This window comes from Hordeum vulgare, chromosome 7H (assembly GCF_904849725.1).
Source record: "Hordeum vulgare subsp. vulgare chromosome 7H, MorexV3_pseudomolecules_assembly, whole genome shotgun sequence".
Taxonomy (NCBI): domain Eukaryota; kingdom Viridiplantae; phylum Streptophyta; class Magnoliopsida; order Poales; family Poaceae; genus Hordeum; species Hordeum vulgare.
The window spans coordinates 618,121,191-618,193,279 of record NC_058524.1 but is presented as its reverse complement, the minus strand read 5'-3'; the positions used below and the strand labels follow the sequence as shown (position 1 = coordinate 618,193,279).

General features: G+C 45.8%; 2 protein-coding genes across 2 annotated transcripts; both read left to right on the top strand.

Moving 5' to 3' along the window:
• Window positions 1-44,172: 44,172 nt before the first annotated feature.
• LOC123413627 (endoplasmin homolog) lies at window positions 44,173-49,429 on the top strand. Its single transcript, XM_045106564.1, has 15 exons — window positions 44,173-44,307; window positions 45,024-45,144; window positions 45,234-45,387; window positions 45,480-45,560; window positions 45,653-45,764; window positions 45,933-46,059; window positions 46,183-46,321; window positions 46,544-46,661; window positions 46,753-46,934; window positions 47,041-47,256; window positions 47,344-47,509; window positions 47,590-47,728; window positions 47,816-47,966; window positions 48,478-48,882; window positions 48,980-49,429. The coding sequence occupies exons 1-15, from the start codon at window positions 44,241-44,243 to the stop codon at window positions 49,229-49,231; spliced, it is 2,430 nt and encodes an 809-aa protein (XP_044962499.1). The 5' UTR covers window positions 44,173-44,240; the 3' UTR covers window positions 49,232-49,429.
• Window positions 49,430-49,814: 385 nt separating this feature from the next.
• Window positions 49,815-52,611, top strand: LOC123413629. The gene is made up of 5 exons (XM_045106566.1): window positions 49,815-49,959; window positions 50,058-50,126; window positions 50,786-51,718; window positions 51,805-51,963; window positions 52,113-52,611. The coding sequence occupies exons 1-5, from the start codon at window positions 49,915-49,917 to the stop codon at window positions 52,452-52,454; spliced, it is 1,548 nt and encodes a 515-aa protein (XP_044962501.1). The 5' UTR covers window positions 49,815-49,914; the 3' UTR covers window positions 52,455-52,611.
• The last annotated feature ends 19,478 nt before the right edge of the window (window positions 52,612-72,089 follow it).

The window sequence follows — 72,089 nt, the reverse complement described above, 5'->3', positions numbered from 1 at the left end:
ACTCACTGACACCGGAGGAATGCTTTGTGTGTATCAAACGTCGCAACGTAACTGGGTGACTATAAAGGTGCTCTACAGGTATCTCCGAAGGTGTTAGTTGAGTTAGTATGGATCAAGACTGGGATTTGTCACTCCGTGTGACGGAGAGGTATCTCGGGGCCCACTCGGTAATACAACATCACACATAAGCCTTGCAAGCAATGTAACTTAGTGTAAGTTGCGGGATCTTGTATTACGAAACGAGTAAAGAGACTTGCCGGTAAACGAGGTTGAAATAGGTATACGGATACTGACGATCGAATCTCGGGCAAGTAACATACCGAAGGACAAAGGGAATGACATACGGGATTATACGAATCCTTGACACTGAGGTTCAAACGATAAGATCTTCGTAGAATATGTAGGATCCAATATGGGCATCCAGGTCCCGCTGTTGGATATTGACCGAGGAGTCTCTCGGGTCATGTCTACATAGTTCTCGAACCCGCAGGGTCTGCACACTTAAGGTTCGACGTTGTTTTATGCGTATTTGAGTTATATGGTTGGTTACCGAATGTTGTTCGGAGTCCCGGATGAGATCACGGACGTCACGAGGGTTTCCGGAATAGTCCGGAAACGAAGATTGATATATAGGATGACCTCATTTGATTACCGGAAGGTTTTCGGAGTTACCGGGAATGTACCGGGAATGACGAATGGGTTCCGGGAGTTCACCGGAGGGGGGCAACCCACTCCGGGGAAGCCCATAGGCATTTGGGGGGGGTCACACCAGCCCTTAGTGGGCTGGTGGGACAGCCCACCAATCCCCTATGCGCCAAGAAAGAAAAAATCAAAGGAAAGAAAAAAAAGGAAGAAGTGGGAAAGGGGAAGGACTCCCTCCCACCAAACCAAGTAGGACTCGGTTGGGGGGGGGAGAGTCCTCCCCCCTGGCTCGGCCGACCCCTTGGGGATCCCTTGGACCCCAAGGCAAGGTCCCCCTCCCTCCTCCTATATATATGGGCTTTTAGGGCAGATTTGAGACGACTTCCTCACGGCTGTCCGACCACATACCTCCATAGTTTTTCCTCTAGATCGTGTTTCTGCGGAGCTCGGGCGGAGCCCTGCTGAGACAAGATCATCACCAACCTCCGGAGCGCCGTCACGCTGCCGGAGAACTCTTCTACCTCTCCGTCTCTCTTGCTGGATCAAGAAGGCCGAGATCATTGTCGAGCTGTACGTGTGCTGAACGCGGAGGTGCCGTCCGTTCGGTACTAGATCGTGGGACTGATCGCGGGATTGTTCGCGGGGCGGATCGAGGGACGTGAGGACGTTCCACTACATCAACCGCGTTCTCTAACGCTTCTGCTGTACGATCTACGAGGGTACGTAGATCACTCATCCCTTCTCGTAGATGGACATCACCATGATAGGTCTTCGTGCGCGTAGGAAAATTTTTGTTTCCCATGCGACGTTCCCCAACAGTGGTATCAGAGCTAGGTTCATGCGTAGATGTCTTCTCGAGTAGAACATAAAAGGTTTTGTGGGCGGTGATGTGCGTTTTGCTGCCCTCCTTAGTCTTTTCTTGATTCCGCGGTATTGTTGGATTGAAGCGGCTTGGACCGACATTACTCGTACGCTTACGAGAGACTGGTTTCATCGTTACGAGTAACCCCCTTTGCTCAAAGATGACTGGCAAGTGACGGTTTCTCCAACTTTAGTTGAATCGGATTTGACCGAGGAGGTCCTTGGATGAGGTTAAATAGCAACTCATATATCTCCGTTGTGGTGTTTGCGTAAGTAAGATGCGATCCTACTAGATACCCTTGGTCACCACGTAAAACATGCAACAACAAAATTAGAGGACGTCTAACTTGTTTTTGCAGGGTATGATTGTGATGTGATATGGCCAATGATGTGATGTGATATATTGGATGTATGAGATGATCATGTTGTAATAGAAATATCGACTTGCACGTCGATGGTACGGCAACCGGCAGGAGCCATAGGGTTGTCTTTATACTAACATATGTGCTTGCAGATGCGTTTACTATTTTGCTAGGATGTAGCTTTAGTAGTAATAGCATAAGTAGCACGACAACCCAGATGGCAACACATTGATGGATGATCATGGTGTGGCGCCGGTGACAAGAAGATCGTGCCGGTGCTTTGGTGATGGAGATCAAGAAGCACGTGATGATGGCCATATCATGTCACTTATGAATTGCATGTGATGTTAATCCTTTTATGCACCTTATTTTGCTTAGAACGACGGTAGCATTATAAGGTGATCTCTCACTAAAATTTCAAGACGAAATTGTGTTCTCCCCGACTGTGCACCGTTGCTACAGTTCGTCGTTTCGAGACACCACGTGATGATCGGGTGTGATAGACTCAACGTTCACATACAACGGGTGCAAAACAGTTGCGCACGCGGAACACTCGGGTTAAGCTTGACGAGCCTAGCATGTGCAGACATGGCCTCGGAACACATGAGACCGAAAGGTCGATCATGAATCATATAGTTGATATGATTAGCATAGGGATGCTTACCACTGAAACTACTCTCGACTCACGTGATGATCGGACTTGGGATAGTGTAAGTGGATCATGAACCACTCAAATGACTAGAGAGATGTACTTTTTGAGTGGGAGTTTAGCATATAATTTGATTAAGTTGAACTCTAATAATCTTGAACATAGTCTAAGTCCACTTTGAATATATTTGTGTTGTAGATCATGGCTCACGCAAGTGTCATCCTGAATTTTAATACGTTCCTAGAGAAAGCTAAGTTGAAAGATGATGGAAGCAACTTTGTAGACTGGGCTCGTAATCTTAAGCTAATCTTACAAGCTGGAAAGAAGGATTATGTCCTTAATGCTGCGCTAGGAGATGAACCACCCGCTACGGCTGATCAGGATGTTAAGAACGCTTGGTTAGCACGTAAGGAGGACTACTCAATAGTTCAATGTGCAGTCTTGTATGGCTTAGAGCCGGGACTTCAACGTCGCTTTGAGCGTCATGGAGCATTTGAGATGTTCCAGGAGTTGAAGTTTATCTTTCAGAAGAACGCCCGGATCGAGAGGTATGAGACCTCCGATAAATTCTATGCTTGCAAGATGGAGGAAAACTCGTCTGTCAGTGAACATGTGCTCAAAATGTCTGGGTACTCAAACCGTCTAGCTGAACTGGGGATTGAACTCCCGCAAGAAGCTATCACTGACAGAATCCTCCAATCACTGCCGCCAAGCTATAAAGGCTTTGTGTTGAACTACAACATGCAAGGGATGAACAAGTCTCCCGGCGAGTTGTTTGCGATGCTGAAAGTCGCAGAGTCTGAACTCCGTAAAGAGCATCAAGTGTTGATGGTGAGCAAGACCACTAGTTTCAAGAGAAACGGCAAAGGCAAGAAGGGCAATTCGAAGAAGAGCGGCAAGCCTGTTGCCAATCCGCCGAAGAAACCCAAGGCTGGACCTAAGCCTGAAACAGAGTGCTTCTATTGCAAGGGTATGGGTCACTGGAAGCGCAATTGCCCCAAGTATCTGGCAGATAAGAAGGCGGGCAAAGAAAAATCAGGTATATTTGATATACATGTTATTAATGTGTACTTAACCGGCTCTCGTAGTAGTGCCTGGGTATTCGATACCGGTTCTGTTGCTCACATTTGCAACTCGAAGCAGGAACTGCGGAATAGACGAAGGCTGGCGAAAGACGAAGTGACGATGCGCGTAGGAAACGGTTCCAAGGTTGATGCGATCGCCGTCGGCACAGTGTCACTTCAACTACCATCGGGATTAGTGATGAACTTAAATCATTGTTATTTAGTGCCTGCGTTGAGCATGAACATTATATCTGGATCTTGTTTATTGCGAGACGGTTACTCTTTTAAGTCTGATAATAATGGTTGTTCTATTTCTATGAGTAACATCTTTTATGGTCATGCACCGAATGTGAGAGGATTGTTCATATTGAATCTTGATAGAGATACGCATATACATAACATTGAGACCAAAAGAGTTAGAGTAAACAATGATAGCGCCATATTTTTGTGGCACTGCCGCTTAGGTCATATTGGTGTAAAGCGCATGAAGAAACTCCATGCTGATGGACTTTTGGAGTCACTTGACTTTGATTCACTTGACACGTGCGAACCTTGCCTCATGGGCAAGATGACTAAGACTCCGTTCTCCGGAACAATGGAGCGTGCGAGTGACTTGTTGGAAATCATACATACCGATGTGTGTGGTCCAATGAGCGTGGAGGCACGCGGCGGATATCGTTATTTCCTCACCTTCACTGACGATCTAAGTAGATATGGTTATGTCTACTTGATGAAGCACAAGTCTGAAACATTTGAAAAGTTCAAGCAATTTCAGAGTGAAGTGGAAAATCATCGTAACAAGAAGATCAAGTTCCTACGGTCTGATCGTGGGGGTGAATATCTGAGTTTCGAGTTTGGTACTCACTTAAGACAATGTGGAATTGTTTCGCAGTTAACACCGCCTGGAACACCACAGCGTAATGGTGTGTCCGAACGTCGTAATCGTACTTTGTTAGAGATGGTGCGATCTATGATGTCTCTTACTGATTTGCCGTTATCATTTTGGGGTTATGCATTAGAAACAGCTGCATTCACTTTAAATAGGGCACCATCAAAATCCGTTGAGACGACACCATACGAACTGTGGTATGGCAAAAGACCAAAGTTGTCGTTTCTTAAAGTTTGGGGATGTGATGCTTATGTCAAAAAGCTTCAGCCTGAAAAGCTGGAACCCAAAGCGGAAAAGTGCGTCTTCATAGGTTACCCAAAGGAGACAGTTGGGTACACCTTCTATCTCAAATCCGAGGGCAAAGTGTTTGTTGCTAAAAACGGAACTTTTCTCGAGAAGGAGTTTCTCTCGAGAGAATTGAGTGGGAGGAAGATAGAACTTGACGAGGTTGTCGAACCTCTCATCCCTCTGGATGGTGGCGCAGGGCAAGGGGAAACCTCTGTCGTTGCGACGCCGGTTGAGGAGGAAGTTAATGATGATGATCATGAAACTCCAGTTCAAGTGTCTGTTGAACCACGCAGGTCGACGAGATCACGCGCTGCTCCAGAGTGGTACGGTAATCCCGTCTTGTCAATCATGTTGTTAGACAACAATGAACCTGCAAATTATGAAGAAGCAATGGTGGGCCAAGATTCCAACAAATGGCTAGAAGCCATGAAATCCGAGATAGGATCCATGTATGAGAACAAAGTGTGGACTTTGGAGATACTACCTGAAGGCCGCAAGGCTATTCAGAACAAATGGATCTTTAAGAAGAAGACGGACGCTGACGGTAATGTGACCGTTTATAAAGCTCGACTTGTGGCAAAGGGTTTTTCACAAGTTCCAGGAGTTGACTACGATGAGATCTTCTCACCCGTAGCGATGCTTAAGTCCGTCAGAATCATGTTAGCAATAGCTGCGTTTTTCGATTATGAAATCTGGCAGATGGATGTCAAAACGGCATTCCTTAATTGTTTCCTTAAGGAAGAGTTGTATATGATGCAACCCGAAGGTTTTGTCGATCCTAAAAATGCTGACAAGGTGTGCAAGCTCCAGCGATCCATTTATGGACTGGTGCAAGCATCTCGGAGTTGGAACAAACGCTTTGATGAGGTGATCAAAGCATTTGGGTTTATACAAGTGGTTGGAGAATCTTGTATTTACAAGAAAGTGAGTGGGAGCTCTGTGGCGTTTCTAATATTATATGTGGATGACATATTACTGATTGGAAACAACGTAGAGTTTTTGGAGAGCATAAAAGGTTACTTGAATAAAAGTTTCTCTATGAAGGACCTAGGAGAAGCTGCTTACATTCTAGGCATTAAGATCTATAGGGATAGATCAAAACGCCTGATAGGACTTTCGCAAAGCACATACCTTGATAAAGTTTTGAAGAGGTTCAAAATGGAACAGTCCAAGAAAGGGTTCTTGCCAGTGTTACAAGGTACGAGATTGAGTAAGACTCAGTGCCCAGCAACTGATGAAGATAGAGAGCATATGCGCTCCGTCCCCTATGCTTCAGCCATAGGCTCTATCATGTATGCAATGCTGTGCACTAGACCGGATGTTTGCCTGGCCATAAGTATGGCGGGTAGGTTCCAGAGTAATCCAGGAGTGGATCACTGGACGGCGGTCAAGAATATCCTGAAGTACCTGAAAAGGACTAAGGAGATGTTTCTCGTGTATGGAGGTGACGAAGAGCTCGCCGTAAAAGGTTACGTCGGTGCAAGCTTTGACACAGATCCGGACGACTCTAAGTCGCAAACCGGATACGTATTTATTCTTAATGGGGGTGCAGTAAGCTGGTGCAGTTCCAAGCAAAGCGTCGTAGCAGATTCTACATGTGAAGCGGAGTACATGGCTGCCTCGGAGGCGGCTAAGGAGGGTGTCTAGATGAAGCAGTTCATGACGGATCTTGGAGTGTTGCCAAGTGCACTGGATCCAATAACCTTGTTCTGTGACAACACTGGTGCCATTGCCTTAGCAAAGGAACCAAGGTTTCACAAGAAGACCAGACACATCAAACGGCGCTTCAACCTCATCCGCGACTACGTCGAGGAGGAGGACGTAAATATATGCAAAGTGCACACGGATCTGAATGTAGCAGACCCGCTGACTAAACCTCTTCCACGGCCAAAACATGATCGACACCAGAACTGTATGGGTGTTAGATTTATTACAATGTAATTCACATGGTGATGTGAGGGCTAGATTATTGACTCTAGTGCAAGTGGGAGACTGTTGGAATTATGCCCTAGAGGCAATAATAAATGTATAGTTATTATTATAATTCCTGTATCAAGATAATAGTTTATTATCCATGCTATAATTGTATTGAATGAAGACTCATTTACATGTGTGGATACATAGACAAAACACCGTCCCTAGCATGCCTCTAGTTGGCTAGCCAGTTGATCGATGATAGTCAGTGTCTTCTGATTATGAACAAGGTGTTGTTGCTTGATAACTGGATCACATCATTGGGAGAATCACGTGATGGACTAGACCCAAACTAATAGACGTAGCATGTTGATCGTGTCATTTTGTTGCTACTGTTTTCTGCATTTCAAGTATTTATTCCTATGACCATGAGATCATATAACTCACTGACACCGGAGGAATGCTTTGTGTGTATCAAACGTCGCAACGTAACTGGGTGACTATAAAGGTGCTCTACAGGTATCTCCGAAGGTGTTAGTTGAGTTAGTATGGATCAAGAATGGGATTTGTCACTCCGTGTGACGGAGAGGTATCTCGGGGCCCACTCGGTAATACAACATCACACATAAGCCTTGCAAGCAATGTAACTTAGTGTAAGTTGCGGGATCTTGTATTACGAAACGAGTAAAGAGACTTGCCGGTAAACGAGGTTGAAATAGGTATACGGATACTGACGATCGAATCTCGGGCAAGTAACATACCGAAGGACAAAGGGAATGACATACGGGATTATACGAATCCTTGACACTGAGGTTCAAACAATAAGATCTTCGTAGAATATGTAGGATCCAATATGTGCATCCAGGTCCCGCTGTTGGATATTGACCGAGGAGTCTCTCGGGTCATGTCTACATAGTTCTCGAACCCGCAGGGTCTGCACACTTAAGGTTCGACGTTGTTTTATGCGTATTTGAGTTATATGGTTGGTTACCGAATGTTGTTCGGAGTCCCGGATGAGATCATGGACGTCACGAGGGTTTCCGGAATAGTCCGGAAACGAAGATTGATATATAGGATGACCTCATTTGATTACCGGAAGGTTTTCGGAGTTACCGGGAATGTACCGGGAATGACGAATGGGTTCCGGGAGTTCACCGGAGGGGGGCAACCCACTCCGGGGAAGCCCATAGGCATTTGGGGGGGGGGGTCACACCAGCCCTTAGTGGGCTGGTGGGACAGCCCACCAATCCCCTATGCGCCAAGAAAGAAAAAATCAAAGGAAAGAAAAAAAAAGGAAGAAGTGGGAAAGGGGAAGGACTCCCTCCCACCAAACCAAGTAGGACTCGGTTTGGGGGGGGGGGGAGAGTCCTCCCCCCTGGCTCGGCCGACCCCTTGGGGAGCCCTTGGACCCCAAGGCAAGGTCCCCCTCCCTCCTCCTATATATATGGGGCTTTTAGGGCAGATTTGAGACGACTTCCTCACGGCTGCCCGACCACATACCTCCATAGTTTTTCCTCTAGATCGTGTTTCTGCGGAGCTCGGGCGGAGCCCTGCTGAGACAAGATCATCACCAACCTCCGGAGCGCCGTCACGCTGCCGGAGAACTCTTCTACCTCTCCGTCTCTCTTGCTGGATCAAGAAGGCCGAGATCATCGTCGAGCTGTACGTGTGCTGAACGCGGAGGTGCCGTCCGTTCGGTACTAGATCGTGGGACTGATCGCGGGATTGTTCGCGGGGCGGATCGAGGGACGTGAGGACGTTCCACTACATCAACCGCGTTCTCTAACGCTTCTGGTGTACGATCTACGAGGGTACGTAGATCACTCATCCCCTCTCGTAGATGGACATCACCATGATAGGTCTTCGTGCGCGTAGGAAAATTTTTGTTTCCCATGCGACGTTCCCCAACAAAGGCATCGTACCTGAACCACTCTGTGATGAGTGGGAAGTGAGAGCAGGAAATTGGTTCCTTGCGCATGGTGGGTCGTACGATGAAAAAATAGGGGACCTCATCTGCCCTGACAATCTTAGGATACCCAGGGATAATTGGATAAGGATAGTGAAAGAAATTAAGGAGGGACAAAGAAAGTTCACTGCAGATAGAGATAAAGATTTGCTCACACTGGTCCTCGGCAATGACGAACATGGAGGACGAACGCGAGGCTTCGGTCCATCTTACCCGTGGTGGCTTGGGTTTGCCAGAGACCAAGACACTTACAGAAGCCGAGAGAGAGCAAAGAAGCGACAGCAGGATGAGGAGAATGACAAGTTCAACCAGTTGCTTGCCAGGATTAACGAGCAACAGAAGCAGATTGATAAGCTTAGAGGAGTACCGCGCCAGAAAGATCCTGCACTTGATATTACCGGCGCCCCATCTAAGCGGAAAAGCAGCGTGGCCGAATCTGAGGCCCCGCCCGGCGATGAACGAAGAACAATACAGGGTGGTCCCGGCTACCCCGTGGATGGAATCAAGGAGTCAACATCATGTGAACTCCATCAGAAATTCAAGAACATATCCATGAAGGTGGTTGTTGGACAAGCTTTACCTTCTGACCCTGATGCACGCTCGCATGGCTGTGAGATTCCAGCTGGCTTTGCTAAAGTCGGGGTGGATGAAATCATGACGGGGTTTAGTGATATGGAGCTCGACATAGCTGGACCCGAAGATGAGAGGACACTCGGAGAAGTACTGGGTGGAGTCATCCTATGACAAGAACTACATCAAGCTTCCAAGCTCGGCCCCAAGGACAACACCGCCTCCGAGTCGTCGCAGGGCACCTACACCTCCATTACCTCCAAGTCCTCCACATGACGTCGGCCAGCACAACACGAGTCCATCTCTATCTCCGCCGTCGCCCGCTCCGGATACAAAGACTGAGCCTGCCACGGATACAAAGCGGGAGCGTGCCACCAAGAACGCTTCGCCGCCGCCCGCTCCGGATACAAAGCCTGAGCCTGCCACGGATACAAAGCGGGAGCGTGCCACCAAGAACGCTCCACCGCAGCCCGCTCCGGATACAAAGCCTGAGCCTGCCACGGATACAAAGCGGGAGCGTGCCACCAAGAACGCTCTGCCGCCGCCCGCTCCGGATACAAAGCCTGAGCCTGCCACGGATACAAAGCGGGAGCGTGCCACCAAGAACGCTCCGCCGCCGCCCGCTCCGGATACAAAGCCTGAGCCTGCCACGGATACAAAGCGGGAGCGTGCCACCAAGAACGCTCCGACGCCCCCGCTCCGGATACAAAGCCTGAGCCTGCCACGGATACAAAACGGGAGCATGCCACCAAGAACGCTCCGCCGACGATTCCTAAGCCACAGAGCACCCCAAAGCGCAAACGGTCGCCCCTCCCAAAGGTACGTCATGCTAATCTTCCTATCGGACCTTATGATCGTACCCCCTTCCATCACAGTATGACTTACACCATAAGCCTGATGACTATACACGCACATTGCCAGCACAACACGAGTCCATCTCGATCACCGCCGCCGGACTTGGGTCGTGCGTCTCTGCCGCCGCCCGCTCCGGATACTAAGCGGGAGCGTGCCACCAAGAACACTCCGCCGACGATTCCTAAGCCACAGAGCACCCCAAAGCGCAAACTGTTGCCCCTCCCAAAGGTACGTCATGCTAATCTTCCTATCAGACCTTATGACTTACACCATAAGCCTGATGACTATACACGCTGTTGAGGCATAGTTTATGCCTAAGTAATTTTGGTGATTGATGACAGTACCGTACAGGACTAATCGTGTGTGTCAAGGTTTCAGGTAACACTCGTCAACGACACAAGACGACACGTCTCCTCTCTTCTGGAACGGAAGCACGTCGCTCTCTACGATTCTCCTTATTTGAGTCATAGGAAAGCCGTACTATTAAGAGGGGATCCGTAGTGGAAAGGTTTGGGTGGAATCTATCTTTACACACGCACACTTCACATTCTCCCTTTCCTTATCTTTTGGAGCGGCCCTCGCCTATTTGTCTCGGTTATCTCTGCAAAATGGTCCTCAGCGGTAGTACCGCTGGCCAGCGGTAGTACCGCCCCTGGTCAGCGGTAGTACCGCTCCAGGTGTTTTGTTCCACCTACCTAGCGGTAGTTTGTGGACGGACCCTTTTGCGAAGACTTTCCCGGCGGTAGTAGTGCTTGTGCACTACCAAGGGGCCGGCGGTAGTACCGCTGGTGTCAGCGGTAGTACCGCTGGAGGCTCAGCGGTAGTACCGCTGGTGTGAGCAGTAGTACCGCTGGAGGCCCAGCGGTAGTACCGCTGCAGCCAGCGGTAGTACCGCCAGGCAGCGGTAGTACCGCTCAGGCACAGCGATAGTACCGTTGGTGCTTGGGCAGAGAGTGGGAAAACGGTCTGATTTTTTCCCCCACTATATAAAGGGTTCTTCTAGCTGAGGAACCCTATCTTTTACCTCTCTAAGCTCCATTGTTGCTCCACAAGCTTAAAAGTTCCCGATCTCTCTCCCTAGCCAATCAAACTTGTTGATTCTTTAGGGATTGGTTGAGAAGGCCTAGATCCACACTTCCACCAAGAGAAAAGTTGATTCCCCCACCTATCCCTTGCGGATCTTGTTACTCTTGGGTGTTTGAGCATCCTAGACGGTTGAGGTCACCTCGAAGCCATATTCCATTGTGGTGAAGCTTCGTGGTCTTGTTGGGAGCCTCCAAGCTTTGTGTGGAGTTGCCCCAACCTTGTTTGTAAAGGTTCGGTCGCCGCCTTCAAGGGCACCTATAGTGGAATCACGGTACCTTGCATCGTGCGAGGGCGTGAGGAGAATACGGTGGCCTTAGTGGCTTTTTGGGGAGCATTGTGCCTCCACACCGCTCCAACGGAGACGTACTTCCTGTCAAAGGGAAGGAACTTCGGTAACACATCCTCGTCTCCATCGGTTCCACTTGTGGTTATTTCTATCCTTTACTTTGTATTAGTTTTTGCTTGTGACTTTATCTTAGTCGGCTTAATAGCTCTCGTTGTTAGATTCTATCGGGGTCACCTCTTTGTCATATTATTTGTGAAACCACATAGTGTTTACCTTAACTTGCTAAGATTAATTAAAAAGTGGTCGTTGTCTATTCACCCCCCCTCTAGCCAACCATATCGATCCTTTCAATTGGTATCAGAGCCACATCTCTTTATTAAGGGTTTAACCACCCGAAGAGTATGGAAGGCGAAGAGGAAGTGAACCATGGGCAACCCGAGGACATGGACTTGACTTCGGTCACAAGGGACGACTTGAATACAGCTATGGCAGCCCTCAAGACGTCCTTGACGAGCGAAGTCAAAACCATGCTTAAGGAATTAATTGATGGTCTTAAAAGTTCACCCGAACCGGTTTTAGTGGTTAAACCCACCATTTCCGATTCGGAGGCCAACTCCTCTAAGGAAGCGGCTAAAGGTATGCAACCTGCTTCACCTCAAGAAAAGGATGGGACTGGAACATATGCCTCTGTTCCACCTCCCATGACATATGGAGGACCCGTTCTCGCACCTCGTCTTAATCCTGTTGGTCCTCCTCCTAAACTTGTGAAAGGTGACTTTGCTAACTGGGTATTTTCTATTAAGTCTCATTTGAATCACAGCTCAACAAACTTGTGGAGAATTATCGAGCAAGGATATTACCCCCATGACCCAAGCAACCTCACTCCAAGAGAAGATGCAGACAATCAATATAATCACTATGCGTTGTTTATTCTCCAGTCTGCTGTGCCACCTGAAGATCTTCCCCACTTACGTCCCTTCACATTGGTCAAGGATTGTTGGGAGCATATTATGGTGTTGTATAAGGGAAGCTCAAGTATTCAACGATCCAACTATGAAGTGATACTTGATCAGGCCGATGAGTTTGTGATGAAGGAAGAAGAGGACCCTCGTGATCTCTATCGGAGGGTGACTGCTATTGCTGTGGCACTAAAGGACCATGGGAGTAAGGATGTGGATGACACTTGGGTCAAGCGCAAGTTTCTCAAAGCCATCATGCCTTTCAATAAAGCCATGTCATCTGTCATTCGTCAGCGGCCAGACTGTTGGGGAACGTCGCATGGGAAACAAAAATTTTCCTACGCGCACGAAGACCTATCATGGTGATGTCCATCTACGAGAGGGGATGAGTGATCTACGTACCCTTGTAGACCGTACAGCAGAAACGTTAGTGAACGCGATTGATGTAGTGGAACGTCCTCACGTCCCTCGATCCGTCCCGCGAACTATCTCGCGATCAGTCCCACGATCTAGTGCCGAACGGACGGCACCTCCGTGTTCAGCACACGTACAGCTCGACGATGATCTCGGCCTTCTTGATCCAGCAAGAGAGACGGAGAGGTAGAAGAGTTCTCCGGCAGCGTGATGGCGCTCCGGAGGTTGGTGATGATCTTGTCTCCGCAGGGCTCCGCCCGAGCTCCGCAGAAACGCGATCTAGAGGTAAAACCGTGGAGATATGTGGTCGGGCTGCCGTGGCAAAAGTTGTCTCAAATCAGCCATAATACCTCAGTATATATAGGAGGGAGGGGGAGGGAAGAGGCAGCCTCAAACCCTCAAGGTTTGGCCGAAATTGGAGGTGGAGGAGTCCTACTCCGATCCTACTTGGAGTAGGATTCCACCTTCCCACTTGGAAACTCTTTCCACCTTGTGTTTTTTCCTTCTCAAACCTTATGGGCCTTAGTGGGAACTTATTCAAGCCCACTAGGGGCTGGTTTATCTCTTCCCATAGCCCATGAGACCCCTTGGGGCGTGACACCCCTCCCGATGGTCCCCGGCACCCCTCCCGGCACTCCCGGTACACTACCGATGAGCCCGAAACTTTTCCGGTGACCAAAACAGGACTTCCTATATATCAATCTTTACCTCCGGACCATTGCGGAGCTCCTCGTGACATCCTGGATCTCATCCGGGACTCCGAACAACATTCGGTAACCAACCATATAACTCAAATACGCATAAAACAACGTCGAACCTTAAGTGTGCAGACCCTGCGGGTTCGAGAACTATGTAGACATGACCCAAGTGACTCCTCGGTCAATATCCAATAGCGGGACCTGGATGCCCATATTGGATCCCACATATTCTACGAAGATCTTATCGTTTGAACCTCAGTGCCAAGGATTCATATAATCCCGTATGTCATTCCCTTTGTCCTTCGGTATGTTACTTGCCCGAGATTCGATCGTCAGTATCCGTATACCTATTTCAATCTCGTTTACCGGCAAGTCTCTTTACTCATTCCGTAATACAAGATCCCGCAACTTACACTAAGTCACATTGCTTGCAAGGCTTGTGTGTGATGTTGTATTACCGAGTGGGCCCCGAGATACCTCTCCGTCATACGGAGTGACAAATCCCAGTCTCGATCCATACTAACTCAACTAACACCTTCGGAGATACCTGTAGAGCATCTTTATAGTCACCCAGTTACGTTGCGACGTTTGATACACACAAAGTATTCCTCCGGTGTTTGTGAGTTATACGATCTCATGGTCATAGGAACAAATACTTGACACGCAGAAAACAGTAGCAACAAAATGACACGATCAACATGCTACGTCTATTAGTTTGGGTCTAGTCCATCACATGATTCTCCTAATGATGTGATCCCGTTATCAAGTAACAACACTTGCCTATGGCCAGGAAACCTTGGCCATCTTTGATCAACGAGCTAGTCAACTAGAGGCTTACTAGGGACAGTGTTTTGTCTATGTATCCACACAAGTATTGTGTTTCCAATCAATACAATTATAGCATGGATAATAAACGATTATCATGAACAAAGAAATATAATAATAACTAATTTATTATTGCCTCTAGGGCATATTTCGAACAGTCTCCCACTTGCACTAGAGTCAATAATCTAGTTCACATCACCATGTGACTCCAACGAATCCAACACCCATATAGTTATGGGGTCTGATCACGTCTTACTCGTGAGAGAGGTTTTAGTCAACGGTTCTGTAACTTTCAGATCCGTGTGTTCTTTATAAATCTTTATTTCATCTTATAGATGTTGCTACTATATACTATTCGGAAATACTCCAAATATCTACTCTACTATACGAATCCGTTTCACTACTCATAGTTATTCGGATTAGTGTCAAAGCTTGCATCGACGTAACCCCTTATGACGAACTCTTTAACCACCTCCATAATCGAGAAAAATTCCTTAGTCCATTTAGTTACTAAGGATAACTTTGACCGCTGATCAGTGATTCAATCCTGGATCACTCTGTGTACCTCTTAACAGACTTGCTGCAAGGCACACATCATGTGCGGTACTCAGCATGGCATACTTTAGAGTCTACGGCTAAGCCATAGAAGACGACCTTCGTCTATTCTCTTTATTCTGCCGTGGTCGGGTTTTGAGTCTTACTCAAATTCACACCTTACAACGCAACCAAGAACTCCTTCTTTGTTGATCTATTTTGAACTCCTTCAAAAACTTGTCAAGGCATGCATTTTGTTGAAACTTTCATTAAGCGCCTTTTGATCTATCTCCATAGATCTTTGATGCTCAACGTTCAAGTAGCGCAATCCAGGTATTCCTTTGAAAACTCCTTTCAAACAAGCTTATATGCTTTACAGAAATTCTACATTACTTCTGATCAACAATATGTCTACCACATACACTTATCCGAAATTCTATAGTGCTCCCACTCACTTCTTTGGAAATGCAAGTTTCTCATAAACCTTGTACAAACCCAAAATCTTTGATCATCTCATCAAAGTGTATATTCCAACTCTGAGATGCTTGCACCAGTCCATTGAAGGATCACTGGAGCTTGCATACTTGCTAGTATCTTTAGGATCGACAAAACCTTCTGGTTGTATCACATACAATGTTTGCTCAAGGAAACCGTCGAGGAAACAATGTTTTGACATCCTACGTGCAATATTTCATAAATAATGCATCAACAACTAACATAATTCTAACAAACCTTTAGCACCGCTACGAGTGAGAAAGTCTCATCATAGTCAACTGTTTGATCTTGTCGAAAACATCTTTGCGACAAGTCGAGCTTTTCTTAATAGTGACTTATCACCATCATTGTTTGTCTTCTTTTAAAGATCCATTTTTACTCAATAGTCTTATGACCATCAAGTAGTTCTTTCCAAAGTCTACACTTTGTTTTCATACATGGATCCTCTCTCGAATTTCATGGCTTCCAGCCATTTGTCGGAATCTGGGCCCACCAACGCTTTCTCCATAACTCGTAGGTTCACTGTTGCTCAACAACATGACCTCCAATACAGGGTTACCGTACCACTCTGTAGTAGTACGCGACCTAGTCAACCTACGAGGCTTGTAGTAACATGATCCGATGCTTGATGATCACCATCATCAGCTTCCACTTCAATTGGTGTAGGCGCCACAGGAACAACTTCCTGCGCCCTGCTACACACTGGTTGAAGTGATGGTTCAATAACCTCATCAAGTTCTACTACCCTCCCACTCAATTTTTTCGAGAGAAACCTTTCCTCGAGAAAGGATCCGTTTCTAGAAACAAACATTTTGCTTTCGGATCTGAGATAGGAGATGTACCCAACTGTTTTGGATATCCTATGAAGATGCATTTATCCGCTTTGGGTTCGAGCTTATCAGACTGAAACCTTTTTCACATAAGTGTCGAAGCCCCAAACTTTCAAGAAACGACAGTTTAGATTTCTCTAAACCTTAGTCTATACTCTGTCATCTCAACGGAAATACGCGGTGCCCTATTTTAAAGTGAATGCGGTTGTCTCTAATGCATAACCCATAAACGATAGTGGTAATTCGATAAGAGATATCATAGCATGCACCATACCCAATAGTGCGTGGCTATGACGTTTAGACACATCATCACACTATGATGTTCCAGGTGGCATGAACTGCGAAACAATTTCCACATTGTCTTAACTGCGTACCAAAACTCGTAACTCAGACATTCATTTCTATGATCATATCGTAGATAGTTTATCCTCTTGTTACGACGAACTTCACTCTGAAACGGAATTGAACTTTTCAACATTTCAGACTTGTGATTCATTAAGTAAATACTCCAGTATCTACTCAAATCGTCAGTGAAGTAAGAACATAATGATATCCACTGCGTGCCTCAGCACCCATTGGACTGCATACATCAAAATGTATCACTTCCAACAAGTTACTATCTTATTTCATCTCAATGAAAACAAGGCCTTGCTCATGTGGTATGATTTGCATGTCACTAGTGATTCGAAATCAGGTGAGTACAAAGATCCATCAGCATGGAGCCTCTTCATGCAATTTATACTAACATGACTCAAGCGGCAGTGCCACAAGTAAGTGGTACTATCATCATTAACTCGTATCTTTTGGCACCAATATCATGAACATGTGTAACACTACGATCGAGATTCAATAAACCATTGAAGGTGAATATTCAAGAAAATAGAGTAACCATTATTCTCCTTAAATGAATAATCGTATTGCAATAAACACGATCCAATCATGTTCATGTTTAACGCAAGCACCAAATAACAATTATTTAGGTTTAACACCAATCCCGATGGTAGAGGGAGCGTGCGACGTTTGATCATATCAACCTTGGAAACACTTCCAACACGTATCGTCACCTCGCCTTTAGCTAGTCTCCGTTTATGCCGTAGCTTTCATTTCGTGTTACTAATCACTTAGCAAGTGAACCGGTATCCAATACCCTCATGCTACTAGGAGTACTAGTAAAGTACACATCAACATCATGTATATCAAATACACTTCTTTCGACTTTCGCCAGCCTTCTTATCTACCAAGTATCTAGAGTTTCTCCGCCTCAGTGACTGTTCCCCTCATTACAGAAGCACTTAGTCTCGGGTTTGGGTTTAATCTTGGGTCTCTTCATTAGTGCAGCAACTGTTTTGCCGTTTCACGAAGTATCCCTTCTAGCCCTTGCCTTTCTTGAAACTTAGTGGTTTTAAAACCATCAACTATTGATGCTCCTTCTTGACTTCTACTTTCGCAGTGTCAAACATCGCAAATCGCTCAAGGATCATTGCATGTATCCTTGATATGTTATAGTTGATCACGAAGCTCTCACAGCTTGGTGGCAGTGACTTTGGAGAACTATCACTATCTCATCTGGAAGATTAACTCCCACTTGATTCAAGTGACCGTCGTACTCAGACAATCTGAGCACACGCTCAACGATTGAGCTTTTCTACTTTACTTTGTGGACAAAGAATCTTGTTGGAGGTCTCATACCTCTTAACAAGGGCACAAGCATGAAATCACAATTTCATCTCTTTAGAACATCACTTATGTTCCGTGACGTTTTACAACGTTTTCGGCGCCTTGCTTCTAAGCCATTAAGTATTTCGCATTGAACTATCGTGTAGTCATTAGAAACGTGTATGTCGGATGTTCACAGCATCCTTAGATGACGCTCGAGGTGCAGCACACCGAGTGGTGCATTAAGGACATAAGCCTTCTGCGTAGCAACGAGGACAATCCTCGGTTTTACAGACTCAGTCTGCAAAGTTTGCTACTATCAATTTTTAACTAAATTTTCTCTAGGAACATATAAAAAACAGCAGAGCTATAGCGCAAGCTACATCGTAATTCGCAAAGACCATTAGACTATGTTCATGACAATTAGTTCAATTAATCATATTACTTAAGAAATCCCACTCAAAAAGTACATCTCTCTAGTCATTTGAGTGGTACATGATCCAAATCCACTATCTCAAGTCCGATCATCACGTGAGTCGAGAATAGTTTCAGTGGTAAGCATCCCTATGCTAATCATATCAACTATACGATTCATGCTCGACCTTTCGGTCTCATGTGTTCCGAGGCCATGTCTGCACATGCTAGGCTTGTCAAGCTTAACCCGAGTGTTCCGCGTGCGCAACTGTTTTGCACCCGTTGTATGTGAACGTTGAGTCTATCACACCCGATCATCACGTGGTGTCTCGAAACGAAGAACTGTCGCAACGGTGCACAGTCGGGGAGAACACAATTTCGTCTTGAAATTTTTGTGAGAGATCACCTCATAATGCTACCGTCGTTCTAAGCAAGATAAGGTGCATAAAAGGATTAACATCACATGCAATTCATAAGTGACATGATATGGCCATAATCACGTGCTCCTTGATCTCCATCACCAAAGCATCGGCACGATCTTCTTGTCACCGGCGTCACACTATGATCTCCATCATCATGATCTCCATCAATGTGTCGCCATCGGGGTTGTCGTGCTACTCATGCTATTACTACTAAAGCTACATCCTAGCAAAATAGTAAACGCATCTGCAAGCACAAACGTTAGTTTAAAGACAACCCTATGGCTCCTGTCGGTTGCCGTACCATCGACGTGCAAGTCGATATTTACTATTACAACATGATCATCTCATACATCCAATATATCACATCACATCGTTGTCCATATCACATCACAAGCATACCCTGCAAAAACAAGTTAGACGTCCTCTAATTTTGTTGTTGCATGTTTTACGTGGTGACCATGGGTATCTAGTAGGATCGCATCTTACTTCCGCAAACACCACAACGGAGATATATGAATTGCTATTTAACCTCATCCAAGGACCTCCTCGGTCAATTCCGATTCAACTAAAGTTGGACAAACTGACACCCGCCAGTCATCTTTGAGCAACGGAGTTACTCGTAGCGATGAAACCAGTCTCTCGTAAGCGTACGAGTAATGTCGGTCCGAGCCGCTTCGATCCAACAATACCGCGGAATCAAGAAAAGACTAAGGAGGGCAGCAAAACGCACATCACCGCCCACAAAAACTATTGTGTTCTACTCGAGAAGATATCTACGCATGAACCTAGCTCATGATGCCACTGTTGGGGAACGTCGCATGGGAAACAAAAAATTTCCTACGCGCACGAAGACCTATCATGGTGATGTCCATCTACGAGAGGGGATGAGTGATCTAAGTACCCTTGTAGACCGTACAGCAGAAGCGTTAGTGAACGCGGTTGATGTAGTGGAACGTCCTCACGTCCCTCGATCCGTCCCGCGAACTATCTCGCGATCAGTCCCACGATCTAGTGCCGAACGGACGGCACCTCCGTGTTCAGCACACGTACAGCTCGACGATGATCTCGGCCTTCTTGATCCAGCAAGAGAGACGGAGAGGTAGAAGAGTTCTCCGGCAGCGTGATGGCGCTCCGGAGGTTGGTGATGATCTTGTCTCCGCAGGGCTCCGCCCGAGCTCCGCAGAAACGCGATCTAGAGGTAAAACCGTGGAGATATGTGGTCGGGCTGCCGTGGCAAAAGTTGTCTCAAATCAGCCCTAATACCTCAGTATATATAGGAGGGAGGGGGAGGGAAGAGGCAGCCTCAAACCCTCAAGGTTTGGCCGAAATTGGAGGTGGAGGAGTCCTACTCCAATCCTACTTGGAGTAGGATTCCACCTTCCCACTTGGAAACTCTTTCCACCTTGTGTTTTTTCCTTCTCAAACCTTATGGGCCTTAGTGGGAACTTATTCCAGCCCACTAGGGGCTGGTTTATCTCTTCCCATAGCCCATGAGACCCCTTGGGGCGTGTCACCCCTCCCGATGGTCCCCGGCACCCCTCCCGGCACTCCCGGTACACTACCGATGAGCCCGAAACTTTTCCGGTGACCAAAACAGGACTTCCTATATATCAATCTTTACCTCCGGACCATTGCGGAGCTCCTCGTGACATCCTGGATCTCATCCGGGACTCCGAACAACATTCGGTAACCAACCATATAACTCAAATACGCATAAAACAACGTCGAACCTTAAGTGTGCAGACCCTGCGGGTTCGAGAACTATGTACACATGACCCAAGTGACTCCTCGGTCAATATCCAATAGCGGGACCTGGATGCCCATATTGGATCCCACATATTCTACGAAGATCTTATCGTTTGAACCTCAGTGCCAAGGATTCATATAATCCCGTATGTCATTCCCTTTGTCCTTCGGTATGTTACTTGCCCGAGATTCGATCGTCAGTATCCGTATACCTATTTCAATCTCGTTTACCGGCAAGTCTCTTTACTCATTCCGTAATACAAGATCCCGCAACTTACACTAAGTCACATTGCTTGCAAGGCTTGTGTGTGATGTTGTATTACCGAGTGGGCCCCGAGATACCTCTCCGTCATACGGAGTGACAAATCCCAGTCTCGATCCATACTAACTCAACTAACACCTTCGGAGATACCTGTAGAGCATCTTTATAGTCACCCAGTTACGTTGCGACGTTTGATACACACAAAGTATTCCTCCGGTGTTTGTGAGTTATACGATCTCATGGTCATAGGAACAAATACTTGACACGCAGAAAACAGTAGCAACAAAATGACACGATCAACATGCTACGTCTATTAGTTTGGGTCTAGTCCATCACATGATTCTCCTAATGATGTGATCCCGTTATCAAGTAACAACACTTGCCTATGGCCAGGAAACCTTGGCCATCTTTGATCAACGAGCTAGTCAACTAGAGGCTTACTAGGGACAGTGTTTTGTCTATGTATCCACACAAGTATTGTGTTTCCAATCAATACAATTATAGCATGGATAATAAACGATTATCATGAACAAAGAAATATAATAATAACTAATTTATTATTGCCTCTAGGGCATATTTCGAACACAGACTTCCACTCCTTGTCTTCCAATGAAGTGTTGGATGAGTTCATTGCAATGTCAATCATGAACGAAATAGCCGACAATGCACTTGCTCGTGTCCGATCAAAAACCACTTCACCCAAACTTGCGTTGAAAGCAAGAGCAATGCTTGAAGAAGAAGAAGAAGATGAGGAAGAGGAGAGCTGCCCGGAAGACACAAAGTATGCCTATCATGAGCACATGGCTCTTGCATCAAGGCAATTCTGGGGAAATAAAAGGAACTCAAGACCAACCTTCAACAAGAACAACTCAAGTGGATTCAAACCCAAACAACGAGTAAGGACATGTTATAACTGTGGCAACGTGAGTCACTTCGTGGCAGAATGCTCCTATGAGAAGAGAGAAGACAACGGAGGCAAGCTCATTCGCAAAGACAAAACCAAATAATTTCCAATCAAGAACAACTTTGTGAAGAAACCTCACCCAAAAGGAATGGTGGCCCTGGAGGAGTATCCTTCTGATGATGATGATGATGATGATACAGTGGCAACGTCAACTGTTGCTATAGCCACTACCCCTTCCCAGAAGGTGTCTCTCTTCAACGCCCCCAACGAGAACCACATCACCAAGTGCCTCATGGCAAAAGGTACCAATCAGGTAACTCCTATCATTAAGACCAACATTGCTTCTTCTCCTTCACTGTTAAATTGTGTAGAAGATAGTGATGTTGGAGAACTTAATGAGCATGATCTTGATAAGTTTCTATGCACTATTAAGGGAGAAACCAAGAAGCATTTTGTTGCTCTCTTGGAACAACTGGGTGAGGCCACTGACCTCATTGAGTCTCATGAGGAGACCATCTCCGAGCTTCATGGACATAGCCGTGACTATGCCGATGAAATTGCCGAATTATCTAGTACTCTAGAAGAAGAGCGCACTCTTCGTTTGGCTCTTGAGGAGTCATATAACGATGACTGCACTAAAATGCAAAAGAAACTAGATCATGATGTTGTTCTTACTCGCATGCTTAAATCTCAAAAGTATGCTCTTGAGGTTGGCCGTGACAGACTCAAAGAAGAGTTTGACATACTTGACAAGGCCCACAAAGCCTTGAAAGGTGTTAATTTCGCTCTGAAAGAGTCTCATGATCAACTCCAAGCAAAGCTTACCAAGGAGATCTCTACTTGTCCTCCCTTTGTGTTAATTGATAATACTTGTGCAACTAACCCCTGTTGTGAGCATGTTCATCTTGTGGAGGAAAATGCCAAGTTAAAGGAGAAACTTGAGAAGGGCCTTGTGTCATGCAGACAAGGTGAGAAGAGTCTGAACGATCTCTTGAGCACTCAAAAGGGTGTTGTAGGAAAGGAAGGACTTGGACTTACCTCCAAGTCAAAAGGTAAAAGGAAGAACAAGAACAAACGATCTCTCACCCTCATGGAAATCTTTGTCAAGGAGGGTGAGGGGACTCAGAAGGTGAACAGGAACAAGGTGGACTATGGGAACCCCAAGAAGGGCAAAACCGCTCCTACTAACACAGCCGGCAAACTCAATTCCTCTTATGTGTTACGTTGTGCTAGTGATGGGCATGTTTATGCCAGATTTGTTGGTTCCTACGATGAAGATATTGAATGGGCTATCTGGGTTCCTAATACCCTTGTCTCTAACATGAAAGGACCCATTAAAAAATGGGTACCTAAAACCAAGCCTTGATCTATTGCAGGAGTTTGCTTCCGGTGGGGTGTCATGGTTGCTCTATAGTGGAGCAAAAAATCATATGACCGGAAGCAAGGACTTAGTGGTGGATGTGCATCCTTCTCCATCTATGCCCACCCATGTCCAATTTGCCGATGCATCCTCGTCAAAGGTATTGGGATTTGGTAAGGTGGTCGTCTCTCAAGATTTGTCTATTGAGAAGGTCATGCTTGTTGAGTCTCTTGCCTACAATTTACTTTCCGTTCGTCAACTTGCAGTCATGGGTTTTTCCACATTCTTTAATATTGACACTGTGGTCCTCCTAAGGAGCAAGACTCTTAAAGTAGCCTATGTTGGACATGTCGAAAATGGTCTCTATGTGGTAAACTTTTCAAAGCGACCCACTAAGACTGCGACATGTTTAATGGCTAAAGTTGACGTGGGCTGGCTTTGGCATCGCCGTTTAGCTCATGTCAATATGAGATCTTTGCAAAGTCTTCTGACAGGGGACCATGTTCGTGGACTAACAAATGTGAGCTTTGCTAAAGATCGTGTTTGCAGTGCTTGCATTGAAGGATAGATTCATGAAACTGCTCATCGTCCAATGACTCTTATCTACACTAAGAGGCCATTGGAACTTCTCCACATGGATCTGTTTGGTCCTCCAACATTTGATAGTCTTGGAGGCAGAAAGTATTGCTTAGTCATTGTTGACGATTACTCAAGATATACCTGGGTATATTTCTTCAAAAGGAAGAGTGAAACTCAACAAACGGTCATCAACTTTGCTAATGAAGCGCAACGTCAACATGAAGCAAAGATCTTGATGATTAGGAGTGACAACGGCACCGAGTTCAAGAACTACACCCTAGATGAGTTTCTAGGTGATGAGGGAATAAAGCACCAATATTCTGCACCATATACCCCTCAGCAAAACAGCGTGGCAGAAAGGAAGAACCGGACCTTGATAGACGCTGCAAGAACAATGATGGCAGAATTCAAATCTCCATACAACTTCTGGGCAGAGGCCATCAACACAACATGTCATGCGTCCAATCGGCTCTACATCCGCAAAGGCTTGAACAAGACTCCGTATGAGATTCTAACTGGAAACAAACCCAATCTCAAGTACTTCCGGGTATTCGGTTGTAAGTGTTTCATTCTTAAAAAGGGAGCTCGGTTAGCTAAATTTGATTCTAGAGTACATGAGGGTATCGGTTATGCTACAAACTCTCATGCTTACCGTGTCCTCAACAAGTCCACCGGACTAATTGAGGAGACGTGTAACGTAGAGTTCGACGAAAATAATGGCTCCCAAGTGGAGCAAAGTGGTCTTTGTGATATAGGTGATGAAATTCCTCCCAAAGCCATAAGAAGAATGGGGATTGGTCAAATACTCCCCATTGAGGAACCCCTTGTGGCCGAAGGAGAAGGACAATGCTCTACTCAAGTGGAGCCATCACCCCCACAAGCCCCACACGCTTCCGATGAACAAAGAGAAGACTCTCAACAAGTTGATCAAGCTCTCGGTCAAGATCAATTGCCTAACAATGGTGATATGCCCACTCAAGCACTACCCCAAGACCTTGAACCAGCACGAGATCAAGATCAAGAGCAACCACTAATACAAGATCAAACCAGTGAACTTGCTCAAGTCGAAGGACAAGATGATCAGGAGACTGTCTCACAATTCCCGTCTGGAGCTCCAACAACCGGCTCAAGACGCAAGGGCAAACAAGCGAAACAAGGCGATGCTCCTCCGTTATCTAATGAAGAACTCTTGGAGCGTCGAGCAGCCAAGAATGCGAACAAGCTGAGAGTCAAATCACACCTTATGAAGAATGTTCTTGGTAGTTTAAAAAGGGGAGTATCTACTCGTCAACAGCTTTGGAATTATTGTGAGCATCACGCGTTTGTCTCGTATTGTGAACCTCAACAGTTTTTCCTCGGGTTCGAGATTAACCAAGGTCTAGAAGGGACATTCATCAAACAAGCCAAATACACTCAAGACATGCTCAAGCGGTTCGAGCTCGAAGATGTCAAACCGGTCAAGTTTCCCATGCCAACCAGATGCAAGCTTGACAGTGATCCCAATGGTAAAGTTGTGGATCAAAAGGTATACCGCTCCATGATTGGATCCCTCCTTTACCTCTGTGCATCTAGACCGGATATTATGTTGAGTGTAGGGATATGTGCACGGTTTCAATCCGCACCAAAAGAAAGTCATTACATGGCTGTCAAACGAATCTTTCAATATTTGGCTCATACCCCAAACTTTGGCCTCTGGTATCCCAAAGGAGCAAACTTCAATCTAGTTGGCTATTCTGACTCAGATTGGGCTGGAGATTGTGTGGAGAGGAAGTCAACGTCTGGAGGATGCCAATTCCTTGGTCGCTCTTTGGTAAGTTGGTCTTCAAAGAAGCAGAACTGCGTCTCCTTATCATCCACCGAGGCTGAGTATGTGGCGGCTGCAAGTTGTTGTGCTCAATTGCTATGGATGAGGCAAACTTTAAAGGATTATGGTGTCACTTGTGACAAAGTGCCTCTTCTATGTGACAATCAAACCGCCATCAAGATTTCCCTCAACCCAGTGCAACATAGCAAAACCAAACATATTGATATTCGTCATCACTTCATCCGTGAACATATCAAGCTAGGTGATATTGAGGTTCACTTCATCCACACCGAAGAGCAACTTGCAGATATTTTCACCAAGCCACTAGATGAAGCAAGGTTCCGGGAGTTAAGGCATGAGCTAAATATCATTGATTCAAGTAATGTGGATTGAAACTAGGCATATTGCACCTCACTTCACATTCCATCTTGGTCTAGATGTAGGCATGGACATAGGGGGAGTGTTGTTCTCTCAATGAACTCTCCCTTCCCCCATTATGCGTAAATCAATCTAGTCTTTCACTTTAGCCATTGTCAAATGGTACTTGTGCTTCAAAGACGAGCATTGGTCATGAACCCAAGGATAACTCTTCGCGGTGTCATACCATTGTCTCAAACATAGGTGGCCTCGGCCACCGCCCCTCCATCCTCTCTTGCGTATAAAGGAGAGGATATACAATGACAAGTCAGTACTTTTTCTTGGTAGTCATCCCTTTTTACTCACTTGTCATGTGCCCAAGTTTTCCCGCTTTCCTTAGCCGTGTTGAAACATGTACAGCGGTACTACCGCCAGGGTAGCGGTACTACCGCCAGGGGTAGCGGTACTACCGCCAGGACCCCAGCGGTACTACCGCCAGGTATGGCGGTACTACCGCCAGGATTCAAAATCTACCACGACCGGCTAGAAAATTTCTAGGGTTTCAAGGGGGAGCGGTACTACCGCCAGGGGGAGCGGTACTACCGCCAGGACCCCAACGGTACTACCGCTGCACCCCAGCGGTACTACCGCCAGCCCAGCGGTACTACCGCTGCACCCCAGCGGTACTACCGTTGTCCGTACCCCTTGGGCTATATAAAGGGAGGGGGAGCCCGATTTTCCCATCTGTTTCTTCTTCCTCGCGGCTCCTCCCTCCCCTAGACCGAAACCCCCCCGATTGGATCTCACTTCGTGGAGCTCCTTCTCCCCGTTGGTGTGGAAGGGCTGCTTCACTTCTTCTTCCTCCTCCAAAGCCATGAATCCCGGTAACAAAAGCTCCTCCCTTCTTCTATTTGGTTGTTCGTCGTGTTCTAGGGTTAGGAGCATTGGGGATTGGATTCATCTTGTTGATCCTATGGCTAGTTATTGGATGGCATGAATGAAATATTTGAGGGGAGTATAGGTCCAATGGTTTGTTGTTATGATTGCTGCCATGGTTTAGGATTTCATCGTCTTAGATCGAATACTTGAACTTTTGGATTAGATCTAAAACGTGCTCTCTCTTGCCTAGACATGTTTGTACCTCGTGTTACTATGTGTTCCTCATGACAGTAGGGCTGGGGTGTACGTCTTAGTGTTCATATTCAGTCCATGCCCTCGAAAACGAGTTTTATATGTCAGATTTGAAAGTCAAACCCCTAGCGGTACTACCGCCAGGGGTAGCGGTACTACCGCTATGACCCCCAGCGGTACTACCGCCAGGACTGGCGGTACTACCGCCAGGAGCATTCACGGTGTATTTTTCTTTTGCTTAGCAATGCATGTTTCCTTTTTTCTGTGTTTTCAAGATTCATTGCCTTGACTTTTCTTGTTGCCTCTTTTTCGCTTTGTGGTCTGTGTCACAGGTGGCTCTGCTCGCCGTTCGAACCCCTCACGGGACACGGCGTCCAAACAGTTTCGCAACTCAGAGGCGCCCGAGGGGTCTGCCACGTCTGGTCTGCCTCCCAAGAAGAAGTCCTTCAAGAAGGCCGCTCACAAGGAAAAGAGGGTCAATATCCGTACAATGTCCCCCAAGGACTTTCTGCAATTTCGCACCAAGAACCCCTATCTCAAGGAGAGGGAAGTGATCGATGGGGTTGAAAATGTCTGGGTGAAGGACCAGTGCAGGATTTATCGGGATGTTATTGCTCCCTTCAAGAAGAACCATGTCTCTGTTCAGTGGATTGATCTGGCACATCTTCAGCGGAACATGGACTAGTTTGGTGATGCCCTCTCTCTGGTTGACAAACTGGGCATCAAAGACATCATCACCTTCAAGACGGACTTTCATCCCACTGCAGTGGCTCAGTTTTATGTCACAGTCCATTTCTCACCTGATGATCAGCGCTCCATGATCTGGATGACTGGGTCACAAAAGATGACCGGTTCCTGGACTGAGTTCATGCAGTTCCTTCACATTGACTTTCAGGGTGCTGACACTCCTCTTGGGCTGCGTCCTCATGCTGCAGCCCCCACCGATAGGGCCTCCGCAAAGGACAGACTGCAGTCACTGTATCTGAGGAAGGGGGTGCTTCCCAAGCACCTGGACATCATGCATCGGATCTTTCGCAACACCCTTTTCCCTCGGATTGGTAACTTCGATGAGGTCCATGGCTACTTGGCTGAGATGTTGTTACTGTGTGAGGATGCTATGTCTCAGGAGTCTGCTAAGCTGGATATTGCAGATGTGATGTTCACAGAGCTCTGGAACTGCATCATCAATCGTAAGGTTCCTATCTACGGACCTTACCTGTTCGCATACATTTGCCATAAGTGGGAACAGGCTTTTCCGGATGAGGTGCTCTACGCACAGTCTGATTACATTGTGCATGACCCAATCAGGCTTCGCATCAAGGACAAGTGGGCCAATCCATCTACATCCTCTCAGCACATGGATACAGATACAGAGACCGCTGCTGACAGAGGAACTGCCTCTCAGTCCCGCTCGTCTGCCATGCCATCTTGGGCTCTCAAACTACAGGACAAGATGAAGACACTTTTCTGTATGCAGGCCAAGGGACAGTACCAGACACATGTGGCTCAGAAGCAGAGCCGCCAGAGGCATAAGCGGGTTCTCAGGACCTTGGATGTGGACATCTCCAGCGGCTCAGAGGACGACATCACTCCGGAGGCCACTTGGATGCAGGCTCAGGGGTACCAGTGGTCTGGCGATGAGGCAGCAGAGGAGGAGCAGACCGACCAGGAGGGGACAGACGAGTCTGGTGATCCTGAAGACGAGGAGTAGTTACCTGTGGCATTAGGTGTGCCCCTTTTTGGTGTCTTGTGCCAAAGGGGGAGAGAGTCTAGGATTTGCTTTCATTTCGAACTTTGCATTGCTTTGCTTTATCTCATATGGTTTGCTTTGAACTTGGTTTGATTCGGTTGCTATCTTGTGTGAGACACGATCTTTCTTATGTGAGATTAGATTTATTTCCATCATATGCTGTGAGTCATATGTCATATATCTCTATCTTTTTATTCTCATATTATTCTCTGTGCAAATCCGGTATTGTCATCAATCCACCAAAAAGGGGGAGATTGTTGAGGCATAGTTTATGCCTAAGTAATTTTGGTGATTGATGACAGTACCGTACAGGACTAATCGTGTGTGTCAAGGTTTCAGGTAACACTCGTCAACGGCACAAGACGACACGTCTCCTCTCTTCTGGAACGGAAGCACGACGCTCTCTACGATTCTCCTTATTTGAGTCATAGGAAAGCCGTACTATTAAGAGGGGATCCGTAGTGGAAAGGTTTGGGTGGAATCTATCTTTACACACGCACACTTCACATTCTCCCTTTCCTTATCTTTTGGAGCGGCCCTCGCCTATTTGTCTCGGTTATCTTTGCAAAATGGTCCTCAGCGGTAGTACCGCTGGCCAGCGGTAGTACCGCCCCTGGTCAGCGGTAGTACCGCTCCAGGTGTTTTGTTCCACCTACCTAGCGGTAGTTTGTGGACGGACCCTTTTGCGAAGACTTTCCCGGCGGTAGTAGTGCTTGTGCACTACCAAGGGGCCGGCGGTAGTACCGCTGGTGTCAGCGGTAGTACCGCTGGAGGCCCAGCGGTAGTACCGCCAGGCAGCGGTAGTACCGCTCAGGCACATCGGTAGTACCGCTGGTGCTCGGGCAGAGAGTGGGAAAACGGTCTGATTTTCCCCCCACTATATAAAGGGTTCTTCTAGCTGAGGAACCCTATCTTTTACCTCTCTAAGCTCCATTGTTGCTCCACAAGCTTAAAAGTGCCCGATCTCTCTCCCTAGCCAATCAAACTTGTTGATTCTTTAGGGATTGGTTGAGAAGGCCTAGATCCACACTTCCACCAAGGGAAAAGTTGATTCCCCCACCTATCCCTTGCGGATCTTGTTACTCTTGGGTGTTTGAGCATCCTAGATGGTTGAGGTCACCTCGAAGCCATATTCCATTGTGGTGAAGCTTCGTGGTCTTGTTAGGAGCCTCCAAGCTTTGTGTGGAGTTGCCCCAACCTTGTTTGTAAAGGTTCGGTCGCCGCCTTCAAGGGCACCTATAGTGGAATCACGGTACCTTGCATCATGCGAGGGCGTGAGGAGAATACGGTGGCCTTAGTGGCTTTTTGGGGAGCATTGTGCCTCCACACCGCTCCAACGGAGACGTACTTCCTGTCAAAGGGAAGGAACTTCGGTAACACATCCTCGTCTCCATCGGTTCCACTTGTGGTTATTTCTACCCTTTACTTTGTATTTGTTTTTGCTTGTGACTTTATCTTAGTCGGCTTAATAGCTCTCGTTGTTAGATTCTATCGGGGTCACCTCTCTGTCATATTATTTGTGAACCCACATAGTGTTTACCTTAACTTGCTACGATTAATTAAAAAGTGGTCGTTGTCTATTCACCCCCCCTCTAGCCAACCATATCGATCCTTTCACACGCACATTGCAGAAGGAAGTGAAAAAGAGCAGATCACGTGGTGCAAGTGGGAGCAAATCAAGTTCAACTACAAGCAAGAAAAAAATCAAACGTTCCTCAGCTTGGACAACAGGCCAAACAGTCGATCCCACCCCTCAAGGTGTTAACCGAGAATGTTCCCCCTTCGATGCAGGGTCTAGCTTTAGAAAGTGCAAAGAAGTTGGCGGCTGCATGTGGTGTCTCGGTTGAACAATTGTTGTCTTCCCAAGACGACAAGATACCCAAGGCTGTGGTAGCCCCTAAGCCACAGTTTGTCTTAGGTGAGCCTTTGGTCAGCAAAGATGATCTCCCAACAAATATGCATTACTTGCATCAATGGTACTTAAGTGAATCAAAGAATGGGAGAGCGATGATCGTGCTGAGTGTCCCCAAGGAGTACTACGGCCGCCCTGAACAAATCCATATCGACTTTGATGAACTCTTCCAGATGTACAATGGCGACGCCCTCGACAAATCGCTTATGAGTTGCTATTGTCTGTAAGTTTTTCAATTCGTTGTCTACATATATATAACTTGTTTAGTTCTTTCAATTCATTGTCTATATATAACTTGTACTCTGTTATGCAGAATGAAGATTCTGTATTGTAAAAGTAAGTGCATCCTAAATATTGGGTTTATTGACCCAAATAAAATACATATAGCGACGCTAACTAATTATCCCAAGGAGACGGAGGAAAACCTTCTAAGGTTTCTAATAGATCAAAATTTCTGTGACCACATACTGTTTCCATACAACTTCAGGTGAGGGTCTTTACTCTGTTGTGTCCATTCACTTATAAGTGTAATTGATAAGTTACTGACACTTATATATATACATGTGCAGCTTCCATTGGATTCTGTTGCACATTCAAATTGATAAGGGAAGAGTTGATGCCTTCAACCCATTATCGAGACCCTTGAAACAGTTCCAAAGCCTGCAGGACATGCTCCAAGGGTAATTTTAATCATTCTTGCGCTCTATCGGTCTATCTCGATGATTTTCTGATATATCAATTAATGAAAAACTGAGCAAATCATTATCCTTGTCGGGCAGGGTTTGGAAGCGGTTCAAGTGTGTGACTCCCGGTAACTTTCATGAGAAGCTGACCTTTAAAGCGGCTCAGGTAAGTAGTAGTATGATATACTTCTATTAATTTTCAATACATTTATGATGCTAGATTGTTATTTTGATTATATATATTCTATTCTCGTAAAGTGCGACCAGCAGCCACGGGGACGCATCTATGCGGATACTATGTTTGCGAGACCATTCGCACGTTTACCTCTGAGCACAAGGATCACAGATTCGACGTAAGCAATGAAAATTCACACCTCTATTTTTACCCGTCATTCTTTGTTATCATGATTGATATTCATATTCATCTCCTCTTCTTATATAGCACACGGCCATGACGACGAAGGTCCTACCAGAGCAACGCGCGATTGCTGTTGCAGAGGAGCTTGCGACCTTTCTGAGGACGGAAGCTATAGATGACAAAGGACGATTTAGTGTAGCTAGGGGCCATTACTGATGTCCGTCCATGTAATCGAATAGACGGGCTCTAGTCCCGATAATTCAGATCTCCATATAATTGTATATATATGCTCGCTTGTAAGATAAGTTAATTTTATATATATGCATTATTTCTATTTTAAATTATATTGAAACTAATTCCCGAACACCAAACGAGGCATCACGTTAATCTCCCGAACACCTAAACCCTAAAACTCTAAAACCCAAAAATAATTTCATTCAAAAAAAAAGCCAAAAACCAGCAAAATCTGAAAATCTTGAGTCCCGGTCCGTGTAACGAGCCGGGACTAAAGGGCCTGCCCCTGGGGCGCTACGAGGCGCCCACGTGGAGCACCTTTAGTCCCGGCGTGTAAGAGGGCCGGGACGAAAAGGTTAGGCCTTTAGTCCCGCCCCTTTAGTCCCGGTTGGTGAACCGGGATTAAAGCCCCTTACGGGCCGGGGATATAGGCCCTGTCCCCACTAGTGTGATTTGATTAGAGACTTCAAACTTGATTTTATAGGCATTCAAGAAACTATGAAAAAGGAATTTTCCTCTAAGTTCTTGAGGAAATTTGATCCTAGGGATAACTTTTGTTGGAATTGGATACCTGATGTAGGAAAGTTTGGGGGTATTATTTGTGGGGTCAGGAATAATAGTTTTGATATCAAAAACTGTGTGGCTTGCAAGTATGTCATGAAACTTGAGATATGGGATAAATGCATGAAATATAGTTGTTGCATAATGGCGGTGTATGGTTCTGCTCATGAAGAATATAAGGTGGAATTCCTTACTAAATTGTCAAATATGTGTGGTAATGTTTCGTGTCCATATATTATTGGGGGAGACTTTAATATCTTGAGGTTTACGAACGAGAAGAATAAAAGGACCAAGCTGGGTCATTCTTCGGACCTGTTTAATTCCATTATCAACTCCCTCTCCTTAAGAGAAGTTGATATGAGTGGTGGTCAATATACTTGGTCTAATAACCAGCATAATCCAACCCTAGAAAAACTGGACAAGGTGCTTATGTCCAACTCTTGGGAATGTTTATATCCCTTTACTTTTGTCATGAAGATTGTGTTGGAGCATATATCTCCATATGTGGTTTTGGTACTTGATGACAATTCCTATGGACTAATGGTTGCCTTAAGTTACATTTATAGGATTTGTCCATAGGCACTTCTTGAAGTCCATCAGTTGGGTTCAAGGAGTTTATATGATGACCAAGATGGTATTCAAGGTATTATCCAAAGAATGGTCATAGAGGCACATGGTTGATCAAGATCTCAAACAAAGAGTAAATCAAGATGATCAACACACAAAGCGTACAAGATGTACCGAGAGGGATCAAGTGATCCCATGGTATGGATTTGTCCATAGGCACTTCTTGAAGTCCATCAGTTGGGTTCAAGGAGTTTATATGATGACCAAGATGGTATTCAAGGTATTATCCAAAGAATGGTCATAGAGACACATGGTTGATCAAGATCTCAGACAAAGAGTAAATCAAGATGATCAACACACAAAGCGTACAAGATGTACCGAGAGGGATCAAGTGATCCCATGGTATGGTAAGCATTGTCCATTACGTGTTTGTGTACTAACCCATGGTCTTCGTGAGAGTTCTATGTGGGGGTTAGGTGTGTTTACATGGGCTTGCGTCAAAGGGAAGATCTCATACAACCCATGGAGTATGACGTCAAGTTGTGATCATCATCAATGGTTGATCAAGATCTCAGACAAAGAGTAAATCAAGATGATCAACACACAAAGCGTACAAGATGTATCGAGAGGGATCAAGTGATCCCATGGTATGGTAAGCATTGTCCATTACGTGTTTGTGTACTAACCCATGGTCTTCGTGAGAGTTCTATATGGGGGTTAGGTGTGTTTCCATGGGCTTGCGTCAAAGGGAAGATCTCATACAACCCATGGAGTATGACGTCAAGTTGTGATCGTCATCAAGATTGTGATGTGTAAGTTCAAGTGGATCAGCACGAAGATAGCATGCTTGAAGCTTGCCGTACATTGTGGTGGCAATGGACTTGTGAAGATATGCTGAAGAGTGGCTCACCCATAGTGAGTATGGGGGAGCAATCAACTAGTCTTCGTCAAGCCAACACAATCAAGAAAGGTGGTCCATCTTGAGGAAGCCAAGATCATCATCATCTAGCTCAAGAGGACGAGGTGCAAGGTATAGGTTTGCCCTTGATAGGTTTTCTGGTTAGGATAGATTGCTGTTCTATCAAGGGGGGCTCTCAAGTGAGTAGCTTGGTCGTATCGTTCGTTGAGAGCTCAAACCATTTGCATCCTTGCATCATACTTCTTGGTTCTTGTTTGGTGTTTCTCTTTGTGAGTTTTAGAGCTTATGGTCATCTTCGTGACAAGCTCGAGTTCATCGAAAACGGAGTCCATATGCATCTACTATGATGTTTTCGATGTTGCAGTTTTTGCCGGTTCTTCATTCATAGAGATCTCACATCTCTATATCTTTGGCATATTCATAACCGCATGGTCTTAAGATTTCCAACAAGCTTGGGTTTGCTCGATTCGGAGCTCGTATGCGAAAGTTATGGCTCTTTCAGTGGCGAGCGGTAGTACCGCTGGACCTAGCGGTAGTACCGCTAGAGTTGGCGGTAGTACCGCTGGCTCGCGGTAGTACCGCCCCTGGTCAGCGGTAGTACCGCTCCAGGAGCTTAGTACCGCCTGCCTAAGCGGTTGTTCGTGGACGGACCTTTTTGCGAAGACTTTCTTGGCGGTGGTAGTGCCGTTGCACTACCAGGGGCCCAGCGGTAGTACCGTTGGGGCCAGCGGTAGTACCGCTGGAGTGCCAGCGGTAGTACCGTTGCAGCCAGTGGTAGTACCGCTAGCTGGCGGTAGTACCGCTGGAGTGCCAGCGGTAGTACCGCTGCAGCCAGCGGTAGTACCGCTGGAGCTCGGGCAGAAAGTGGGGGTAACGGTCTGATTCCTTCCCCCACTATATAAAGGGGGTCTTCTTCCCCCTTGGTCTTATCCATCCGTTGAGCTCTTGTTCTACCTCCATTGTTGACATTCTTAGAGCTTGATTACTCTCAATCCCTCCAATGATTCTTGCTTGTTCTTGAGGGAAAAGAGAGAGGAGATCTAGATCCACATCTCCACCAATCACTTTCTCCTCTATGTGAGGGGAACCCCTTGGATCTTGATCTTGGAGTTCTTTGTGAGCTCCTTGTTCTTCCTCTCATATTTCTCCATAGCTTTTGTTGTTGTGGAGGGATTTGAGTGTGAGGGACTTGACCACTTCGTGTGTTCTTGCCATTGCATTAGTTGCATCGGTTTGAGTTCTCCACGATGATACGTGGAAGTGAGAAGTTGAGAAGCTTACTACCTTTGGTACTTAGTACCCTTGATATTGTTCTTCGTGGATGCTTTGGCGTCCTAGAAGCTTGGTGGTGTCTCGGAGCTCAATCAGTGTGGTGTGAAGCTCCGGGAAGCGTCGGGGTCTCCAATTAGGTTGTGGAGATTGCCCCGAGCAATTTGTACGGGTACCGGTAACCGCCCCCAAGGGTTGCCACATGTATGGGTTCGGTGACCGCCCCCAAGGGTTGCCATTTGTACAGGTTCGGTGACCGCCCTCAAGGGTCCCTTAGTGGAATCACGGCATCTTGCATTGTGCGAGGGCGTGAGGAGATTACGGTGGCCTTAGTGGCATCTTGGGGAGCATTGTGCCTCCACACCGCTCTAACGGAGATTAGCATCCGCAAGGGTGTGAACTTCGGGATACATCATCGTCTCCCCGTGCCTCGGTTATCTCTTACCCGAACCCTTTACTTATGCACTTTACTTTGTGATAGACATATTGTTTATGGTAATATATCTTGCTATCACTTAGTTGTTTATCTTGCTTAGCATAAGTTGTTGGTGCACATAGGTGAGCCTAGTTGTTTGTAGGTTTTGTGCTTGACATATTAAACGTTAGTTCTATTCCGCATTTGTTCAAGCCTAAACCTTAACTATTTTAAAGCGCCTATTCACCCCCCCCCTCTAGGCGACATCCACGTCCTTTTCAGATTGTGAGAGAGATCTCGGATCATTTCCCTTTGATTTTAAATACCGATGATAATATTCCCACTATTTCAAAAAATAGGGGTTTCAAATTCGACTTAAATTGGTTGCAAAATTCTGACTTCTTACCTCTGGTGGCCAAGATATGGTTGAGTCATGTGTGTTCAAGGAATCCTATTGACATTATGAATATCAAGTTAAAAAGATTTAAAAACTTCTTTAAAGGTTGGGGATCGAACGATTTTGGTAAGGCTAGAAAAAGAAGGAAGTGGTTGAGAGAGGAGCTCGGACATCTAGAAAGACTGCAAGAAACTGATACTTTAACATCTCGGTTGTATTGCAAGAAAGTTGACCTTTCGGTAGAATTAAATAACCTATTAATTGAGGAGGAAGTATCATGGCTACAAAAGTCTCATGACAACTGGTTGCTTAAGGGTGATAGTAATACTGAGTATTTCCACAGGACTGTGAATGGTAGGAGAAGGAGAAATACTTTTTTTCTCTTAGTTGTGGTGATATGGTTATTGAAGGGAACAAGGACCTTCTTAAGAATGCTACTGATTTCTATAAAGAGCTCTTTGGACCTGCCCCTGGAAACTTATGTGGGATAGGTAGTAACATGTGGAAAGAACAAGAAAGATTGACCGAGGTAGACAACTTTATTCTCTTGAGACCTTTCTCGGATACTGAAATTAAAAATGCTTTATTCTCTATGAAGCATAGCAAAGCTCCTGGTCCTGACAATATTCCAATCGAATTTTTCAATACTGTTGGGGTGTGGTGAAAAATGACGTGATGTTGCTCTTTGACTGGTTCTATGAGAATAAACTTGATATGGATAGGCTCGATTATGGTATTATCACATTACTCCCCAAGGTGGTTGGGGCTGATAAAATCCAACAATTAAGACCTATATGTCTGCTTAGATGTATACATAAGCTGATTACTAAAGTACTCACTATCAGACTTGAACCTTTTGTTGTTACTTTGTTTAGTAGACACCAAAATGCTTTTATTGAAGGTAGAGATATTATGGATGGGATTATGTCACTCCATGAGATTCTGCATCATTCATATGCTCAAATTTTTTTTGGGATTGTGCTTAAGCTAGACTTTTGAGAAAGCATATGATAAAGTAAACTGGGATTTTTTTGCTAGAATGTCATAAGAAAAGATACTTTAATCCTCAGTGGATTGAATGGATTAGGAAGATTCTGGTGGGGGGTACAGTTAGTGTGAAACTGAATGATGAAGTAGGAGAATATTTCCAAAGTGCCAAAGGGGTGAGACAGGGTGATCCCCTTTCTCCATTCCTGTTTAACTTGGCACCTGATTGCCTGACTAAAATGGTCCTTAAGGCTTAGGAGAATGGGCTTTTTACAGGGCTGGAGCTGATTTGGTAGCACATGGGGTTGCTATCTTACAGTATGCGGATGATACCATCCTTTGTTTTGAGGATAACCCAATAGATGCGCTTAATATCAAGTTGTTGTTATATCTTTTTGAAGTCATGTCGGGATTGAAAAATAATTTTCTGAAAAGTGAGATTTTGTCAGTTGGGGCTAATGATGAAACTATGAGAAACTAGGCTAAGATGTTAAACTTTGAGATTGGGTGTTTTCCTATCAAGTATCTAGGTATCCGAGTCAGCTATGTTGGCCTTAAGGGGAGTGACTGGCTGTTTGTGGATGACAAATTTATTAACCATATGGAATCCTGGATTAGTGAAACCTTATCTAGTGGTGCCAGACTTATCAAAGTTAATGTTGTATTATCACACATTCCATTATATTACATGTCTATGTTTCTGATAAGTAAATCAACTCTGGAAAGATGGGACAAACCTAGGAGGAAATTCTTTTGGCACCGTAATGGTAAGAAAAGAAGTTATCACATGGTGAAATGGGGGCGGGTGTGCAGATCTAAAGTGAAAGGAGGGCTTGGAGTGAAGGACTTAAGAAAACAGAATATTAGCCTGCTACCAAATGGTGGTGGAAGATAGAGAAAAAAGAGGTGTTGTGGCAAGACATTGTAAGAGCCAAATATCTAAGAAAATCATCAGTGACTATGGTTAAACAGAAAGTTAATGATTCACCATGCTCGAAAGCGCTATTGAAAGTTAAAGATTACTATATGGCTGGTAGAGGCATTCAATTAAATAAAGGTAATATTGCTAGCCTTTGTCTAGATGATTTATTCAATACTGGGCAGGTCTGCAGAAGCCGGGGATGGCTGAAATAACCAAGAAGGGCGCAGAGATGCTGAAGGAGAACGCGTCGCAAATGATGCTGCTATGCGGGCCACCAATGCCAGAATCAAGCAAGCATGTTGATGAAGGAGACGGGCGGGAGGAATGGTGACCTGGTAATGTTGATCATGTTGGTTGAATAGCAGAGTGTAAGCTGGAGATGTTCCATTGGCTTGCCTTTATATGCCTGTTGACCTAGAGTGGTCTGTTAAGTACTTGTTGTTTGGTTATGTTGGTCTGGTAGGGTCTTTTGTGATACTATGTGGTGGTAGTATCTTCTGTTCTAGGCGGTTTAGGGTGATACTCCAGGTTTTCACCCCATAGTTTGTGTTCCTGATGACAGGCGCAGACGGTGGGTTTCCTGGTATTGCTCCGAACTCGCTTCTTTCCTTTCCCTTTCTCTATTTCTGGTTCGGAGAAAACTTTGTATTTCCGTTATGCTATATAATGGAAAGGGGAGAAGCTCGGTTCGAAAACAATAAAATATCGCTGCATGATGAGAAACCATAATCTACGTCGGAGTTCTGTGGACTACGTTCAAATGAACGAATTTTAAGGGGATCGAAGCTGAGAAGAGAAACTTGAGAAGAAGCGTTGTCGTTCTCCAGAACGTCACACCAATAAACCCTAACATTTTATACTACACAATAAATCTCTTCTAAGTATCCATGGCCACTTCATGCTTACGCTTTTATCCTAATGTCTTTGCTCAAGTTACTATTACTTTGTTGGTATAAATTTGTTATTATTGTTGCTATTGCTACTGTTGCCATTATTATTGATATCGTTCCGAAAATATTATTGTGCTACTAATAAATTGTTGCAAGAAAGTGAATGCCGGGTGTGATGGAATTGACAACTCAACCGATAAGGCTTATAAATATTCTTTGACTTTCCTTGCATCGAATCAATAAATTTGAACCAAATACTGTTCTTAAAGATTATTGCATCCTTTATACTTCTGGATCATCAGCTGCCCTATACTCCGAGGTGATCTCCTTTATCGGTTTCTTCGGGGCCACAACCTGGGTAACCACGATGGGGATAGGGGTGGCCTGGAAGGGGTTAGGCGTGTCGGCCATGGCAGGAAAACGAGGGAGGGATAATAAAAATGAAGACGGTGTGCCACATACAAAACGGTCATGGGCGGTCATGCAGAGAAGGTCGCATGCGCCCGACGCATGTCCACGCGGGTGCAAACCTGACCCAAATTTGAGCCGAAAATCAGTCTAAGCGAACAAATGATGGACATCCGTCTATTTACCTCGGCACGTTGAGCCACACAATTTATCCCTAGAGCATCTACATTCGGACCCCACATTTCCTTTTAAAATATCTACAACGCTCGTCTCGTCAATGCTCCGTAAAAAAATTATCCTAACCGGACCACTCACCGTCACTATACGCCCGGACTGACCGACACCTTCAAACTGGGATCAAATGTAGGGACGATATGAGGGCGCCCGGACCCAAGCGGGCACCCTGTTTCATTTCATAGTGGTCCCACCTACAACCATTCGAAGAGGAGTTGGCCTTGCGTGCTTCTGCAGCGCCAGCCAAATGCTGACCGGCTTAAATAGCGCACCGGCGGGTGGCATCAAACTTCTCTGTTAATTGCATAGGTCAATCGATTCATGATGTGTGAATGAGGTAACACGACACTAGATTGCATTTCATCAACTCATAATTATAAATTAAGTGCCAGATTCATCTCATTCATGTTCATTGATAGCTCTACTACAATGAAAGAGTTTTTTTTATTTTACTCCCTCTATATCATAATAATTATAGTATTATGGTACAGAAGGAGTGTTATTCAAAAAGAGTCGTGCCAACATATTTCGTAATATGAAAAGAACGTGTGCAAATATCAATATTCCATTTGTGAAAGAGATAGATCATGCATATGGATCTTCTTTGTTATAAGCTGAAAGGATTCACAGTGCTAATTCAGGCTGGGCGTTCGGGTTACCCGAAAGGTAGTTCAGGTTTTTGAAAATTCGGGTTATGAAAAATGAAACCCGAAATATTGCCAAAAATATCAGTATGTGATAATTCGGGTACCCGAAAATTCGGGTTCGGGTTTTCTTGAATTACATGAATAGGAGAAGAACTTCACATCACAGGAGGTCGGTAGGCGGATGGATTGGACGCGGAGCTGCACTTGTGCACGCCCTCGAGGCTCGAGGAAGATCGTCCGGCGCGGCACAATGTTGCACCACAATAGGAAGGTGGAGGATTGGAGCTGAGTGGCACCCATGCGTCGTGGTGGCCGTCGTACAACCGAGTAGCGCATGTGCATTAGGAGAAAGGAAGAAGGAAACGATACCACGATCGAGTGACCTGGCGGCTGGTGACCCGACCTAGATTTTGCTGGGAAGCGAGTAGTGATGGCAGTTTTTGGGTTGGGCCTTCTCCATGCGTGGAGCATTTTTACTGGGCTGTCAAATAATTCGGGCTATTCGGGTAATCTGGGTACCGTGGCCTATTATCCGAATTACCAAAATTAAATTCGGGTTTCCAAAATTGATACCCGATATAGTGATCGGGTATTTCGGGTTCGGATTATTCGGCAACTGGCTTCGGGTTTTGTGCCCGCCGTGAGTGCTAGTCTATTTAGTTCAAAAAGGGCACAGTAGTGGGGTTTTGGCTTCGGGTTTTGTGCGCGTTGTGAGTGCTAGTCCATTTAGTTCACAATGGACACAATAGTGACCGAAACTTCTTTTTTTTTGATAACCCGACTATTTAAACCGATCGATTAGCTCCTGAGGCGATCCGTTGGATTAAAAAACATCCAAAACCCGTTTGGCCAATCCGGATGTAGAAATCTAAAGTGTAAGAATTTTATTCGGTGTCCTGTTTGCCCAACACGAACGTAATGATTCACGTGCATGTTTTACACGTAAACCCTTTTTGAAAACAAGAATTGTGATTGCAAATGGTAGAATTAAAGTCGTCGCGTTCGCGGACGTTTGAGGATTCAAATTTACATGTTACGGCTGCAGATGGCCTTACGAAATCTGAAGGGATCCAAAGGGAGAAAATGCGTCACTGCTTTGGAATTGGCCTAATGTCCATGCACGCCGTAGTAGTCGTAAACGAGAGGTAGTGTGGTCCGTACCAGTACGCCGGCCCCACTGAAGAGTAGGACGAGGTCTACTAGGAGCAAGGAAGGAATAGGAATAATACAGTAGGAGGCAGTAGCGCTAGCGCTAGTTCAAAAGTAGTCTATTTGGATCTGAGAAAGGGAGAATAATATCAAGCAGCGGGGGTACCACCTTTCTTCTTTTCTTTTGAGAGAGAGAGAGAGAGAGAGAGAGAGAGAATCGGGGGTACCACTTGCTGGAGAGTGGAGAGGAGACGATTTCGTTTCGACGGTGCGCCGTCGTCGGCCCCACTGCCCAATGCGAGAAAGGATGCATGGTGAGGCGGGCTCGGCCGGTCCGCCGCTGCGCCACCACGGCACGGCTGGTCGTGATCGGTCGACGGAGCCACCGCGGTGACCGCGAGCGCCTAGACAACAACACAAACAAGGCACGTCGCGGCCCGGCCGGGGTGACGGACGGAGCCGTGCGCTCGCACGCGGGCGGCGGCGATACCCGCGGCAGCAAGCGATGATCGAGTAGCCCAGGGAGGGAGAAAGACGAGGAATATTCCCTGGCTGGCCGCGACGCCGTTCTGCCCGCCCCAAAAGGCAGCACGTACGGGCCCGTCGGCGTCGGAGGGCCAAGGGGAACCGTCCGTCCGGCCGTCGCCGTCGCCGTCGCCGTCCGGGGACAGGACAATGGTGCGGTTGTAGTATGTACAGCAGCGCAGCAGTTGGCCTGCTCGTGCCCGCAGGCACCCATCGAGCGGGCAACCGCGCAGCGCTACTGCTGCACAGCACATAGACATAGCTCCCCACGGCACAAGTTGGCCTGCTGCCAGGCTGGTGTGGGCGTTTCACCAGCGAAACGCCCGCGGGTTCTAATCTCCCGTGTAGCTCTCTTCTTCTTACTTCAAAGAAAAATCAAAGCAAAAAACTTTATCCATTAAAATAACCCATACTCCCTCCGTCTCAAATTAACCGTCTTAATTTTATAATACTCCCTCTGTTCTAAGGGACTACATACGAAGCAAAATGAATGAATCTACACTCTAAAGCATGTCTATATACATCCGTATGTAGTCCTTTAATAAAATCGCTAAAAAGACTTATATTATGGAACGTAGGGAGTAGCTCCAATATAAAGCTCTAGTAACTTGAAACAGTTATATTAGGGCGAAGGGAGTACACCGTATCATTACAGTTCCATTTAAAGGTTCCTCAAACCATGTCTAGTCTCGAGCGCATAAACAACTTTATTTGCTTTTCTTTTACAATGTCCAACTCCACTAATTACAAAATCACGTGCATAATAAAAACAATCATCGAAGATTGCCGCCGCCGCGGCCGCACCCACCGATCATCCTCCATCTTTCATGATATCAAGCACGTCTATATTTTCCGAGTTAATAATGAGACGATTGCATTCCGCCCTTTCTAGTGTTAGACCGAATTTGAGAGCCACTGCTTCAGTAATCAAGACATCCACACAATAGTCAATCTTTTAATTTCCATACATTAACCATACATTAGAAATATCTGTCTTTCGCAACTTCATGAAATAAAAACTAGAAACAAAGCCAAGTTTTCTACGAAAGAATGAACTCATGGCATTGATATTACCCTTACAAAAGAACCAAAAAAAACTAAAATAATGAAGTTTTCTCATAAATAATGTATCCCTTTAAGAAGAAATAAAATCAAAATAGAAAAACCAAACAAAACTAAAACAATAAAGTTTTCTTAGAAATAATGAAACCATTTAAGAAGGAAAAAACTAAAAACATTTCAAAACTACACAACTTTGCACTGAAATTGCACTTTGAAAATATGCAAACAATAAGCATATAACTGTGCAATTTATGCATTCTAATATAATCTCACATTATTCAACACTTGCATTTATACTTACACACACAAAAATATATAAAAAAATGTTTTCTAAGATGGAATGAATTAGGTATTAATATTTAAGAGAAAAGAAAGTGAAAACAACAAAAGTAAATAATGTAAAATTCACACACAATTTATACAATATTGAAATTTAAGAATAAATAAATATATACATTATTGTGTATATATATATACACTACTGAAATTTCAGAAAAAAACGTGTCTACTGGTACTACCACTTAAGAATAAATAAGTAAGTAAAAAATCATTATAATTAAATCTCCTAAGAAAGAATGATTTAGTGGAATTGTATTACCATTTAAGAATAAAGAAAATAGGAAAAATAATTTAAAATGAATACTGGAAATTTTGCATGAAATATACATTAGAATTGCGCTATTTAAATACTATTCAAATACTCCACGCCCAACAAAGTGTCACCAATTATTCGTAATAATAACAACCACGTTCTGTGCGAACTTTTGGGTGCCTGTTGGTTCTTCCATGATCTCAACCAGTTTCAATCACTTGTTGGAATTCTATGCTATTTGATTCTTGGGTAAATGATGTGCCATAAACACAATGCATCTTCTGAAAGCCGCAGCTCTATCATTGGAGACCCGGAGTTATTTCCTTTTTTTTTTGAGAGAGAGCAGACCTCGAGTGGTTTTGCACTGGATCGGTCCGGGACTCTTGGTAGCCCAGCCAGCCCGAAAGGCCCAGCAATTTCTCTCTCAGTCGTGACGTCCAACGCACGGCGACGAGTCTACACCCCGTTGACCGACCAGGCCGGCCCAGACGCACCCATCACGGCCTCTGGCCCACCACGAGTCCACCCCGGCGAACGAACGAATTATATCCACTCCACTGAGCCGCGGCGGAACTTTCTAGCGCATCGCGTCTCGTCGACGTCGACGACCCAATCCACACCAATCCCGTACCGCCAAGTGTCCGCCCCTTCAATAGACCCACGAGACCCCCGCCGTCCGATCGTCCAGCTCGCCCCGACGGACGGCCGGGGCACGCGCTCCACGTCGAGCTCCCCCACGCCATCCACTAAACGATCGCCACGTGGAACGACACGCATCGCGGCCGTCCGTCCGTCCGCGTGGCGGCATCCCCGCCCGCGCGGACCGGGCGTGCGGGGTCTCCTCCTCGCCCGTTTAAATGGCCATCTCCTCCTGGTCGAACGCGACGAACACTCACCAGTTTTGGTTGCAGCAGGCAGAGTGAAGCGGCCGGCGACGATGCGCAAGTGGGCGCTCTCCTGCGCGCTCCTCCTCGTCCTCCTCCTCACCACCCTCCCCGATCCAGGCAAGGCACCCTCCTCCCACTCCCCCGCCCCCCCGCCGCCTCTAGACCTCTCTCCTCCCCTGATTTTCTCGGTGATCTCCGCGGGAGGGCGGCGAATTTGGGTGGTAGCTCGTGATCCGTTGGGTTCGGAGGCAGCGCGCGCGGATTCGGTGCCAGGAGGCAGCTTGCCAGCTCTCCAGCCCGCGCGGCCGTTTGATTTTCGCGGCGGCACTTCACTCTGACGGTTGAATCCCGCGCCGCGCGATGAATTCCTGGAGGGGAATCCGGACGGAATTGCTTCCGGTGATTTGATCCGTTCGTGTAGAGGCTAGTGCTACCACGCGCGGTCTCTGATGGCGATTTCAGTCCAGTTTCCGCTCTAGATCTCGCATCTCGATTGGCAGCTCTGTCGCGAGCCACTCCGATCTGATGTGATAGCAGGGCCGCAGGGGTTCGTGCCGCGCTCGGCATTACTTGCTTATACTTCCTTCTTAGATCCGTCGTGAGTTATTAAATTTTCAGGCAAACTATGCGGCTAATTAAGGCTTGGGGTTTTGATAGGGTTTAGTCCAGTAACTCGGTAGATTTATGCACCAATCCAGTGTTTGCTTAGCTGAAACCTAGTGCTGCTTGCAACTGATCAAGTGCTCTTCTTAATGAATACTAACACTTGTGTCTATCTGCTGTAATTCTACACCAAATTCGAGTTGTTGGTCTGATCCTTGATGCTTCTGCAGCTAAGAAGCTCCAAGTCAATGCCGAGGAGAGCAGCGACGAGGTTGGCGATTTTCCCAAGGTAGAGGAGAAGCTTGGGGCCGTGCCCCATGGCTTGTCCACCGACTCCGAGGTTGTCCAGAGGTGCGCACTAATGCCTGGTCAACACTGATGGTTTCCAATTACAGTGTCATTCACATTCTGTATTGATGCTATGACTTTGATGTGTGAAGGGAGTCCGAGTCGATCTCGAGGAAGACCCTCAGGAACTCGGCCGAGAAGTTTGAGTTCCAGGCCGAGGTGTCCAGGCTCATGGACATCATCATCAACTCACTCTACAGCAACAAGGACATCTTCCTGAGGGAGCTCATTTCCAATGCATCTGATGTATGTATTGCAATTGATTCTGACCCCCTGTATTATGATTGCACTGTGGATGCTTGAAATTGAAACTAACGGGTGGTACCTTCATGTTGCAGGCTTTGGACAAGATTAGGTTCCTTGCCCTCACCGATAAGGAGGTTATGGGTGAAGGTGACACTGCTAAGCTTGAAATCCAGGTATGGTGAACTGCAGAGCTAATAACCTCTTCTGAATGCCATGTATTGCTTTTTGAATTGGTTGGTAAGGTATTTGCCGTGTCCACATGCAGATTAAGTTGGATAAGGAGAACAAGATTCTCTCTATTCGCGATAGGGGTGTTGGTATGACCAAGGAAGATCTCATTAAGAACCTTGGAACCATTGCCAAGTCTGGAACTTCAGGTACTGCTCTTTTCTACCGATTGCTCTGCTCTAAAATATTTGAAATCTCCAGTGCGAATTCAGCGTAATTTATTTGTTGGTGTGGGATATTGCACCAAATACCATCCAACATGTATGTGATCTTGAAATTTTCTCGTAAATAACATCAATTGCCTGCGCTTTTTGCAGCTTTTGTGGAAAAAATGCAGACTGGAGGTGACCTCAATCTCATTGGGCAGTTTGGTGTTGGTTTCTACTCAGTATACCTGGTTGCTGACTATGTTGAAGTGGTCAGCAAGCACAACGATGACAAACAGTAAGCCATCAACCAGTGCCCTTGTCCTTAGCACAGTACTGATGTCATATGCTTTTGGTTCGTTTTTTGTCTTCCTCTATGCAATTTTCTTGTTGCTGTTGTGACATTGTCCCTCTCTGATAGGTATGTATGGGAGTCCAAAGCTGATGGATCATTCGCTATTTCTGAGGATACATGGAATGAACCCCTGGGCCGTGGAACTGAGATCAAACTGCATCTCCGCGATGAGGCTAAGGAGTACTTGGAAGAAGGAAAGCTGAAGGTATCACCATATTAGCATGCCTTTTTGTTAGTGCAGTCTACTTTCAGTAAATTCTTGCTGTATCTGTACTTAAGAGCCAGTGCATCTGAATTATACCTGAAGGCTCTACCATAGGTCTTTCTGTGCAATAGTTCTATTTGAAGCATTATATGCCAAAACACATCTGCCAATTTGAGGCATTTTTTATGTATAGTTTGTTTAATATGGTTTCTTGTTTTGCAGGACTTGGTGAAGAAGTACTCTGAGTTCATCAACTTCCCCATCTACTTGTGGGCAACCAAGGAGGTTGATGTTGAAGTGCCAGCTGATGAGGAGGAATCAAACGAAGAGGAGGAATCAAGTAAGTTTTGCACTCAATGTGATCCATTCTTTCTAGATCATGTTGGTGTTGTGTGCATGCGATCACTAACACATTGTTGATTATTTTGTAGCCACAGAGACCACAGAGGAAGAAGAGACAGAAGATGATGAAGAGAAGAAGCCTAAGACAAAGACTGTAAAGGAAACTACTACTGAATGGGAGCTTCTTAATGATATGAAGGCCGTGTGGCTTCGTAGCCCCAAGGAGGTTACCGAAGAGGAGTATGCAAAGTTTTACCACTCACTTGCTAAGGTACATATGGTGTTTATGATTATACTTTATAGGAGATATGCCAATCTTTGTGACGTGGCTTGTAGAAGAAAATAAAGAACGCCTTCTAACTTGGCTTTTTCTGTAGGACTTTGGTGACGACAAGCCTATGTCTTGGAGCCACTTCAGTGCTGAGGGAGATGTTGAGTTCAAAGCTTTGCTCTTTGTTCCCCCGAAGGCTCCACATGATCTGTACGAGAGCTACTACAATGCTAACAAGTCAAACCTCAAGCTGTATGTTAGAAGGGTTTTCATCTCTGATGAATTCGATGATCTTCTTCCAAAATACCTCAGCTTTTTGATGGTACTGCATATTGACCTGTACAGTTTTATTTCTTTGTGATGCTTGACTTGCACAGGTTAACGTATAACATGCTATTTCTCTCTCTAGGGTATTGTTGACTCAGACACATTGCCCCTCAATGTATCCCGAGAAATGCTTCAACAACATAGCAGTCTGAAGACCATCAAGAAGAAACTGATCCGCAAGGCTCTTGACATGATTAGGAAACTTGCTGAGGAGGATCCTGATGAGTACAGCAACAAAGAAAAGACAGGTAACTAGGGTTACTGGCAAGTTTAAGTTACTTGCTATAATTTATGACTATAGTCCTTATAGATTGTGTTCTGTAAGCAGATGATGAAAAGAGTGCAATGGAGGAGAAGAAGGGCCAGTATGCCAAGTTCTGGAACGAGTTTGGCAAATCAGTCAAGCTGGGAATCATTGAAGATGCAACAAACAGGAACCGTCTTGCAAAGCTTCTGAGATTCGAGAGGTTTGTCCTGCATTCTGTATTCCAGTAGTATTCATGCTGTGTGGTTCTGTACACTGGGGCACATAATTCATATTTTTTCTGTTTCAGTTCCAAGTCAGATGGCAAACTTGTCTCCCTTGATGAGTATATTTCAAGGATGAAATCAGGGCAGAAGGACATCTTCTACCTTACAGGAAGCAGCAAGGAACAGCTAGAGAAATCTCCATTCCTTGAGCAGCTAACCAAGAAAAACTACGAGGTACGTTACTGTAATGTCCCCTTTTCTTCTCACTCTGGTTTACTAGTGTTCAGTGTAGAGCCGGGCACAGTATATCTATGCAACCGTGTTATCATTGAACTTGGTATTTCTTATGCTTACTTGTATGTGCACTTTCGAAAACCACTTTATCCAGTCAGGTTTACTAGTGTTCAGTGTAGATTCACTTGATGACTGTAGCTATTCAGTATATTCAAACACCACTTTATCCAAATCTGTTTCTTCACTGAAGATCACAAGACATAGTATGTTGCTATACAACATTTTAGGAGATTTCAAGACTCATTCTGATTCAAATGCACAGATTGAATTTCAATATGTAGTTACAGTATGTCGATTAGAATAGGTACCACCTGTTAAAGTCATGGATAAACTTCCAGATCCCTGTGAGGAGTTGTATACGTTGTGCTGGGCTTGGTCTTTTGCAACAGGTTGAGTTTGGAATCTGTATCAAGCTTGTGAAGTAACTCTGGCACCCCATTTTATCTGGCAGGTTATCTACTTCACCGACCCCGTGGATGAGTACCTGATGCAATACCTCATGGACTACGAGGACAAGAAGTTCCAGAACGTGTCCAAGGAGGGCCTGAAGCTCGGCAAGGACTCGAAGCTCAAGGACCTCAAGGAGTCGTTCAAGGAGCTGACCGACTGGTGGAAGAAGGCCCTGGACACGGAGGGCATTGACTCTGTGAAGATCAGCAACCGGCTGCACAACACCCCCTGTGTGGTGGTCACCTCCAAGTATGGATGGAGCTCCAACATGGAGAAGATCATGCAGGCACAGACCCTGTCGGACGCGAGCAAGCAGGCGTACATGCGCGGCAAGAGGGTCCTGGAGATCAACCCCCGGCACCCCATCATCAAGGAGCTCCGCGACAAGGTCGCCCAGGACAGCGACGTAAGTGCAGTCTCCCTATATGCCCTGATTGAGCTTTGCTTATGAACGCTTGTAAGACGGCTCTGCTTGGTTGTTAACATGACTTGCGTGTGTGCAGAGCGAGGGCCTGAAGCAGACGGCGAGGCTGGTGTACCAGACGGCGCTGATGGAGAGCGGGTTCAACCTGCCGGACCCCAAGGACTTTGCGTCGAGCATCTACCGGTCGGTGCAGAAGAGCCTGGACCTGAGCCCCGACGCTGCCGTGGAGGAGGAAGAGGAGGTGGAGGAGCCAGAGGTGGAGGAGAAGGAGTCGGCCAAGCAGGAGGCGGAGGAGCCGGAACACGAGCAGTACGACAAGGACGAGCTGTAGTTGCTCATATCGCCCATTTAGCTTTCATTTCATTAGAAAGAAATGTTGGACTGGAAATGTGATGGTTTTGAGGGACGTCCATTTTTACCGCGCGGAAGACGATTAATCATCGATCGTGATACGGGGGGTTTTGTCCGTGTAATGTACTACTGTACCTAGTTTCTTGTTTAATGACGATACCCTAGCTAGTTGGAATTAGCGTGCAGGCCCGGTTTCCTCAGTCAGAAGCGCCCTTTTGTTTTGTATACTTTTATATGCTGTTTTGGTTTCTTGGCGGTGGTACGAGCAGAGTTACAGGAATCAATAATGGGGTTACGAAGGTAGTCTGCTCGTACTGAATTTTTATATTTTATTAATGCAGGGTTATCAGGCTAGTTCCAAGGTTGAGTCCGTGTGGTTAGCTGCTATTATCTGGAAACAGGAGCGAGTTTGCTTTGGATTTTGTGGTGCCGAAATCGATTTTAGACTGGAACGGAAATGGATTATTTGCCCCATTTTATATCAGAAGTTCACAAGTGTCTATGTGATGTGTGCACTGACTCAAGTCTCAAGAGGTGGGGGAAAGGAAAATAAATGAAATCGTCCCTGGGTTGCTACTTCCCACTCCCAGTTCCCATTTACACAGCGCTTCGTTGGCAATAAATGAAAGCGGACCGAGCTCCACCCAACTTGCAGTGGCAGCAATGGCGGCTCCTCCCCCTCCCCCTCTCGCTCCTCTAGATCCGCAGGTAAGCACCCACCACTGTCCGTCCCATCCTCTTGGTGTTCCTCTGTTCCTCATTAGTACTACTAGGTTTCTCCATTAACGCCCCACCTCCCCGTGCAGCTGCAGACCATGGCGACGAGCGGCGCCGGCGAAGAGCACCACCACCACGGCCCCGGCGACGAGCCGTCCGTAACTTCCCTCCCGGCTCCCGCTTCATGTGTGTGTGTGTGTGTGTGTGATGCTAGTCCTCTGCGGTGTTTTTCTCCACGGATCTGTGCCTATGGGGCGAAAAATCGGTGTCTTGCTGCCTGCAGGGCAGGGGGCTTGGGTTGCTGTCCACTTCATTTTCTTCTTCTTCAAGTGAGGCTTTGTTTGCGTCTAGGGTTTCTCGCTCAAGTTGTTCGCTAGAGCAGAGCAGATTAGAGGGCACCAGCTTCCTTGAGTTGCTGTTAGCCAAAGCAAAGAGATTGGTCGGTCCCTTCTGATGAATGCAGCCCTGTTTTTTTTTCTAGTTCTGCATTCGTGAATTCGAAGGGAAAATTAGTTCTCTGTCTTCGAGCAAAATGGACTCGAAACTGTCCATCCTCTCTAGGAGCCCCCACAGCCAGACACAACTATCCTACACGCCTGTAACAGAGTACATGCAAGATTGTTACAAATAAGACCGTAAAACACCCACCCAGTAAAAACTCCAAAAAACAAAGATAAGATTTGCAATTCTGCATCTGCTCCGATTTCTCGCTTTCCAATGTGTACACTTTGAGCGTTGTGCATTTTGATTCTCAGTAAACTAGTGCCTATTCCGCTCGTCTCGTCTGCCAGTCTAACACTCCAGGCCCTTGTCGCAGGAGATTCTACATGCTATAGTGTCACTGCTCCCACTCAAAGAGGCTGTGAGGATCAGTATTCTTTCAACAAGTTGGAAAATGCTCTGGACATTCCACTGTAATCTGTGTTTTTATGGGCCCAATGAAACGGATCATGACCCTTCAACTTCAGTGCCCCGTTTCGAATCTTATGGGCCGGACGCCTTTCGTGAAGCCATTGATGAATATCTCGAAACAAAACAGGCTAAGCTGAAAATAAAACGAGATAAGTTCATTGAGGATGTGAATTGTGTTATTCAACGGCATAGTGGGGTAGGAGTCAGTAAGTTCAGCATCAGGTGTGGCCTGCACAAGGAGGACTTTGATCATCTTGACAGATGGATTAGCTTTGCCGCTTTGTCGAGGGCGAAGATTGTAGATTTTGACCTGAAGAAAAATGATTCGCCGTCTAAAGAAGTTAATCAGTTCCCTCTTGAGGCCTTAATTGTTCAAGGCAGCTCCTCTTGTGTGGAGTCCTTGTATCTTGCTGATGCTTCTATAAAGCCACACTCTGGCATACGTGGCGTCACAGTACTCAGAAGACTTGTTCTGGAAATTATTGAGATATCCGGAGACTTTTCAAGTTTTTTGGCAAATTGTTCAGCACTTGAGGACCTAGAGATGATCCGGTGCTCCGGTGTAACCAATTTAAGCATACCGCAGCAACTTCATAAACTTCAGCATTTGCTAATTGACGGAATGGGTGTCGAGACGGTTGAGTCTCATGCTGCCGATCTTGCTCATTTTGAGTACAAAGGAAAAGAGATTCCTATAATACTTCATGGTCGCTCAAAGTTAGAGAAGGCGACAATAATGTTTCAAGGCAGCAATGGACTGGCCCGTGTATTCACTGCAGTTCCGATCATTTTGCGAGTGAAGATGCTAAAAGTGGAAGCTCTTATATTTCGTGAACAGGTTAGCCGGTGTCTACTTATTTAATTTTGTTTTCTGACCTCATAGTTATCTCTGATGTCATTCATTTTGGCTTTATAAATTTGCAGTTGGGCAAGCTGACACCAAGGCCAGACCACATATTTATACATTTGAGGCATATGACTTGTGAAATAGCTTTCCTATTTGATTACCTAGCAAGTTTGAGTGTTCTTCAACTGGCCCGCTGTTTGGATGTTGCACCCCAACTGGAGACGCTGGACTTGAATGTGAGTGTCATTTTATTCGTATAGTTAGATAAATAGACGGACCTCTAGTATATTTAAATATATATATGCATGCTTGCATCCATTATTCTCAGGTAAAGATCAACACATGTATTATTTCTGACCGACTGGCTGCTAACTTCCAAATGCAGATGTTGTATCCAGACAGCAAGGTTTGGGTGCATGATGATTTGGTGGTAGAGGAAGGCCCCCATATGCGCCGCCACGAACACCTTAAGACCGTCTACATCAGCGGGTTCCGGTGCTACGCGGGTCAGAGTAAGCTGGCGTGTTGTATCTTGGAAAATGCTTGCGTTCTTGAGCACATGAGAATACAGCCACGGTTCCTGACCATGACCAGGACATCGCGTTATGATAGCTGGCCCAATGAGGGCGTCAGAGGAAGATTTTTACCAGAGGCTCGTGAATGGGCACAAGTCACCTCAGAGCGCTTCGGTAAGGTGATCACCGTCTTAGATGACCCTTCAGAGTGATCATGTCATTATCTATGCCTCTTCAAACTTATTATGAGAGGTTATTTTGTTTGCCCCCAATGTAGTAGCGTAAAAGCTCGAACGGAATTGCAACTCTCTTTCTGTTCATTTACCTTTGCCTAGTCCTGTGAAAGAAGTTAAAACTATGTTTGATCAAGCTGGAACGGTTTAACGCGAGGAGCGGTGACGGCAACGAAGGACTATGTCCCGGGGCCGATGTTCGCCGCCGTCTCCCTGCGTGCTCACATGGCATATCCGAGGTGGACCATGCCCTGTCATAAACGTGTTTAAATTGGCCAACCTCGCAACTAAGAGAAAGTGACAGCGATTTGAGGCGCAATACCACGATAATGGTACTCCCTGTTTCAAAATAAATGATGCAAATTTAGGATCAAGTTAGTACAACTTTTGTACTAAAACAACAACACTTATTTTAGAGCGGAGGAAGTATTATGTTAGATTTCATAATATGATAACTCTTTTTTTTGAACTGAAGGCAAAGGTGGTAGGTTTTTGCTATTTGCTCTATTAAAAAAAATATGAATGTTATTTGTCAGAGTGTGCGACGAGCTTCGACATATGGAAACTCAACGCATCTTTCTCATTGACTTTGTGTTTTGACTACTGGTATAAAATTACGATCCCAAAAGTCACACACATCATCTTAACGCTGAGAACAATTTATAGACATGTTATTTCCACTTGGTTAGAGTATCTATAGCTGAACTCCTCAAACCCTACTCAAACGTTCGGGCAGACCGTTCGGTCATGAAAAATCGACCCAGATAGACTTCCTAAATAAGCCTCAAACGTCCGGACTGACCGATACACCTCATTTCCAGCTTAAATATGGGGCGGATATGGACGCTCCCGGGCACGCCCGTCTAACTGTCTGGCCCACCACCGACCCCATCGACACGTCTGGCCCACCACCGACCCCATCGACACGTCAGCTCGGCCCACCATGGATCCCACTAAATAACCGAATCAGTAAAACCCTAGACATCCAACACTTCACTCTCTGTCCACTCCATTTCTCCTCCCCACGCTCCCATTCGATGGCCGGCGATGGAAGCAGCTCCGACGGGTCGAACGTCGATATGGAGGAGGTGGCCCTCCGCATCGCGTTGCGTCGGTCGCTACAGGACCAGGGCAGCCCCGGTGACAATGGATCTGCATCCTCAGGGATCGTCGCACGCCCTTCTCGCGAGGCGTGCAACTTCGGTTGCTTCCACTCCGGGAGGTCCGCTCCAGGTCAGGTACGCCTTCCACCTCCACCACCTTCTGCTCCGGAAGCGGTGCCCGACCATCGCTGGGTCCTCGTGCCCGCGTTGGGGACGGGGCGTGCGAGGGCGCATGAATCCGAGGCGCGTGCAACCCGTCGCGAGCGGCAGCAGGCTAGGGAGAGGGGGGAGGCACTGGCCGTGCGATGCTCGACCTCGAGCACGTCGGTCGACCCCAAGGACGCGCTCCTGGCGGGCGTCCTTCGTTGCTTGCCGACGACGGCAAAGATGGATGCGCGCTGCCTCCGCCACAAGAGTGCCAAGGCGCTCCGACTAGCCATCCAGTTCACGGAGCGCGAGACAACAGAAGAGGCGGCGAAAGCAGCCCGCCACGTGAAGGAGCAGGAGCCCGTGCTCCGCGGGCTGTCCGGCATGCGGTGCAGCTCTGACGAGGACGACATCGACGTCTCCACCACGTCCGACTCCGATGACGACGACGCTTCACCGCACGTCGACGCCTACACGGAGGAGGGGCATAGCGGCGTGGATGACCGGAAGGGGAAGGGGCGGCGAGGAAATGGTGATTTCCTCCGCCCTTCCCCATTTTGTTCATATTTTAATTATGCTTAGGTAGTTTGTAGTATGAATTTGCCGATGAACTATGATCCTTTTGATCGGCGAAGCAATTCAATCCGATGGAAGATGATGATCTCTAGTTTTACGTAGCGTTGCATGCGTTTGTATGGATATGAGGGTTCGGCTATGAGGGATGCGGATGTGGAAGGAAAAAAGTAAGGCGCGTCCAGTCAATGCCCGCGGATGCGTCCATGGTCGTATGAGGGACCGTATTTGAGGGGTCCGTTTGTAGATGCTCTTACAAGGTTATATTAACTTTATCCCATCTTACTAGATGCCACTCTTCATTCATGTGAGACTTGCATGTATGACATCAACTCTTTATTTGTTGGTACCACTTGAATGGGTGGAGATCCTCTTATCTGCGTATGAGGGATCCGTCTGTAGATGCTCTTACAAGGTTATATTAACTTTGTTCCCATCTTACTAGACGTCATTCTTCATTCATGTGAGACTTGCACGTATGACATCAAGTCTTTATTTGTTGGTACCACTCAGTGGCGGAGCCAGTTCTTTTGTGAAGCCCGAGCAAGCTTTAGTCTAAGCTTGAAACTAGAAATCAAAACTGAATGTTCCGGTACATATTAACATACCCCTAAACTTTGGAAACACAATTCCAAAATAATAATGGAGTGAAAATATGACCATAGCGGTCATGCAGATCTAGTTTAAAGTGAGCTAATATATGATATATTAATATTAAGTTTTATACACTACTGGAATCTGGTTCTTTGTCAAGTACGAAAGTACTCGACGAAGGCCGATATCAACTCGGCAACCTATTTGTCGAGTGTGACACTCGACAAACCCTACTCGACATACCTCCTTTCGACAAAGAGAGCTTCGCCGAGTTCCTTCCTCGGATACTGCATAAAGGGTTCGTCGGGTGTAAAATGAGCCACCACACAATGTTAGGTAATGAGAGCTCCGACGGGTTCCTTCCTGCACTTTTTAGCAAACCACCCTGTGTCAATCCGCCTCGTTGTGTGCTATCTACTTCATCACTCTAGCCAGGGCCAATAGATAGCACACACCTGATAGGGGGGGCTCTCTGGCATCAGGAGTCAGGGCAGCCGCCCTGCCCCCCTTCCCTCCTCAGGACCAGGCATGCCTATATTTGAAATAGATATAAGGGTTCGCGGACTGTCCGGGTGTATAGTGATGATATGAAGGGTTCGATTTGATCATTTTTTTATATATTCAGTCACTGACTGGACGTGTCCACAAATGTATGAGAGATCGTTTAAGGGATCCGGTTATAGAAACTAACAACTCGAAGTGTTGTGTGTTGTTGTGTCTGCTTGTTTCCTCTCGTTTAATTAATTCCTTTTGAAGAAGGGAATAGCTGCCCATGACCTGATGAACAGTACGTGGACTGTGCATGGTAGGCAGAGTTAATTAGCCCATGACAATGCTTGGTAGGATCCCATTGTTTTTCTTTGCTCAAAACGATAAATAAGAAGCGCACTGTTCATACATAGCTGCCCGGACAAACGACGATGCATATCAGACTTTGCCTCATTGTTTATTACCTGTGTACGCTGTCCCATGGCCAAAGAGCCCGGGCAAGTGCCCGGGGTGGCCGGACGCCGGCTCCGCCACCGGTACCACTTGAATGGGTGGAGATCCTCTTAACTTCTTTTTAACACAGTTCAGACATATACCCATCTCCAATGACTGTACGGACGCATACCTTACACATATGGGCATCTTGCGGAGACCGAACCGACATATTATCTTGAGATTGATAAAGTTGTCATAGACGATTTCTTAGTCGACGGTAGAATATCTTCTCTCATGGAATCGCATATCATCAAAATATAATGCTTGAAATAAATTTAAAGAAATGCAAGCACCTGTGTTAAGTTTTGGACTTCTTAGTCGACGGTGGAATATCTTCTCTCATGATACGAGTGCCTCCTAACTATCCACGCAAATACTCTTAACTTGACCTCAACTAAGTTTGGGTGGCTGGCATGTGGGACCTCTTTGTTTGTTGGCCTACATGTAAGCGACTATAAGAGCAACTCTAGCAGACCCCGCAAAATCTTGACCCGCAAAACGCGTTTGCGGTTTCACTTAGATCTCGTTTACGGGTCGAAAATGAATGCGGCCGAACAGAAACCGTAAATGAAACTGCATAATTTGAAAATATAGTTTCGCGGGAAGTTTATACTACATACTACATAGATTACATACTACATACTACATCAGTGTGAGCTCAGTCCTCCTCGTCGGAGCTGCCGAGATCGATGTACATCGCCTTCTGCTCCTCGCGGATGCGCCGCCACTCATCGTCCTTCGCCTTGGCGGCGAGGTTGGCCTCGACCGCCTGCCGCCACGGGAGGTCTTCAATCTCCTCGTCGCGGCACTGGCGCTCCGCCTTCTCGTGCAAGCTGTGCTCGGCAATGGCGGACGCAATCGCGTCCACGTCGGCGACGAAGTCCTCCGGCCCGACGACTCGTGGCGGCCGAGCTCCTCGGGCTCCTCCTTGACGGCGACGACGTCCTCCGGCTCCTCCGACCACTGCCTCTTCACGAGAAGAAGGCGCGCGGAAGAGGAGGAGCTACCGGCGTAGGACGATCCCGCGACCGAGGACGAGCCCGCGGCGACATGCCGACGGTCGTACTCGTCCGTCTCCCGAACGAGGAAGCTCGCCGGTGGCGACATGCCGCGGTTGGTCCACCTCCGGGCCCCGCGCTTCCTCGCGGCGTCCGAACGGACGTGCCACTCGCGCTCGAGGTCGCTTCCGCCGCCGGATCTATTGCCGGAGCCGCGTCCGGAGCTCGACATTGCGGCTGGAGGCGGGGGAGGCGGTCGCCGGCGGCGAGAAATGTGGAGAAGGGGTGGGGAATCGCGGGGGTACGGCGGCGGCGGGGGATAGGGTTTTGACCCACAAATGTGCCGCGAAACCATAGATATAGTGGTCGGGGCGTGCGTTTTGCGGGCCGCGGCAATTTTTTTACGGGCCGGGCGAGTATGCGGGCTCTGTTCTAGCCGGAAAAATGGGCCTAACCCGCATACTCGCCGGACTTTTACGGGTTTGCCTCTTTTGCGGGTCCGCTAGAGTTGTTGTAAAGCACCTAAAGCCTCAGAGGATCCCAAACCTATTAAAGCCATCTATCTAGCTCTACATGACATTGAAGCCTGAAAGGATCCCAAACCTATTAAAGCCATCTATCTAGCTCTACATGACATTGCAATGCCTAAACACATGTGAATTAATTAAAACCTAGTAACCAAACAATATTATTGAAGTAACTATTCCCAAAAACATGGCAAATGGTGGCCACAAAAACATCATCAAAACATAACAACGTGCATCTTTGAGGCCCGGGCATGGATGCAATGAGCCAATCGACGGCGGGTGAGCCTTTTGCTACGATGCTGCTAGGAAGCACGCGCACAGGAGGGGCCGATGTTGTGACACGCTCGCATTGGTACCATGAGATGCAATGCTACAACTACACTCACAACCGAGTGATGTTGTGACCTTTGACGGAGTATGTCCTTGGCCTTCTCCTCCTCCTTCTCCTTCTTCTCTTCTTCTTCTTCTTCTTCTTCTTCTTCTTCTTCTTTCTTTACATTTTTCCTATTTCTTCTCCTCTTCTTGGAGCTCAATTAGCTAACTATGTCTTTTTGGAGCTATATGGGCTAATTATCCCATTTTAGAGGAAAACAAGATAAGTATATAATATTAATGAGCTAACCAAGGTTCTTATGCCATTTTGAGGTTATTATGGCATTTTGGAGCTAAATGGGCTAATTATGTCATTGTTGGGGAAATTAAGGCAAGGAGAATATAAAAGAGGAGAAAAGAAACTTAATGTAGTGGTCATCAAGGAGGAGAAACACCTGGAGAAGGGTCGTGCGATGCCGCTCGGGAGTTATTCTGCAGAAAAGATATTTTGCAATGGCTCAGTTAGCATGATGACACTCAATTATTAATACTAGTTTATAATGAAACTCACCGTGTCAATCAAAGAGAAGACGGGCATCGGCGAAGGGACTTTGACCGCTCTTCTCGCACAGACCCTGAAGAGTGGGTCGTATTAGTTAGTAATGAAACAGACATTTCACACATGATTTGGCTAATGTGAAAAAAACTTACCACAAAAAGCTCGTACAGGGCCCGTTGACCCGCCTCATTCCGGGCCCTCTCCTCCTCAATCAATCGTGCCGTGGTCTGGTCCCTCTCATCAAGAGCAGCCTGAAGAGTAGCCTGGCTTGCCAATCTCTCTTTCTCAAGAGCAGCCTGGTTTGCCGCTCTCTCTTTCTGAAGAGCAGCCTGAAACACCATTCCTCGTTACCACAGTAATGATCTATGGTGACACACATAATGAAATGGATGAAAGTTTTCTTAGTCCGTACAACTAACCTCGATGGCAAGATCGACTGGCCGTGGAAGACACGTTATCTCAGGACAGCTGCTCGACTGGCGCGCCTTGATCTCCGGGAGAGTGAGTGGACAACGTATTATCCCATCTCCAATGGCCATCGAGCCATGGGGCCCCCCGCCACCAGATATCATCACCAGCTCTGGATCCAAAGGTTCCTGGCTCGGGTTAAAGTCATCCCCTTTCGTAGCCTTCCCCGTGTCCTGGTATGTCACGAGCTTGTGGTGGGATGATATGTTGGTGAAGTTATTTGGATCATCCAGGTCAGACTCAGAGAATGCATTCGCCTTCTTGTACGAGGCAGTATGGGCCATGCCATAAAGGTCGTACAAGTGTGGCATCTCCGTCTTATTGTGATGCACCTAAAAAAGAGGAACAAAATATTAGCATGAAGAATGAATTGCATGAATCATGAAGCAAATCACATACCCAGTTTCGTCCGAACTGAAGTAAGTTGGTGCTGCCTTGATGGTGTGTCACACCAACCATTTGGCTACGCCGATCCTTCGCATTGTTGTGGACGGCTCGCCAGCTTCATGTGCACCACTCATCAACTAACGCCTCCCAACAATCCATCTTATCCGCACACCATCTCGGGGGCACCTGTAAGTTATTAGAAAGAATTTTGAGCGCTACGCCTATGAATGAAATCAAGAAAACTACGTAGAAGGACTTAAGAATAGGTAATTACCTTCATGTATTGCTCCTTCTTCAGAAACTTTCCGCGGCAATCCTTCTTCTGCTTCTTAATACCACGCGTGGCGTAGTAGTCTCGAATAGCCTGCGGCCGAGCCTCGTGGCGTAAGATCTGTAGTAACCGCCTACACCCGGCCTCGACAACCTTGGCCGCCTCCTCCTCATATCCATCCTCACACCTATAGAAGGTCTGCAATCAAATGTGAAAACACGGATTAGTACAATAATTAGCTATATTGTTAATTTTAGATTGTGTAAAAGGATAATTTACCCAAAAGCTCTTGATCACCATCTCGGCCCTCATGTGGCACAAGACACTATCTATAATCTCCTCCGACGCGGCCTGCGCAGCCTCGTAGTGCTCCCAGGAAAATCCTAGTGTAGGAACCTGGCCCTCACCAGGCAACGTGACAAACCCCGGGAAATTTGTCCGGCAAAGCACACCAAGGACGGAGTTCGGCTTGCGGACTCCACGAGGGTGTGCCCATCCCCTGAAGTATGATAAGGTCAATGCATTAGATATTTGAACAAACTTGAAGGCAAAAGCTAAAAAAAGAGTAAATGTACTTACCTATCTCCTTCGGGTTTAATCACCGGCCTCTGCTCGTGGGTAGCCGGCACGACCGGGAGACGTGTACTACCACACTTGTACACGGTGGCCCCGTCCACCTGCACATCGCCCTCACTATCCGTAAACTCATCCCCGCCCCCTGAGCCACCCGGACCCTCGGTCCAATCCGGCAACTCGGTCCGATCCGGCCAGGCATCCCATCCGGGCCTCTCCACGTCGGGTGAAGCCTCCGGAACCGTAGTCTCGTGAGCCGAATGCACCTCGACCCGAGGCTGATCCTGGACTGGAGTCTCATGGGACGAATGCCCGTCAACACCAGGCTCCTGGACCGGAGTCCCGATAGCCTCCTCCGCAAACGGGTCGACCATAGTAGTCCTATGCTCGGGTGAATGAGCTGGTGGTGGTGGCGAGGATGGCTCAACAGCCCTCCTGGATCTTCCGCGGCCACCACCTCTCCTTGTACCCTTCCCCTTCTTCCCTACCCGACCAGCACCTCTCCCAGTGAGCAATGCCGCCGACGAAGAAGAACCCACGGGTGGTGTCGACAGACTGTCTGCCAAGGCTCTACGGAGAGATAGGGGTGGAAGGGAAGTACCACCCCTCGTGCGGGGCGCCTGGGAAGAACCCGTCGAGCGATCTGGACCATCGCCCACCATCTTTCAACACCTGATGACCTGCCATGATAAAGATTAAAAGAAATTAGTACAACATAAAAAAAATTGAATAGCTGACATGAATAATAATATGTATATGAATAATAAAGATTAAAATATATATAATTTAAGTTGTGAATCTTACAAACTAATAATCATCATCATCACTATCACGCATGTCTTCATGAATGACGTGCTCGTCGGGTTCAACGGCGTGAAGTTGTAAAAGGCCTTTCTTTAATCGTTGAAGCATTGCCAGGTCATCCACATCAGTAACCTCTACGAGTTCCAGATCTTCTGGTTCCGGCTCAGGGGTGGAGTCGGATTCATTGTCGCTGTCTACTTCCATGTTCTTGGGTGAAGCACGGCGGTTCTTGAAACGTTTCTTGGAAAGACGTGTTTCTTGGAAGAATTCTCCATCATATGTGTTTGGGTTAATGTGAGGTTCATAATCCTGTTCATTTGGGAGAGGTGGTCTGACATGTGGCGGCACTTCATAAACAACATACCAACCTTCCAGATTCTTATCCGTTTGGCATGCCCACGGTAGATAGAAAACTTGGGTCGCCTGTTGAGCCGTAATATAGACATCGGGAACATCTAAATGGGTGTTTGGATTGATTTCGACTAGTCCTATATGTTCATGAGTCCTTCTAGTCTCCTTCTGCTGGAACCAATAACATTTGAAGACTACGACGTTCCGTGGGTTTTCACCATAGAATTGAAGTTCATAAATTGCTTCAATTCTTCCATAATACTCGATAACACCTTCGCCGATAGCAGAGACACCACAATTTGTAGATTTCTGGTCGGGCATAGATAGCTCTTTGCCAAAGGTACGAAAGAGATACCCGTTGATGTTGTATTTCTCAAATGAACGGACCTTATAGTCAAAACCATTAGCGACTTGTCTCAATTCGGCGTCCATAGACTCTGAATTAGCCTACAAGTTTAATACAAAACGATTGTTGCATTAGCCGCAAGTTAGACCAAGAAATGAAATGGTCCATTATTGATAATTACCGTTTGTTTGAACCAAGAGATGAAACCGGGATAGCCGCCTCCTGTCTTTGACAGAAGCTCATACTCTTCGACGGAATCATTTTCGATCACCGCTCCATCCGAGAATTTGGCGACGTAACGGCTGCTTGAAATATCCGGGAATAAGAGCAGTTCAAAGGAATTAGAAGTTACGGGAAAATGTGCCGAGAACTCACTCGATGTACGGCTGCACTTCTGTTAGGTTGTTGAAGATATACAACGAAATGTTCCGCCATTCTTCGACATCCAACATTATTGGTTTTGAAGCACCGGCTGGTGCGAGCTTCCCTTTGAATAGGCTGAGGTTGGACCCACCTTTTTTAGGATCTGCATCATTGTGCCGAGGCTTTGGATTATGCAAATGATGATTTTTGGCTTCGTAGTGTGCTTTCACAAAGTTTGACACCTCCTCAGTAATGAATGCCTCAACCATCGATGCTTCAATTCTACGCTTACTTTTACATTTAGCTCGAAGGGTCTTCTGCATCCTCTCAGTTGCATAGCACCAACGATCTTGCATGGGCCCACCCAATCTTGCCTCGGTCGGTAGATGTAAAATCAAATGCTGCATTGGATTAAAGAAGCCCGGTGGAAATATCTTCTCTAACTTGCACAACAACTCCGGTGCAAACTCCTCCATGTCTTCTACCACGCCAGGCGACAATTCTTTCACACAAAGAACACAGAAGAAATAGCTCAGCTCGGCCAGTACTAGCCATTCATCCTCAGGAATAAAGCCACGTAACATCACCGACATTACCCGCTCTAGCCATATGTGCCAACCATGACTCTTGAGACCAAAGATTTTTATTTTTTCAAGACTCGCTCCCCTCTTTAGATTCGCTGCATACCCATCGGGGAACATCAAGTGCATTTTGACCCACAAGATAATTTCCCTCTTAGCTGGCCTTCCAAGATTGAACCAGGCCTTTGGCTTCGACCATTTCTGCTTTCCTTTGCCTTATCGCATGTTTTGTAACGGTCTATGACATAGTGTCTCTTGATCGACTCTAGCCTTAGTATTATACTTTGTCTTCCCATCTATGTCAAACAATGTACCAAAAATAGCCTCTCCGATATTCTTTTCAGTGTGCATCATGTCGATATTGTGTGGAAGAAGGAGGTCTTTGAAGTAAGGCAGATCCCAGAAGCATGGCTTGTGAGTCCAGGCATGTTTTGAATTATACCTTTTGAAATACCCTGGACGCTCTGGATCAGGCTCGAGGGCGTTTAACTGATCCAAGATCTGTTGGCCTGTCAACACAGGTGGTGCCAAGTTTTTGACAACTTTACCTTTGGTAAAGTTCTTCTTGTCTTTTCTGAACTGATGGTCAGGATCCACGAACTGTCTATGCAAGTCAAAGCAAGAATACTTCCGACCCTCCTGCAACCAATGAAACTGAAGAGCTGCCTTGCATTGGGGGCATGGGAACCTTCCATGCACACACCATCCAGAGAATAGTGCATACGCCGGCAAGTCATGCATAGAGTACATGTACCACACATGCATTTTGGAGTTTTGTTTTCTAGCGGCATCGTATGTCTTGACCCCATTATCCCAAGCTTCTTCCAATTCATCCTTAAGCGGCTGCAGGTACACATTCATATTCTTCCCCGGATAATTGGGCCATGGAATTATCAACGTCAGAAATATGTTCTTTCTTTGCATAATCTGTTCGGGGGGAGATTGAGTGGAATGACAAATACAGGCCAACAACTATATTTGGTTGCCGTCATGCCGAAGGGATTAAAACCATCCGTGGCGATGCAGACTCGAGGATTCCTTGGATTTGCCGCTTTATCCTGATGCAATCCATCGAAATGTTTCCACGCTTCCCCATCCGATGTGTGTACCACCATCTTATTCCCATCCGCATCTAGTTTGGTTCTTTTGCCCAATTTGTGTCATGTCATCTGTCTGGCTGTCTCTTCGACCATGAAAAGACGTTGAAGTCTTGGTACGATTGGCATATACCGAAGAACACTAACTGTGATTTTGGTCTGCCTCTTCTCACTCATACCGTCTACCACAAGATACCTGCAAGACTCGCAATTGGGACAATAGTCCAAGTGTGCATACTCGTTCCTAAATAAGACACATCCTTTCTCACATGCATCTATCTTCTCATAGGGCATTTTAAGTGCACAAAGTATTTTGTTCGACTGGTACAGGTTTACAGGCATGACATCACCTTTGGGTAGGAAGCGTCCAAATAGTGTCATCATCGCGTCGTAGCATTCTCTTCCCAAGTTGAACTGAGCCTTCAGAGCCATTACTTGTGCAATTGCATCCAGCTGACAGAGCTCAGTGTGCTCATGGAGAGGACGTTTTGAAGACTCCAACATTTCATAAAAGGCCTTTGCAGATTCCTCCATCTCATCTTCCAAATCCCGAGCATCATCAAAGTCTTGCACCATGTCTTCGATCCCGGTACCATGCTCGTCGTTGCAACGACGGACCACCTCAGCTCTTGTGCGTTGTATAGACTCACCATGAAATGTCCACACCGTATAATTACAGCCTCTGTTGTCTTTTTATAGTTGTCGCATCCAGGGCAGGGGCAATAGTTTCTTTCCTGGCCATTTGCGAATGCGGCTTTCACAAATTCCTTTGTTTTTACAAACCATTCTTTCGTCATCTCTTTCTGACTAGGGTGACCGGTATACATCCATGCACGATCACTCATCTTGCCTAGCTACTAAAGACAGAAGAAATATATTTATATATAATTTAGCATTTATATTCATCGGTTAATCAGGTTTTCCATTTTTATTACGTCCAGGCAACCTACACGCTAATAGGTAAAGATAGGTCCTAATCCCACCCGAGTATGTGTAGGTTGGGTTCGTTTTCCCATGGTCTGCTCTGGATCCAACGCAAAATTTCGGCAGCACCTCCCCGCTGTTCTCCTGATACACGTCTCCGCAATAAACAGAGAGGATGTGCATCCGGAGAACAACAGGGAGGCACTGACGAAATTCCGCATCGGATCTAGAGCACAACATACGGGAAAACAAACCCAATCTACACATACTCGGGCTGTCCATGGATAATGTTGGACAATTTGAAAGGATGGCGGTTACAAATATGCAAAGACATGCATATCTATAGATGTCGCCCTTTCGAATGGGAGATGCATACTGGTCACGCATACTAATAAGTTAATTTAATTACCTAATTCTAGAAAGTTTCATCCAAAAACCGAGCCATAGTAAATGAAGGGGCGAGGAGGAGATGAAATTTGTACTGACCCACGAATGCAGGGGCGGAGCTCGTACAACGCACGGGGAGGTCTTCGCACAGCAGACCTCATAGCGACAAGACAACTATCACATGTAAATCCACCCGATCAACACAAATATGCTAATTATGTCATTTTAGAGGAAAACAAGTTAAGAATATAATATTAATGAGCTAACCAAGGTTCTTATGCCATTTTGTAGCTAAATGGGCTAATTATCTCATTGTTGGGGAAAATAAGGTAAGGAGAATAAGAAAGAGGAGAAGAAAGAGGAGGAGGAGAAAAAGAAGGAGAAGGAGGAGGAGGAGAAGAAGAAGAAGGAGGAGGAGAAGAAGAAGGAGAAGGTATTTTTTTCTCTTCTTCTTCTTCTTCTTCTTCTTCTTTCTTTTCATTTTTCCTATTTCTTCTCCTATTCTCCTCTTGTTGGAGCTAAATTATCTAATTATGTCTTTTTGGATCTATATGGGCTAATTATGTCATTTTAGAGGAAAACAAGCTACGAATATAATATTCATGAGCTAACCAAGGTTCTTATGTCATTTTGGACTTATTATGGCATTTTGGAGCTAAATGGGCTAATTATGTTTTCTTCTCTTCTTCTCTTCTTCTCTTCTTCTCCTTCTTGTTTTTTTATTCTCCTCTTCTTCTTCTTCTTCTTCTTCTTCTCCTCCTCCTCCTCCTCTCCTCTTCTCCTCCTCCTCTTCTTCTACTTCTTCATCTTCTTTCTATTAAGCTAACTAACTAAATAACCTAACTAACCAAGCTAACTAAACCTATCGCTAAACCTATACAACACTAAACAATAAAAAAATAACAAAAACATAATCTACCACTAAGTAACTAAAAAAGAATCTAGCTACCACTAATTAAGAAAACAGAATCTACCACTAAACTACCTGCTAAATCTACTAATTAACTAATTAAACCTACCAACTAACTAAACTACCAACTACCTAAAGATAATCTACCAACTAACTAAACTACCACTAAATCTACTAATTAACTAGCCTACCAACTAAACTATATATCTTTACCTAATAATAAAGAGGCTATCGCTTCCGTCGGAAAACCCACCGAGGCGATTTTATAAAAAAACCCTTACTATTTATGACATTAAACTCGTAGTATATATTAAATATTTTTTAAATACTCATATCTTTTAAATGGTAACTCCAAATTTAACATAATATACATGGAATTTGATTAGAAAAATATGTAGAATTTAAATATGATATTATTTTATCTGTTAAACGTTTAATAAAAATACTATCTAGGGTGCAATCTTAATAAATAAGTCATTATTCGTCTTTCTTTCATACCGGTACTCATCCGGGTTGGGGATGAACACATCAACAAAATCAGGATTAGAGATGAAACTGAAGGTTACTTGACCGATTCTTTGTACGTATTAAATCTACATGCAAGCCGTGTTAAAATAGAAGACCTGTGAAATTTTGAACTGCATTTTTGTAGGATAAGACCATCTTTATTTGTATCGTAACTATAAATTCTCAAATTATAGACATTTTTTATAAATTAAGAGCGTGTGCCGTGTGGTATTTCTTTCTCCCGTTGCAACGCATGGACCCTTTTGCTAGTACCACTAAATCTATTAATTAGCAAAAAAAGAAAAAAAAATCACCTTGGTTAGTAGTGGGCAGCCGGGGCGGTGACGGTCGGGGCGGTGGGTGACCTGGCCGGAGCTGGTGGAGGAGGGGGTCGCGGGGAGGAGAGGGCACGAGGGCGAGGGGTGGCGCAATGGTGGATAAGAGGGGGTCGCGGGGAGGAGGGCACCAGCGCGGTGGTGGAGCAGGGGCACGGAGAGGAGGGGGCAGTGGTGGAGCAGGGGCATGGTGGTGGAGGAGGGGGTCGCGGGGACGAGGAGGGGGCGAGCTCCGGCGGCGGGTCACGAGGAGAAGGGAGAGCTCCGGCGGCGGGTCACGGGGAGGAGGAGGGGGCAAGCTCCAGCGGCGGCACGGGGAGAGAGAAGGGGGTTGTGGTGAACCGTTATGGGGGAGAGAGAGGGGGTGGGGTGGGGGTTGACGACGTTAGGTCTAGTTGCCTCTTTGTCGTCTGCCGCCGACGGCAAAGTGATAATAGGCTGACGGCAAAGTGTTGGACCGTTATGGGTTAGAGGGCAGTGTGGGGTGGGTTCTTTGCCGTCTGCCTGCATGTGCTTTGCCGTGAGCTGGCAGACGACAAAGAGTACACTTATGGCAAAGAGGATGTTTTCCATCAGCCTGCTCTTTGCCGTCTGGTTTTGGGTAGCTGATGGCAAAGAGTGTCTTTGCCATCAGCCAGCAGACGGCAAAGAAGCAGCAGATGGCAAATTCTCTGATTCCAGTAGTGAAACCTAGGGCAGAGGTGGCCCAGGGAGCTGCTACTGCAACAAAAGACCTTCCAACGGTGCCAGAAATAAGCGTGTTGATGGGAAACTATTCTTGTCTTGATACTCCTTGGCAACGACGCCAGGAATCCTTCTGCTACGGCTACGCCTTTAGGGACTTCTTTGGCAAATATGCAAAGGATTCCCCCGTGGCCTTGGAGCCTTGCGTTGGTGTTCCCTCGAAGCGTAAAGGGTGATGTAGCACAGCGGCGGTAAGTATTTCCCTCAGTTTTGAGAACCAAGGTATCGATCCAGAGGAAGGATTGCGTCAAGTCACAAGTACCTGCACAAACACAAAGAGCTTGCACCCAACACTATGAAGGGGTTGTCAATCCCTTATAGATTGTTTGCAAAGTGAGATCTGAAAGCAAAAAGTAAACAAAGCAAAGTAAAAGTGAAAGTGGATACGATAGTTGTGAATAGACCCGGGGGCCGTAGTGTTCACTAGTGGCTTCTCTCATGAAAGCAAATAGACGGTGGGTGAACGAATTACTGTCGAGCAATTGACAGAACCACGCAAAGTCGTGATGTTATCTATGGCAATGATTATATCTATAGGCATCACATCCAAAACAAGTAGACCGATACTTTCTGCATCTACTACTATTACTCCACACGTGGACCGCTATCCAGCATGCATCTAGTGTATTAAGTTCATGAGAACAGAGTAACGCCTTAAGCAAGATGACATGATGTAGATGGACAATCTCATATCTACGATAAAAGCCCATCTTGTTACCCTTGATGGAAACAACACGATGTGTGCCTTGCTGCCCCTTCTGTCACTGGGAAAGGTCACCACACGGTATGAACCCAAAACCAAGCACTTCTCCCATTGCAAGAATCATAGATATAGTTGGCCAAACAAAACCCAAGACTCGGAGAGACTTACAAGGATATCAAATCATGCATATAAGAAATCAGCAAAGACTCAAATATAATTCAAAGATAATCTGATCACAAATCCACAATTCATCGGATCTCCAAACACACCGCCAAAGAGGATTACATAGGATAGATCTCCATGAAGATCATGGAGAACTTTGTATTGAAGATCCAAGAGAGAGAAGAAGCCATCTAGCTACTAACTACGGACCCGTAGGTCTGAAGTGGACTACTCACGAGTCATTGGAGAGGCGATGATGTTGATGTAGAAGCCCTCCAACTCCAAAGTCCCCTCCGGCAGGGCACCGGGAAGGGTCTCCAGATAAGATCTCGCGGAAACGGAAGCTTGAGGCGGCGGAAAAGTGTTTTCGTGGATACCCTGATTTTTTCTGGATTTTAGGGAATATATAGGCGAAAGAGCTAGGGCAGGGCCCCCCTGTGGCCCCCCTGTGGCTCTCCTGCCTTGGCCCTCAAGTCCCCCGATCTTCTTCTGTTCTGGAAAAATTTATTTCGGGGATTTTATTCCGTTTGGACTCCGTTCCAAAATCAGATTCGGAAAGAGTCAAAAAACAGAAAAAACAGGAACTGGCACTTGGCACTGAATTAATAAGTTAGTCCCAAAAAAGATGTAAAAGGTATATAAAACATCCAAAGTTGACAAGATAACAACATGAAACCATCAAAAATTATAGATACGTTTGAGACGTATCAAGCATCCCCAAGCTTAACTCCTGCCCGTCCTCGAGTAGGGAAGTGATAAAGAATGAATTTTTGATGCTTTCATGCTACCTAGCATAGATGTCCTTTGTAACTCCTCTTATGTGACGTGAATGTTCAGATCCATTAGATTCAAAACAATAGTTTGCTATTGACGTGGAGACAATAATAATTCAAGCAAACTAGCAAGGTAATCATGAACTTTCAAAATAACGAGGCCAAAATAAAGTTATCCCTACAAAATCATATAGTCTGGTATGCTCTATCATCCTTGCACAACGAATTTAAATCATGCACAACCTCGGTATTGGCCAAGTAATTGTTTTCACACCTTTACTTTCTCAAAAAAATTCAACTCTCACGCAATACATGAGCGTGAGCCATGGTTTTAGCACTATGAGTGGAAGGAGTGAGGTGGAGGTTGCAAGACAAACAAGGAGAAGATGGTCACATTAACTAGGCATATCAATGAGCTATTGAGATGCTCATCAATAGATATCAATGTGAATGAGTAGGGATTGCCATACAAATGATGCACTAGAGCTAAGAGTATGTGAAAGCTCTTAGAGAAAACTAGCGGGTGTGCATCCAACTTGCTTGCTCACGAAGACCTAAGGCAATTTTGAGGAAGCCTATAATTGGAATATACAAGCCAAATTATATAATGAAAATTTTCCACTAGCTATATGGTGGTGACAAAATGAGAGACTCTCAATCATGAAGATCATGGTGCTTAATAAGCACAAGTGTGGAAGGATAGTAGCATTGTCCCTTCTCTCTTTTTCTCTCATTTTTTGGTGGGCTCTTTGGCCTCTTTTTTTTGGTGGGCATCTTTGGCCTCTTTTTGTAAATGGGCTTCGCTACCTTATTTTATTTCCTCACATGGGACAATGCTCCATCAATGATGATCATCACACTTACAACTCAAAACTTAGAGCAATGATGACTCTATATGGAATGCCTTCGGTAGTGTACCGTGACAATGATCTAGCATGGCATAGACATCAATGGAAACATCATGCTAGCTATCTTACGATCATGCAATGGCAATGTAGAAGTGGTGGCACATGTCATGGTGGTAGTTGCATCGCAATATATCTCGAAATAGCTTTGAAAAAGCCATAGTAGGTAGGTATGGTGGCTATTTTGAGGGAGGCTATATGGTGGTTTTGTGCACCGGCGAAAGTTGCACGACACTAAAGAAGATAGTGATGGTGGAAGGTGAAAGTGCATCTAAACCATGGACTCAACATTAGTCATGAAGAACTCATATACTTGTTGCAAATTTTTTAGTAGTAATCGAAACAAAGCATTCAACGCATACTCCTAGGGGAAGGGTTGGTAGGTATAAACCATCGCGGGGTCCCGACCGCTACACAAAGGATGACAATCAATAAACTAATCATGCTCAAACTTCATCACATAGCGGTTCACCATACGTGCATGCTACGGGAATCACTAACTTCAACACAAGTATTTCTATATCCACAACACCATACTAACATAACTTAAATATTACCACAACCACATCTCAAAACTAATTGAGAGGAATCAAACTTCTCTAACTATTCAATGCACATGGAGGTGGAAGTTTTCATATCCCTTTGGATAACTACCCCTTTTGAGACTACTTTCATAGCATAGATCAACTACCAAGCCACGCGCTTCCATGCTCTAAAACATATAAGTGAAGCACGTAGAGCAAAATCAACTAGCTCAAAAGATATAAGTGAAGCACATGTGAGCTGAATTGTCTAACCAAAAGATATAAGTGAAGCTCGACAAAATCACGGTGAGTGCATGTCTCTCTCTCTAGGTGTGCAGCATGGAATATTGTGACACAACAAAAATAAAAGACTCCTACGATACAAGACGCTCCAAGCAAAACACATAACATGTGGTGAATAAAAATATAGCCCCAAGTAACGTTACCGATGGATTGAAGACGAAAGAGGGGATGCCTTCCCAGGGCATCCCCAAGCTTAGGCTTTTACGGCATCCTTGAATCAACTTGGGGTGCCTTGGGCATCCCCAAGCTTGAGCTCTTGCCACTCTTTATCTCTTTGTCCATAAGAACTTCACCCAAAACTTGAAAACTTCACAACACGAAACTTAAACAGAAACTCGTGATAACATTAGTATAAGAAAGCAAACCACCACTTCCTTAGGTACTGTAGAAAACTTAAATTATACTTATGTTGATGTTGGGTTACTGTATTTTCAATCTTCCATGGCTAATACCCCCCGATACTATCCATAGTTTCATCAAAATAAGTAACCAACTCAACAAAAACAGAATCTGTTAACAACACACCAGTCTGTAGCAATCTGTATACTTCGTATACTTATGGTACTTCACAAATTCTGAAACATTACGACAGTCTGAAGAATTTGCGTAGAAATCAGCAGCAAAAATAATCAACTCAAAATCTCTTACAGAAAAAAAATGAAAATTCTTTTCATGAGCAGAAAGTTTCTGTCTTTTCCAGCATGACCAAACGATCATCCCCAAGACTAATCATAACGGTTTTACTTGGCACAAACGCAAAAAGAAACACAAAAAACACAATCACAACAGAATTATGAAAGTGTGGAAAACACAAAACAGAAATAAAAAGGATAGATTCGTTGGGTTGCCTCCCAACAAGCGATATTGTTTAATGCCCTTAGCTAGGCAAAAGTTGATGGAATCACGTATAGTCATCTTTGGTGCTCAAACCATAAGTAGCCCTCATCATTGATTCATAAGGCAATCTTATTTTCTTTCTAGGAAAATGCTCCTTGCCCTTCTTTAGAGGACATTGAAATCTAATATTCCCTTCCTTCATATCGATGATAGCACCAATAGTCCTTAGGAAAGGTCTACCAAGAATAATGGGACATGAACGATTGCAATCTATGTCAAGTACAATGAAATCCACGGGTACATAGTTCTTATTTGCAACAATAAGAAGATCATCGATCCTTCCCATGGGTTTCTTGACAGTAGAATCCGCAAGATGCAAATTAAGAGAACACTCTTCAATCTCATGAAAACCAAGAATATCACATAAATACTTTGGAATCGCGGAAACACTAGCACCCAAATCACACAAAGCATTGCATTCATAGTTTTTGATTTTGATTTTGATAGTAGGTTCCCACTCATCATGAAGTTTTCTAGGTATAGAGACTTCTAATTCGAGTTT

What these genes read in the sequence shown, in the direction of transcription:
- LOC123413627 (XM_045106564.1), top strand. Translation starts at nt 44,241, where the DNA reads ATGCGCAAGTGGGCGCTCTCCTGCGCGCTCCTCCTCGTCCTCCTCCTC. An exon ending in TGGAAGAAGGAAAGCTGAAG is followed by an intron (nt 46,322 to 46,543) that starts GTATCACCATAT and finishes CTTGTTTTGCAG; the next exon opens with GACTTGGTGAAGAAGTACTC. An exon ending in TAACCAAGAAAAACTACGAG is followed by an intron (nt 47,967 to 48,477) that starts GTACGTTACTGT and finishes TTTATCTGGCAG; the next exon opens with GTTATCTACTTCACCGACCC.
- LOC123413629 (XM_045106566.1), top strand. Translation starts at nt 49,915, where the DNA reads ATGGCGGCTCCTCCCCCTCCCCCTCTCGCTCCTCTAGATCCGCAG. An exon ending in GCCCCGGCGACGAGCCGTCC is followed by an intron (nt 50,127 to 50,785) that starts GTAACTTCCCTC and finishes CCCTTGTCGCAG; the next exon opens with GAGATTCTACATGCTATAGT. An exon ending in CTCTTATATTTCGTGAACAG is followed by an intron (nt 51,719 to 51,804) that starts GTTAGCCGGTGT and finishes ATAAATTTGCAG; the next exon opens with TTGGGCAAGCTGACACCAAG.